General features: G+C 35.0%; 6 protein-coding genes across 9 annotated transcripts; 1 reads left to right on the plus strand and 5 right to left on the minus strand.

Moving 5' to 3' along the window:
• Nucleotides 1-10,815: 10,815 nt before the first annotated feature.
• On the minus strand, nt 10,816-15,774 carry LOC145617991 (pumilio homolog 6, chloroplastic-like). Its single transcript, XM_081672772.1, has 9 exons — nt 15,151-15,774; nt 13,704-14,914; nt 13,472-13,613; nt 13,262-13,369; nt 12,642-12,854; nt 12,456-12,566; nt 12,143-12,337; nt 11,685-11,850; nt 10,816-11,343 (listed from the first exon to the last, which is right to left on the minus strand). Exons 1-9 carry the CDS (start codon nt 15,739-15,741, stop codon nt 11,276-11,278), a joined length of 2,805 nt encoding a protein of 934 aa, XP_081528898.1. The 5' UTR covers nt 15,742-15,774; the 3' UTR covers nt 10,816-11,275.
• A 2,325-nt stretch (nt 15,775-18,099) lies between these two features.
• Nucleotides 18,100-23,095, minus strand: LOC145618002 (uncharacterized). 3 transcript variants are annotated; one of them, XM_081672794.1, is made up of 5 exons: nt 22,432-23,095; nt 21,317-22,075; nt 19,826-20,056; nt 19,182-19,387; nt 18,100-18,846 (listed from the first exon to the last, which is right to left on the minus strand). In XM_081672794.1, the coding sequence occupies exons 2-5, from the start codon at nt 21,738-21,740 to the stop codon at nt 18,604-18,606; spliced, it is 1,104 nt and encodes a 367-aa protein (XP_081528920.1). In that variant the 5' UTR covers nt 21,741-22,075; nt 22,432-23,095; the 3' UTR covers nt 18,100-18,603. The 3 variants fall into 3 exon arrangements, with proteins under 3 accessions (XP_081528920.1, XP_081528914.1, XP_081528906.1); XM_081672788.1 differs by having other exon boundaries at nt 18,108-18,846; nt 19,652-20,056; nt 22,608-23,093; XM_081672780.1 differs by having other exon boundaries at nt 18,108-18,846; nt 19,652-20,056; nt 22,432-23,093.
• A 1,853-nt stretch (nt 23,096-24,948) lies between these two features.
• LOC145624322 (uncharacterized) lies at nt 24,949-29,063 on the minus strand. The gene is made up of 5 exons (XM_081677326.1): nt 28,903-29,063; nt 26,730-26,984; nt 26,183-26,334; nt 25,735-25,871; nt 24,949-25,566 (listed from the first exon to the last, which is right to left on the minus strand). The coding sequence occupies exons 2-5, from the start codon at nt 26,975-26,977 to the stop codon at nt 25,399-25,401; spliced, it is 705 nt and encodes a 234-aa protein (XP_081533452.1). The 5' UTR covers nt 26,978-26,984; nt 28,903-29,063; the 3' UTR covers nt 24,949-25,398.
• Nucleotides 29,064-29,888: 825 nt separating this feature from the next.
• On the plus strand, nt 29,889-34,029 carry LOC145624323 (uncharacterized). 2 transcript variants are annotated; one of them, XM_081677328.1, is made up of 5 exons: nt 29,889-30,086; nt 31,342-31,594; nt 31,687-31,882; nt 32,416-33,015; nt 33,327-34,029. In XM_081677328.1, exons 2-5 carry the CDS (start codon nt 31,434-31,436, stop codon nt 34,005-34,007), a joined length of 1,638 nt encoding a protein of 545 aa, XP_081533454.1. In that variant the 5' UTR covers nt 29,889-30,086; nt 31,342-31,433; the 3' UTR covers nt 34,008-34,029. The 2 variants fall into 2 exon arrangements, with proteins under 2 accessions (XP_081533454.1, XP_081533453.1); XM_081677327.1 differs by having other exon boundaries at nt 31,400-31,594.
• A 416-nt stretch (nt 34,030-34,445) lies between these two features.
• Nucleotides 34,446-35,246, minus strand: LOC145625445 (uncharacterized). Its single transcript, XM_081678486.1, has one exon. The coding sequence runs from the start codon at nt 35,244-35,246 to the stop codon at nt 34,446-34,448; it is 801 nt and encodes a 266-aa protein (XP_081534612.1).
• Nucleotides 35,247-36,229: 983 nt separating this feature from the next.
• On the minus strand, nt 36,230-48,526 carry LOC145624324 (7-dehydrocholesterol reductase-like). Its single transcript, XM_081677329.1, has 15 exons — nt 48,282-48,526; nt 46,323-46,545; nt 46,156-46,211; nt 45,306-45,408; nt 45,152-45,217; nt 44,641-44,754; nt 44,232-44,358; nt 43,623-43,723; nt 43,380-43,505; nt 43,125-43,189; nt 42,880-42,961; nt 42,700-42,782; nt 42,452-42,485; nt 37,878-38,034; nt 36,230-36,684 (listed from the first exon to the last, which is right to left on the minus strand). Exons 1-15 carry the CDS (start codon nt 48,371-48,373, stop codon nt 36,419-36,421), a joined length of 1,695 nt encoding a protein of 564 aa, XP_081533455.1. The 5' UTR covers nt 48,374-48,526; the 3' UTR covers nt 36,230-36,418.
• Nucleotides 48,527-57,859: the final 9,333 nt, after the last annotated feature.

Raw genomic sequence — 57,859 nt, forward strand, 5'->3', positions numbered from 1 at the left:
TTTTTAATCATATATTTATTTTTTTTATCGTATATTCTTTGAGTTTGATAAGTGTGTTATTTGATTATGAATTATATGTTCTTTAAATTATTTTAACTTATGTTCTTTTAACATATATGTTATTTTGATACGTTGAATTCCCTCTAGGTTTTCTCCTTGAGAGGGTTTTTTGGTTCCCTCTAGGGTTTCCCCTTGAGAGTAGGGATGGAAATGAATCGGGTTCGGATCGGGTGGAGCTCCACCCGCATACGTCACCCGCATCCATCCGTTTCACCCGATCCATCCGTCACCCGCATAATACATCACCCGAAATCCATCCGTCACCCGCATAATACATCACCCGAAATCCATCCATCCACCATCCGCGGGTGAAACGGATGGATAAATAAAAATTAATTTTAGATAAAAAAAAAAAATTGAGAAAACTATTTTGACCCTTTAATATTAAAATAATTATTGTAAAATAATTGTGCTGTGTCAAATATTAACATAAATAATAAAATATAATCGTACCATAAAACTTCTAATATGCAAATATTATATATGTATAAGATATTTATATTTATTTTTTAGAAATAAGAATATTTATAATACTAAACGGATGGATGGATGGGTGAAGGATGGGATTAACCACCACCCGAATCCGACTCGATCCATCACCCGATTCACTCGTCACCCGCCTCTCATCAATCTAAACCGGGTTTTTCACCCGTTTAATAAAGCGGATTGACCGGGTGGTCGGATCATCCGTTGGATATTTCCATCCTTACTTGAGAGGGTTTTTCTAGCCTCCATTGCTAGATTTTTTCTGCTTTTTTGAAGGTTTTCCTTCACTCTTTTCTTTTTCTCTCTTTCTCTTTCATCTCTTTTCTTCCGATCTCAATTGTAAATTTTTGTAGGGGCTTCCACTGGTGTTTTTACCGGTGATAAGCACAAAAAAACTTTTTAATTGCTTTCAATAAATGGATCCATCTTTATGATGGTGTTTATTCAATTAAGGTTATTTTCTTTGTTTGTTCGTGTGCTAAAGTTTGAAGAATTAGGATTTCATCGTCTCTGAAAGTATCTAAAAGGTCATATGACTTTTTTCACCCAAACAACTACTCATCCGTAGATCTCAAGCCGAATTAGTGCTAACTCACATATTATATTGCTTCGGATGAAGTTTTTTATTAAGGCGATCGAATCTGCGATGTAACTAGTTCTAATAAGGTGATTTGTACTTGTGTTGGAATTTTAGATTTCCTAGGAAATTTTTGTAAGTGCCGTTTGACTATCTTTCATTAATGAAATCTTTTTTCTTCTCGTAAAAAAAAAAAAAAAAAAAAAAAAAAAAAAAACATATGTTATTTTGAAATTTGAAATTTAATTTGAAAATGAAATCTTGAATTATTTTTAGTTGAAAATAATTTTAGAGAGAGAATACTATTATTATGGAAAATTGAATTTTTAGAGAGAGAAAAAACTATTTTTGGAAAAATGATATCTTTGGTAAAGATTTTTTCCGTTAATGTGTAATTTTAAATGGAATTTTAATAAAGTTTTATCACGTTCTTTTTGTAATGTCTTTATGTTCTTTAGTAATATACTCCGTATGTTTTTTTGTTAAACACAAACATGTTCTTTTTCAAATACGTAAATGTTCTTTTTTCAAACACTTGAATGTTCTTTCCGCCTTTTTTTTTTTTTTTGTTTAACCGGGTATACCATGCGGGTGCACCCGGGTGCACAGATCATACATCAATTTTTCAAACGACAACCCTCTATCTTGGATCCGGACCTAATAGGATACCAGCCGGAAGCAATACAAAAATAACACACAATGACATGCCTAACACTAACCAGTTACTAAATCTATCTTTGGTCAGATGATTTTCGTCTGTTATAGCATATAACCCCGTCAAGTACGCAGCTGCCAAGGACACAAGCCCAAGTAAAAGATAAACACCTCCCAGCTTGACAATCCGAATCTTCCGATATGTATTGTTGAAGGTGCTTAAGATGAGTGTTAGAGCCGATACTAGAGCGAACAAAAATGCAAAATTGTTGACATTCTTAAAAGCTTTGAATACCGGATCTTTGGAAAGAGATGGCAAACCGGTGTCTTGGTGGTAACCACCAGGAGGGCTGCATATCGCTGCATAAGTCACGGTGATGATGATCGTTGCTACTAGCAAAAGGAAGTTAGTTCGCTCATAGATGGCTTGTATATAACGTTCTTTGTTGCTGGATGAGTCATTATCCTTCGCTTCTGATTGCTTAATCTCCTTTCCTTGACTTTCATTTTGATCTCTTCTTTCTCTCACAAACTTTTTCTCATCGTCTGATTTTCTCAACAATGTGTTCAAATGTAGAGCCTGCAGTACAGTACATAATTACAGTACATGTTAAGATCGAAATTCAAAATTGGAGGTACGTAATATATGGGATCATGTGAAATTAAATATTAATATAAGTTGCAGCTGAAATTACGTGACAACTATAATAATGCTACAATACCGATTAAAAAGGGAAAATTCCCTGTTTCTCATGGTGAGAAACGAAATTGACATTTTCGTAAATAAAACAACTTTATTCAATTGTAAAGCCCACAATAATGAAAAAGTTGTTGATTTATTCACAAAAATACCCCCATAACCATGAGAAAATGGGGCATCCAAGTGATTTGTTAAATATGATGGTAGAGCCGTGGAGGTGTATTTATGTTGAGGTAAGCACGTACCTGCTGTCGTTTCACAGGTTCGTTAGCAAACGGATATGGCAGATTCAGTTCAAACATGTCTCTAGCAGTCAACAACTCGTAGTTCTTTGAGTTGCAGTCAATATGTGATTTTTCATACACCAAACGTTTCACAATTGCACAGTGTAAGCCTTTTACAGCCAAATGAAGTGGAGTGTTACCATCATCATCACCAGTATTCAGTACATCCTTAAATTCTTTCAATGACAGCAAATAATTTACGACATTCCATTGACCTTTGCTTGCAGCGACATGGAGAATGTTTTGACTCTTGAAACTCAACCAACATGTATTGGCAATTTTGGGATCCTGGAGCAGTTTGATAATCTCTACTTCGTTCTCCTTTGCTGCGTGGTGAATCGGAAAAAATCCATCCTCATTCTGATCACGCTGAAATTTGAGGTACGAAAATTTTTCAAGTAATAACTTAACCTCCTCAACATAACCCATTTGAGCTGCATAAGAAAGGGGGTTCTGCCCTTCTGTGCTTATTGAATCCACAAGTATTGGTGCTTGTGCAACTAAACGGTTCAAGATAGCTGCATTATTTAAAAGGTAAATAAATTATATGAATAATTGAGTAATTCATAATTATAAAGAAAATAATAGCTAAAATTCATTTCAAGTTTAAGACATTCTTTCTCAAGTTGTTAATAAATTCAATTCATAAATTATAAACTCACGAAGTATATATACTCCATATTTTGTTTGACCCGTTTTATTTAAAAGGTTCCAACTTATGGGGGTCCCAACTTTAGATTTTCCCCAAAGTTGTCTTTAACCTTTTTTAACTGATTTGACCGGTCAATTGATGCTAAGAGATGTGTCAATGTGCTGAATATTGTGGAAAAAACAAATGAGACAAAAAATAAAAAATTAAAAAGTAGATGTGTAGTAGTAGATTACAAAAAATTGTCTTCCCTCAATCCTTCTCTCTAATTATAATTTTGATTGTTGGTCACTGTCCTAATTCATCTCTTGTTAGTTGCATTTTCATGTTATCACTATATATTATACTGAAATTAACATGCACCAAGCCACCAACTATACAGACTAGAGTATGAAACAACATACCTATGGAACTTAGAGGGCCAATTGACCATATTAGTATATAAGTTAACACCCTTATGACATATTGGTATATAAGTTATTGTCGGCGACATATTGGTATAAAAATTAACATGTGGCGACATATTGGTATATAAATTAACAAATTGTGACATTTACCCCAATTTTTTCTTCGGATGAAATAGCATGTTGTATACTTCAAAATTTTGTTTTAATTATTTTTGCAATCTTATTTATTATCATAATATACTTATTCAGCACCAAATAATAATTTTTCCCTCTTCCCTTCCAATACAATAACTTTGATAAATCAATCAAACGATAAAACCCCAAAGAACTAATAAACAATAAACAATAAACAAAATCTCAGTATTAGTTATTTAATTTCAAAACCAATTACTAGTAGACGCTAACTTTCATTATTACTTCATTTATTTAATTATACCCACAACTTTGTAAATCAACAATATAATAAGAAAAAAATATATATATGAGTGTTTTTTTTTTTTTTTTAAAAAAAAAAAAGAAGAATCTACCCTTGTGATCCTTCAATAACCAACGCCCTCAATACATTCAAGCTTATATCCCTTTGCTCAAGCTTTCCTATTCGTTTTCCCCTAGCTTCTTTCTCATCACTTTTGGGCTTTCAACTTTTTTGTTTTTTTATTTTTTTATTTTTTTATTTTACTTCATAATTTTTTTAAATTAATATAAAAAGTAGAGAAAAGTACAAAAAACAAAATGTCAAATAAAAGTTATTAGCACTAAAATTAAGCGCGTGTATCATACGCATATCCCCCGACAAGAAAATAGGGGTAAATGTCGCAATTTGTTGACTTATATACCAATATGTCGCCACATGTTAATTTTTATACCAATATGTCGCCGACAATAACTTTTATACCAATCTGTCATAAGGGTGTTAACTTTTATACCAATATGGTCAATTGGCCGAACTTAGGGCCTGTTTTCATTGACTGAACTCAGCTGAACTGAGCTGAACTGAACTGAATTGAAATGAATATTTTATAAGAGAAGGAAATTAGGAGCTGAACTGAACTGAGCTGAGCTGAACTGAATTTCAACGTATGAGAACAGACCCTTAGAATTGCTATAATGAATTTGTAGTCCTTAACAATATGAAAATTTGTGTGCAAAATGATAGTAAGGCTCAAATACTTACCTATCCTCCTCGTATAAATTGCTAGGTGAATGACAGATTTTGTGTGTTTCAAGGTGTTTTGATGTTGATCATTTCCTTCAAGTCCTTGGATCATATCATGGACCAAAGCGCACTCACCATAGTTGTTGATAGCCAGAAACAAGGGACTAATATTGTCCTTGTTTGAGCAATATGCTGCCTGTGGACACTTCGCAAACAGGAATTTGGCAATTTCTCGTTGATTATGTAGAAGTGCAACATGCAGTGCTGTGTTTCCATCCATGTTTGGCCTTTCACATAAATGATCTGCAGGGATGTCCGACCATTGAAAAAGAGCTTCAAGGGACTGCAACCTGCAAGCCTTGACAGCTAAATGAATGGGAAGATCACCTTCCTTATTAGCCTGATACATGAGGTTAGTACAGTTTTGGCCAACAAGGAGATTAACAATCAGCATGGGATTATTCATACAGGCTGCAATGTGAAGAACATTATTTCCATTTTCTAGGTTGACAAGGTCCTTTAGCTGAAATTTCTTGGATATTATTTGAGAAACTTGATTTAACTCCATACTAACCAGATATTGATACAAACGGCCATCAATTGGGAAAGACTTGAGGCCACTTTTAGCTCTTTCTAACAAGAAACTTATTCTCTGAACTGTGTCTTTATATTGTTCTATAGATATTAGTTTCTCAACCAAGATGATTCCTGTAAACCCGTCCTTGTTTAATAATCCAACATCGACCTGAGCATCTTGGATAAGAATTTCAACAACTTCAAGATGTTTATCAAGAGCCGCCAAATGCAAGGGAGTGTTACCGTCTTCATCTTTTTGATTGACTATAGAATATTCTAGGATTGTAAGCATATAAGTGACCATTTTAGAGTTGCCAGTCTGTGCTGCCAAATGAAGAGCATTTTGGCCTTTTGCATTAGTCAAAGATAAGCTTTCTTTTAGTAATTTGATGACACCAAAAGCACCTCCTTTCACTGCGTGGTGTATTGGAAAGGAACCATCTGCGTTACACGTGAATGCGCTATCTGGAACTCCATTGAACAAAATTTCAACTTCCTCAAGATAACCCATATATGCTGCATAAGATAGGGCTGTCCGCTCATCTTCCATCGAATTAATTAGTTCCAACTTATCATATCCAAATAATCCAAGCAGTTGTTCCAACATTTCTGCAATTGTTGGTATATAATTTTAGTTGTAAATAATGTACAAAGTAGTGTATATGCGTGACCGGACCTGACACGAATCTAACACAATCCGAATACCCCCAATAGACATCTCTAGTAGGTTGATTGTCAAGAATGCGATTTTCAAAGTTAAAAAGGAAAATGATGAGGAAATAAAGATTTCTAAAGAAAGATAGTAAGACCCTCTCCAATGGTGAGACTCAACTTTGAGTATTGAAATACAAAATAAGTTGTTTTTTACCTCCAATGGTGAGATCATACCCACTTCTAAATTTAGCAACTCATATTAAGTCTAATTTTTCAATGGTGAGACTCTCTAAAATAAACAAATGTCACTTTCAATTTATAGCCCATAAATTATTGTAAGATTAAAAAATAATTAAAAAAAAAAGGTAAAATTACAAAATATATTAGAATATTGATAAGGGCTCACACTTTTTGTCAAATGAGACTCAAAGTTGAGTATCTAAACTTAGCAACTTTCTTTTGGAGTTGTTAAGTTTAGATACCAACTTATTGGTATACATTGCAAAAAATACTCTCTCTCTCCTAAAAATACTCACTTGAGTCTCACCATTGGAGAGGGTCTAAGGTGGCTCTTGGTTCAAATAACCGCACAGGGTAAAGGAAATGAAATCAAGAAAGGGACAAAGAGGGAATATAATTTGTTCCTAAATTAAAGTCAAGTGTCACTTTCATCTATTACTTTATTCACTTCTAGTTTATTTATTATCAAGCCCCCTTTTCTGATTTCCCCATAATCCTGAGTAAGTATTACCCACTACCAGGTATGGGTAATACTACCCAATACCACAATATATATATATATATATATATATATATATATATATATATATATATATATATATATATATATATATATATATATATATATATATATATATATATATTTTTTTTTTTTTTTTTTTTCTTTTTTTCCATTTCCTCTTCATCTTCTTCCTCCCTTAAATCCTTTACCCACCTCCATGGATAGTTCCCATTGCCGGCCAAACCTCCGCCCATAACACCTTCACCTCCTACAGCAAGAAACCCACTCCAACAGCTACTACCTCGCAACTACCTCCGTTAAAAATCAACGGAAATCACCCAAAAAAACATAAACAAAAAACGAGAGACACAAACTTATGGCTCTAGCCATTAAAATCGGTGAGTTTTATGCCGAAAATCGTTGAGTTCTGTCGCAATTGACGATGGTAGCCATTAAAATCAGTGAGCTCTATGTTGGAAATCGTTGAGTTCGGTCGAATTTGACGATGGTACCTGTTTGTCGATGCTCAGTTATTACTGATTTCTGTACTGTTATTATTAGTTTGTGTACTGTTATTCTTGGGTTGTATACTGTTATTCTTAATTTGTATACTGTTATTGAGCGGAGAGAGACTACATTTTTACAACATGGGTAAGTTTTACGCAATATTACATTTTTGCCCCTGGTATGGGCCCAACGAGCTCATACCTGGTAGTGGTCTATCACTACTCCATTATACTCCCTCCGTTTCGCATTAATCGTAATGGTAGGATTCGCTTAAAGTTTAAGAAAATTATAGACTAAACTTAAAGGCTTATAATATAAGTAAATAAGAAATGTTAGTAAAAAAGAAAAATAATAATAAAATAGTGTAGGTAGGATTAGTAGGAAAGATAAATAATAAAATATTTGAGAAAATGGGGTTAGTAGGAGAGAAATCAATTAACCAATACTAAAAACGAACCTAAAGTGACACCTGTCACGATGTTATACAAAAATTTCCCGCCTTTTCTTCTTTTTTTTTTTTTTGCCAAATTTTAATAACTTCCATTTTATAACCTACCATAATACTTATTTCCATTTTGACAACACATTTAATCCAATCATACTCAATTAATTTTATTTTTATTTATTTATTTTTTCAACATATATTTTATATACTATAAATCTTTTAGTTACACATATATTAACATATTTTAAAATTAAGGTATTGACATATATCATCATCCAAGATTATCATAATATTATTATAATTTTTTTTTCCTCCGACTTAAATTTTTTTTTAATTAAAAATAGGAATAATAATTTTGGTAGGATAATTTGTATAAATCTTACAAATATACGTAACGTTTATAAGAACAACTTAACAAAATCATTTTATTATATTATACTCCTCCGTTTTTTTTTTTTTTGGTGTTTAGAAAGCCACAAAGGGCAGGAGTGAGAATCGATCCCAGGATCTCCTGGAATCGGGAGGGAAACTCTAACCACTTGAGCTATACCTCACTCTCACTCCTCCATTTTTTTATAAGTCATGGTTGGATTTGCACATTTGTTGAGACACAACTTTGACCATCAATATCTTTAATTAGAGACTATTATTTTGTTACAAATATATATATATATACCATTCTTTATAAATTTTGTTGTAAAGTTTAATTATGACCGTGCATGGCACGAGATTTAACTTAGTTATAAAATAATGGTGAATCCATTTCAAATATAGAAGTGTTGTAATTAACCATGAAACAGACGTATATCATACTTAATAAATCCGTGCATTGCACGGACCAAAACTAGTTAATAATAATACCTTTCTTTTTGACAGAAACAGCAGCATGTAATACCGACTTGCCTTTCATCAACAAGGCAAGAGCATCGTCTTTGACTTGTAATGTCTGCAGCTTTTGTAGCATGTGCTGAACAAGATGTGAAAGCTCCTTCTTGATGGCCAGGTACAAGGGACTAATCCCCTTGTTGTTCAACAGAACATAAAACTCGGGAGGATATAAGTCAACCAAATCCTTTGCTATCTGCCCTTCATTAAATTGCAAAGCAATGTGTAGTGTAGTGTTCCCTTCCTTATTGTTGTTCCACCCCAAAATTTGATATGCTATGTTGTTTTCCTGTATCCAGCCAATCAGGGCTTCGACTGCATTGAGTCTGCCAGTCTTAAGCGCTGAGTGAATGGGAACATCCCCATGACAGTTCTCCTGGACCATCAGCTCTGGCCGTCTTTTAAGAATTCCTTTAAGCAGATCCACTTGTCCGGCTGAGCTCGCTGCAACATGAAGGACAGTGCTCCTGTCCCTTGCACACCGAAGCTGAAGGATGTCAATTTGTGATGTGATTTTGTTAAACTCTTCTAATGTACCGGTAACTAGGCACCGGTACAATTCAGCGCTAATAAGAGCATAATCACCTCCATTATTATTAGATGTGGATGCCATTATATTTAAAAAGACAAACTCGCTCTTTTTCTCTTCTTTTAGCTTACTTCTTTTTTCACCCCTACTAAACCTACCTTCCCAAGTTTATATATACTGTTAACATGGCGGAAGTCAACACCACCAATTATTTCACCAGTTGTGAACTTGTGATTAGAAGGGGATAAGCCATAATTTTATATTTCAATTTTAAACACTAGTTGATCAATTGTATTGCCATTGCATGTTTCTTTAGTCTTAGTGGAGCATGGGATTTGAATAACATTTTTTGGATAACAAACAACTGGAATACAAGGCATGACCATTTCACTATATACAAGTATGACTAAAAAATGATTATAGGGACCAATTTGTTTTACTTAAATGTGGAACATTTTGTTTTAGATAAAGAGTCATTAATAGACAAGAAATGCACGATAAAGAATGATTTAGGAAGACAACTTGTACATCATTTAGATTCCATACCCATACACCAGAACAGCTCCTTCAGCACTTCAATAATTAATTGCAATATAAGCTTCTTGTAGTTTGTAAAAAATGACTTTAACCAACAATATACTTGATACATGCTACTTGTAAGTTGTAATACCGACTAAAAAGGGAGGGAGAAGAAGGGGGAATAACCCAAAATGTGGTATTGCGTACCTGTCCACTGGACCGAAACAGCAGCATGTAGTATGACTGGCATTTTTTAAAATATCCAGATGCATCTTCTTTGAATGGATGCAACCTCTGTAGCATGTGTTGGACAAGGTCTGCAAGCTCCTTTTTGATGGTCAAGTACAAGGGACAAAACCCCTTATTATTCACAAGGCAATGCAAAGGACAGTGTTCCGTTGCTCTAATACGTGATGAACAGGAACATCATCGCCTGTTGCAGGTTCCTGCTGTAACCAGCTTCTCAGGGCATCAACAGCAGTGTTCATTTTACCAGCACTCAGTGCTAAGTTGTATAAGAACGTCATTAACCAACTCTAACTTCCCAGAGCTAGAAGCGATGTGGAGGACAGTATTCTTGTTCCTTGCACACGAAGGTCAAGAACATCAACTTGCCTACTCGATATGACTCTGTTGCCCAAGTGACTAGTAGCTGGTACAGTTCGGCATCAATAAGAGCATTATCATCACCACCTCACTTCTCAAGGTCAGTATATTGCTCAAATTGACCAATATGAAGCCTGAAGTCAACACTAACAGCTGATTGCTGGCATCCAAGAAGCCCTTCAGGGAAGCAACTCGACCTTTTCTTTTTATTACTTCAAACTTGACTACGAAGGTCTAAGGGACCAATTAACAGAATAAAGGCGAACAAATAAGAGTAAAAAATAAAAAATTAATTTGCAAGTATAATATTCCCTGCATTTCATCAACTTGTTCTTAAAAATTTTGTATGGTTTTCAATACAAACAATCAAGCATACATATCTTTAAATACATATTATAGGAACATTCTTAACAAGTTCATATCAAGACGAATTAATTAATTAAACAAGATTCCACACATGTATGAAATTTTCTTTTATACTTGTCAAAAAAATAATAAAAAAAATATTAAAGTAGAACAATATAAAGAAATAGAGAGTACAAGTTTGATATATAGCGCATACAGACTGTAGTTGGCAAGAATCATAATATGACAATAGGAAGTTTGAAAAATAAACACAAGTTGGAATAGATATACAACTACACAATTACAAGTTGATGGGGTCAAATAAGACATCAGCAAAAGAGGATCGGATTTACAAGAATAGAAGAAACGCTGCACATTTATCAAACATCAGTAATTGAAATTGATTAGAATATCAACCAATGCATTATGTAAAAATCATGGGAAATATCAAATCCTGCCATCTTAGTTAATTTAGCAAATGCGAAGTGGATAGCTCATTCAGAGGTGCTCGCAATGCTGTCAGCCATCTTTGTACACTGTTTTTTCTCCTGTTCTGAGCCCTCTGCAATTCAAAAGATCAAGGCTAACGATATGCAGGATTGATAGAATTGAAAATGATTATATAGTAAATATACTGTGACATGACAGTATAATTATTGGAAGAAGAGAAGCACTTGTGGAAGAAAGAATATCTAGTCCTCTTCAGTCTTTTTATTGTTAGGCAAATGCATGTGCTCAGAAAATGCAAAGCATACATGATTACAGAATAATAGATATATTTTGTAAAAAATCTGAAAAGTTAAGTTCAAATAGATCATGAGATGCAACATGCACAAATTAGTGTTTTCAGGTAAAAAGAATGAAGTCTCAAGCAATAGAGTACTAGAGACAGAAAGACTCCACCTGTTAATTGATCGTAGCGAGATACAATGTGCTTTGCATAGGGGACTTTTTTCAAAACGGGAAGATGTAATCGTATACAATTTTGCAATGTCTCCTTTTGCTTCTCAGAGCCAATCTCGAAAATCTTCTGAACCACATAATTTGCAAATTGGTCTTTCATCATCATCTGAATAAAACAGTTCAAAAAATAATGAGGAACCAAAGGAAGGCAATATTGCCATAATAAAACATCCAAAGAAACCTTGATTAATTCAGATTACTGTAATCCACAAGAAATTACTCAAGCACTTAACAAAGCACTTGGACTCTATAATCACATCAAAAGCACAATATTTACAAATTTTGTGTATTACATATTACCAAGATAAATTTGGCACACAAGGAGCATAAATCTCAGACCAATTTTCTGCATCAAGTATAAACTTTCAGATTTATGAACAGATATCTTGCAAACATACCAACAGTGCTTCATTGTTGTCAGACTGTGCAATGATTTCCTCAATTATGAGATCTCTCTCTGAATCGTTCCCATACTTTATGCATTTTTCAACAACATTGGAGGCAAACTTATGCTGACTCAACTGTACAAATCGACCAGTTAACTTATGAATAATTTGGCTTCTTTGATGGGGCTTTCCCATTTCCATAACATGCTGCAAGGGAGTCACAGGTGACATTAGTTGCCGCATTTGAAGAGTAAAACTATGAAGCTTGCAAGCTTCTCCAAACACAGATAAGGAAATAACTTAAAATAGTGGTAGGGGTCAATACCTGAGTAACATAGTTGCCATAGGGGTCATGAGCAAGGGTCGAAGTAGATTTAAGGACTTCATCAACCATCCACTGACTTATCTGCTCATCTGAGCAATGCTCCAGAACTCTCTACACAAACAATAAAAATAAATACCTTACATGGAATTTCAACATAACATCCATACAGCTGAAGTTCAAAGATACCTGGATGACACGACAACCATATGGGTGACATGAAAGTGTTGAAACTTGACCAATAAATGAAGAAATGATGAATTTAATTTTCTCAGTTGGGACGGATTCAATACATTTCTGTATCACATGGTTTCCATTTTGGTCATGCACACATTTCATAACATGCCCATCAAGCTCCTTCATAAGCTCCACTTTCTGATCAAGCTCGATTACTTCCAGTGCCTACAGAAAAATTTCAGGGGGAAAATGGTTTTAAAGGGACAACAGCAAAATAATATTGGTTAACAAAAATGCCCTTTAACTAAGATTTCCTGCATGGCCATTGTCTTATATTTTATTTATTTACTTTCATCCTCTGCCCGGCTTCTTCTTAATTTTTAACTTTTACATTTATGAACGAAAAGGAAAAGAAAGGTGCATGTGAAACATGCATATAAGATTAGAAAGGCTCTAGAACTCCTTGTATAACAAATGACACTTTCACTCATGGTAGAGACAATATAGAAGAACAAAGTTTTAACTTCCTTCTACATTTGTAGAAAACAGAAATTATAATCATTCTCTGAACTTAAAACTTCATATAGATGAGCACACAATAAAAAAATTTATAAAAAAATTGATTAATTTACCTTTTGGATCACACGACAGCCATACATTTGCAAACTTAAGGTCAAAACCTGTCCAGTAAGTTGCTGGCCAAGCTTTCTCCTCTGCTCAACAGTTCCATGCTCGAAAAACTGTATTCAAATGAAACACAATTCAGAAGTTTAAGAAATCCAACCACAATCTATTAAACATGCAAAGACTTATTTGAAGACATAGAGGTGTTAAAAGTTCACCTTTTGAACAACATAATTTCCAAATACATCGGTCATTAATTTAGAAACTTGTGGAAGAACTTCTTTAAAGACAGATTCCTTCTCATCATTGCCACAGCTTTCTAGCTTTTGTTGAATAAAACGACTACCATGTTGATCAGTGCTGCAGGGTATATCCAGCCATGTCAATTAAATGCAGACCTAATTGTGCCAAAAACAAGGAAGCATATGAAAAGATGTTCTAAAAGCCTACCTAAACTCGACAATCTGGCCAGAAATTTCAGACAATTCAAGAATCCTAGAGCTGTTGGATTTAAGCAATTCAAGAAAAGAAGGCCGTTTAGCATTATTATCAATACTGTTTCTATCAGAACTCTCAGGTCCACCTTGTCTTTTCCATCCAGGATATGCAGCTGTACTTTTTGATGACTGTTGTGAAACACTCACATCATTTCCTAGCCCGTGTTGAATAATCCTAGGTACAGAAGATCCTGGTAATGTAGGAGGCACTTGAAATTGTGGTTCTCCTAAGCTTGGAGGATATCCATAAGAGTTGAATCTAAGCTGAGTCCCAGTTATTAGAGGAAATAAGCTCGGTATGTTTATTGCAGGATGATTTAGTCCCCTGCCACCTATTGAAGATGCACTTGCAACAGTGTCTCTTTGTGATGCAAGTGCATCAATCTGACTCTGAACAGCACTTTTATGAGCATTCTCATAGAGTTGTTGAAAGCTTTGTCCTTGAGCAGGACCACCAAAAGAAGGCCGTAGCACTTGACCAGCATATGGGTTCATTTCGCCAAGTAAAGCCTCCACTGATTGCTTAAAGAAGCCAGGCTTCCCATATGTATCAATTGGCATTGGAAATGCATTGCCCTGAACATAACTGCCAAAATGAGGAGGTAAAGTAGTGTTAGCACTTAATCCACTCAGAGCAAGTGGTGGACTAGGGAATCCTGGTTGTGGTACACTTGGGTAAAAAAGGTTTCCTGAATTCATATGGGCAGCTGTTGATGCATATAATGGTGGTACCAGTCCTGTGTTATGCATGAATGCCTGATGCAATGGTAGTGGCTTCTGATGAGCAGCATACATTCCTCGGGGAACAGCGTAAGCTTGGAATCCAGGTATCTGGTATGGTGCGCCTTGTGAAGGATGAGGATGAAGCTTATTCTCATCAAGCAAGCGGAGATAGTCAAGTCTTTTTTGATCTTCCTCTCTCATTATTTCGCCTGAAACATCCAACAATTTCATTCTTGACTCTACTACAGAAACTTCAGACCCAATATTACTTTGGATAGACACATTATCCTCTAAATCAGCAGTTCTGCAGTAAGAAACAGTTGATACAGAGGGATTGATAGAAGAACTCTTGGTACTATGCTCATCGTCAGTGTTTGAAACTCTGACATTGTCATGATCACTTCCTTCTTTAATAGTTGTACTAGATGCAGAAGACGGAGCCTGAACAAAGTCCCCCTAAACCACAAGAAAAGAGAAAAACCATGAGTACTATATGAAATTTGACACTAAAGCTACTAGGTAATACTCTGTATCAGAAATACAGAAGCTCCTCAAAACCTATTTACAAGAAATAGATATTCCACACAATGATCCTAACTGATGCGTTCATATATGCAAAATTATAAACAGTGACTTCAATCAGATACTTAAGTATGGCCAAGTTACAAGTTACAAACCTCCTTTAGATCACCACTGCTTCCATTACGGCCAACTTCTGATGTCATCTTTGTACCATCCTCAAAATTCCCCTGATCACCAGATATTTCGCGTGGTGAATTTGCTTCCTCAGGCTCCTCCTTGTGAGTTGCCAGAAAACCTTCCCTTGCAGAAACTTTTTTACCAACAAAACTTTCCATATGTTGCACCAGACGACGATTCTCTCGTGATATTAGAGGAGGAGGTAGCCTCGGGTTTAAGTTAACATTAGCATAGTAATATTGAATATATGCAGGATCAGTTCGCATTTGTTCTTCAGGCTCACAGTCCAAAAACTCGTTGCTAGAGCTGGTCAAACTCGAATTTTGTTGATCCATAAAAGCCTGAAAGCCAACAATTGAACCCTCAATAGTAGGTGGAGCACTACCACTTCTACTAGGCATCAAGCGAGTTTGTTCTTTGCGAACAATAGTTTCTTGTAAAACTTTGCCTACACCTTCATGACCTGCAACATTACTGAAAGGTGAAGAAAACAATCCAGAACCAGTAGCAGGTAGCCACTTTTTGGACTCATCACTGTCTAACATCCTGATTGGACTCTCAGTTGTCATCCTTCCTAGAGTTAAAGGTCAGCTTCTTCAACCCTCAGAGACTTTAGTTTCAACGCTGCAGCCGGTAACCCTTTATAGCACACGGTCTGTTAATCACAAATAGTTAACATACAGCTTGTTAGATATACATCAACCCCATATTCTAAGAATGATTAGTAGCCTATGGATGACATACAGAATGTGGTAGTCAGTAGCCTAACATTCAAGAGCAAAACAATATGGCAACTGAAGAAGACAAATGTACAGCTTAAGAAAACAGAATGATTGTTGACTGGTGCGAATTCAGAAAACGAGGACTAATTACAAGCAGATTCTTTTCAAATTATACATGAAATGGAACAAAATACTTGTATCAAGTATACAGATGTGTTGTAGAAACCCGAGCACCCGACATGAAGAGGTCAATCAGTTTCCAAGAACAACACCCTCCATCTCAAAATAGATGTCCCAATTGATTAAAACACACTGACAGTAACATTTCATTTGCTTTATTGTAAATCAAGGTTCTTAATTTTGTCATCCCTCTCCTCTCTCAAGCTTTTGGATTAAAACTTTACTTTCTCCCATTCTAAAATAATTGCCTTACTTGTCATTGCTTCAAAATTACACACCACCTTTGACATTATAATTTTAAGTAATAAAGTATACAATGCACCCCCCAATTATAAGGCATGCTCCCAAATAGCCAAATACCTTCTTGAGATATCTTCTATCTACAGTTCTACAGGGGATATAAAATGTTAAGCCCTTAATTCCATGAAGGATTATATCATGCTCCGAAGTGCACCTAATTATATACATTGTTGAATTTCAAACCTAAGTCTAAAGAAATAAACCCGCCCCCACCCCCACCCCCACCCCCACCCCGGCCCCCCAAGACTTTACCCGCTAAGATAGCTAAAATGTAACAATCATTTTACAATTCCAGCATCATAAGTATTTACAAAGCTCACCATACACATACACCAATAAGATTCCAACATCAGTAAATAAACAAAAGACTAGTAATACAAATGGCCAACAATAAGTAAATAATACAGATTTATATCCAAAAAAAAAAACTTTCATATACAAGCAAAATTAAGCCTTTTCCAAAAAAACAAAACAAAATTAAGCAAGTTTATCGTACTATTGGCTGAGAAATTTCCAAAAAAAAAAATAATAATTCATGAAATTGCATAATTATGAGAAATGACAATAATTAGCAAACGATCATTGTCAACCCCAAAAAGTAAAGTTAAAGTAAACCCAAAAAAAAAGGTTGACAAAAAAACTTACCTTCCCACCAAAAAGAGCAGAAAGTAAAATCCCTTTAAAAAGAGCAGTCAAAATCCCAACTTTCTGGAAAATTATGATCAGAATTTGAAATAGAAGAAGGAGAAGAACAAGGAAATGAATGAACCCTTTTGATCAAATAATATCCAAACTATAGAATAATGAATAAATTTGCTGGTTGGTGCAAGAACATAAATTAAAAATTAATTTAAAGAAGCAAGAAATATAAATATAATATGGAGTAACTTATAATATTGAAATAGTAGCATTAGTACTTAATTATTCATGAATTCTCACACGTCACGAAATAGGATTGTTGCCATTAACATTGAAAAAAACAAAGAAAATGAAAGGTTTCAAAATGTCAACATACTGCAAAGCTCCCTCATGTTGAACTGACCCGACTAAGTCCATGCTGTGTACATTTTTTTTTAGACCTCTTGGGCCTTGGTTGTGACTTGTGACTACTGACTTGAATTAAACTAGTACTCCGTATTTTGTATCCTTTCATCCCTGGCTCTTTTACTCGAGTCGAGTTTGACTTTTCTATTACGGAGTACTCCTTTAGTCTCTCTGTTTCTCAACACACTGTTTTAAAGAAAATTGTAAATACAAAAGAAAATAGCGGGTATATAAAAGTTTTAAATTTGGACAAATATTTATAGTGATACGTAAAAGTGACAATCGAGTTGTTTGGAATGGATTTCAATCAAGTCATATTCAAGTAAAAGTCCTTCATTTCACGTTCAAATCTGGTCAAGTCAAGCCAAGTAATATTAGAGGACATCATCAAAAGTTGAATACTCCCTTCGACCCTTATTTTTACACCATTTGACCCAAAAAATTAAGTCCATGGTGCAAAAAAAGGGACGGAGGGATATGATGTTATAGCTATGATTATGACACATTAATTATCGAGTCAATTCGTAATTAATTAGATCAGTTAAATTCTAGTCAAGCGGATACTCCATTGTAACTTGAAATTCAAAATTTCAGACTTCCATGAAAATAGATTTCATGTAATTTCATCTTGAATTGTCATGTATAGAAATGACAGGATGCTTCAAAAAATAACCTTTGGTTAGCTTGAAGTCTTGAACCATGCTATGATATCAAAATAATCTATTCCTATTTACTTAAAATCAATTTGAAATTAAAAAATTAAAACATATACAAAGACTTGAGACCTCTAATTCCTCCAAAATGCAACTGAAGAACCTGTCAATACTTTCAGGAGTGAAGAGATCATAACCATTGATTTAAAAATTACTAGTAGCAGATCACCAAATATTCATGCCCAGCTACATAATTAGTCAAGGGTAGCATAAACTAACGGCTTTTCAAACATTTGATAAGTCAGAAGCCAATGTTTTTAAGCCATTAAACTCACATACACCCCAGTATTAATCAGCATCACAATGACGGTAGAACATAGGAGGGACTACTAACTAAGTGCAGCATACGACAAAATCTCCACCGCATTTGTGCCTCGAAGGAAGGAAACTTGAAAAGGCTATATACGAAGAGTTGGATGAAAGGGGGTTAGAACATAATGCTGAAGAATGGAGTCTTTTGTAATGCAGGCGTTCAACAAGGAAACAGGATGGGAGAGGGGTCCCTGTGGAGCTTCCCTTCTGTCAGATCGAGTTTTCTCATCTTGTCTTCACACCAAAGCAGTTGATCTTTTGTGATCATAGCCATTCTTAGTACCCTTGACACAACTTTGGCATCAATGAGACTTAAGAGCAGAATTACTTCTTCGTTTGTTGATGGCCATGCCTTCTTTTTGAAGCTCTTCTTCTTGCGCAATTCCTTCAGTTTTAACCCTTTCTGCAATCAAGTACCAATGATGATGGATAGGTTAAGACTTATTTTCACCCTTTCACATGTTTTTGACATTGCCATCGCCAAAAAACAGTTACCGTCTAGATAGTTTATTTTTTGAGGCAAACTCGATATGAACTAAGGCCATGATTAAATTGAGTATTAATATGGACCATAGTGCTTTCTCTGATATACACTGTACAGTATGAAATGCATATTGATTTTATAACAAAATAGGGAATCAAATTTTTCAGCGATTACTGCAAAATTTCAGCTTAAGACCAACGTATGCCTTCCATGCAAGCTGAGAAAAAGATTGAAGCTGAAGCAAGGATCAATACCTTTTCTGAAACTGACTGAACTTGCTGAAGAGGTTTAGCCATTTGATTCTGGCTTCCAAACAAATTACGAACCCCACCGGCCTTTTTCTTATCCAACTTCAAGAATGTGTAGAAAGTCAAGATTGATGTCTGAATTAACTTAAGAAGGTCAGGGGCTAGAATCCTGTAATCTGATTCCTCATCTTCGACCACATTCTGATAGGTACCTGAACCATTCAGTAAGACAAAATCTAATCATACTCCATTTTGACGAGTATAAATGCAAGTAATGATATATCCAGCTATAACTAGTACTTCTGTCTAGAACAAATAGTCCATGCCACTACTTAACTGACCCAACTATGATAAAAAGGATCTTTTTGTAAAATCATGTCACGTTCTCAATTATGACTTATAAGTAGTAGGAATAATGTGACAACTAATTTTAGATGGAAGAAGCATATCAGAGGCTCTCCTATATGGGATCTCACCTTGCACCTTCGGAACCTGTAGTAATTTGGACAAAGATTTTCGGCTTCGAGCATATTTTTCTACTCTTGAACCTTGCTCAAAAGGCTCATTTTCAATAAATCTCTGTAACAACACCTCAAACTGCTGATATTGCTGTGCGCAGTGGTTATAACAAGTAGGATTCTCAGGCTGACATGATATCTTCTGGCTCAGCTGTGTGTACTGGCTATGAAGGGCTTCCCATGTTAAGCAAATATGAGCTACATAAGCTGTTTCGAGGTCCTGGAAAGGACTATAATCTGGTTGCTGCAGCTGCTCAGTGTCACTATCAGGCTCTTCCATCTTTTTCAGTGAGAGGCATCTAAAAGAAGATACAAGCTTTCTAGATGCAGCTCTTGGAGATGGCGTTGAAGGACTCATGGGGCCTGCATCACAAGAGTAACACGATTTAAGTTCAATCTTTGGATATAAAATAAAAACAGATGGGTGTTGCCAAGGGTTTTTAAACATATGAAGTAATAAAATTCATTCAAACACTAAGGCTAAGCAGGATAGGCATTTCCAATAAGATTAGCAACAATATCATTTTGAGCCATAATCATATTAATAAGATTGTAAGATTAAGCAACTTGTTATATATTACGAGTATATGGTAGTATGGTACTGTGCTCAAGACAACTACATAGAGGATCATTTAGCCACAGACTTGATAGCAAGACTATGATGGTAAAGGAATTCACTTCCTTCACAATCAACTTAAATAGGTACAAAAGGGATTTACTTTCCTCTTCGATTCATACTAATTACTAAACATGTAAGGACGTAAAATGTGAACAGCTAAGAAAAAAAAAAGTTAACTTAAGCATTAATGATCACAAAGAAACGCAAAAGCTGGTAGCACATGCTCAACTAAAAGTCTATTCTATAAAAAGAAAAAAAAGCATTTCCTTTCTAGTTATGGTAGGGATGATAATAACATCCTAGATGTTTAACTCCTAAATTAAATCATTTTGATATCTACAATTCAAATGTTCTCAACAAAAAGTGCAAGTCATGTAAAATAAATGTTGGCACCAAATTGTTTGCTAGCTTCAGAGCTGCATTATTGCTGGCTAGTGGCTAGTTGGCGATCCCGTGATAGAACCTCAAATTGTTAGTGGGACAAAAACAACATAACTTCTCTCAACTGGAGTAAAAGTAAAAGGCACAATTTAGCTAAATATGAAGGCATATCATGTTATCTTTTAAGCATCAATCAAATTTGAATCTTCACAGCAGCCAACACACTCAAAAACTTGACATAATAACAAGGTAAATGACAGAGGCACATATCAAGATAAATACACAGCAAAATGAAACGATGAGCCCTCAAGGCATTGATATTCAAGTCAAATGAAGCTTAAAAATCTCTTTACTGATCCTAAATTGCAGACTAAGATCAATAACTGACCGGCTCTCAACAACATATTACAACAGAAAGACATTTTCTGAAAAATTCTTGGCAGGTAATATGTCCTTTCAACAAGCATGATATAAGACAACATATAAACACCGAAAAACAAGAGCAAATAAAATCTATTAGCCTTATGTGAAACCCTTGCAAAGTAAAGGATAATTAAAACCTTTGTGAACCCAAAAGCATAAATTCATCCAAAAAGTAATCATTCACAACGAACACCACTTACCAGCCACATTGAGTTGCTGAGAACTCATCCGATCAAAGAATAGCATCCGCTCACAATACTTTTCGTATATAGATTCTAAATCACAGTACAAATGTTCAACTTGAGATCCCACATCTCTTCCCTCACTCGAGCTTGTCTCACCTTCCTCACCGTCCTCCTCTCCTTCAGCACCTTCCTCTTCCGGTATCAGTACCATAAAACTGTTTCTCCTCAATTCTTTCAATCTCCTCTTCACCTCATTCGTGATGAAATCATCATCATCATCATCCACATCAGCAGGAGCATCTACAGCAACTGATTTACCATTAAGATTGCCATTCTCATTGTTTGGTTCCTCCGGATGAGGAATCGGCTTCTCCTCTAACTCCTCATGCGGATTTGGTTTACGAGCTTTCCTAAACTTCCTTACTTTAAAGAAATCCATCACCAAAGATACAACAACAATCCAATTACTTTCCTCAAAACGGATACCACAAAGTCACAAACTAGATTCTCCCAACCAAAAGGTGAAAAATCTCAATGTAGAAAGATACAACAACAATCCAATCCAACTTTCCTCAAAACCCTTAACTAGATTCTCCCAATTAATTAGTCAAAAATCACAATGCACAAAGCCAGGTTTCTTGCAGTAACAAGCACCAATATACTAATTAACTACCAATTGCAGATAAACTCTACTCTATCACTACTCACAGTCAGAACTCACTTGCTTGGCAGACTAAAACAGCAAAGATGTATCACTGAATCAAGCCGCATTCCCTGCAAAAAATACAAAACAAGAAATTATCAAAGATCTATCAAAGATAAATTAAAAGGATTAAAATGGAAATGTAACAGCATAAAAATGGGATACTCCAAATTCTCACAGAAATATCTAACAAGAAAACTAACTTCAAAAATGCTAGCAAAGTACCAAAAAAAACTTATTCAAAATGACTATAAAGATCCTATCTTTAAAGTACCCTAGACCCTGAAACCAAATCCCGTCTACATCATTGTCCTACGGCCACACAGTAGCATTCATACACCCAAAATAAAGTTCAAAAACACATAGCATTATGAAAATGAAGAGCAAATCAAGGGGAAAAAAAACAGTTGAACAGCAAAAAACTTACATAAAAATCAGAAGATCAACCCACAAATTGTAACCAAAACCCCATTCTTCATGATTTACAGAAAAAAAAACTTACCCAAAAAGAAAATAAACCAAAATCAAAGAAACCCAGAATGCTCAAACCATGTGATTTAAAAGAAAGGCAGAAAAACAGAGAGAAAAGAGTTGAGAAAGTACCAAATGTGTGAGTGAGTGAGTAAATGAGAGCTTGGTGAGTAAATTAGATACAAGCATTAAAAACCCATCTCCCATTTTTATATTATTTAACTTTTTTTTACTTGTATTATTTTATTTTCACTTTTTATATTTATTTCTCAATTTTCTCGTGAAATGTAATAGTAGCAGCACAAGTACAAGAAAAAAAAAACCTTTTTTTCTTTTTGGTACTCCACTAAATATGTTTCTTTCTTGTTGTTTTTTTTTTTTTCTGTTAAAAATTGAATAATTAGTTAAATTTATGAATTAGTTTGAAGTTTTGGGAACTTAAAAACTTTGAATTTTAGAAGAAAGTGTAGATTTTATTTTGACATTTATTGAGGAACCCTAGGACTAACAAGTAACAACAATCAAATAATAATGAATGCCAATGTCTTTCTCTCTCCTCATTACACTTTCTCTCTCTAAAATGAAGTGTGCAAAGGAATATTGTCAGAGAAAACCCTCTAAAACAGAAAGGCCGCGAAAGCAGAGGTTTTTCGAGTAAATAGCATGTGAAATTACATTTTTAGCCTTGTTGTTTTTTATTGGGTATGATGCAACATGCATGGATTTGGAATATAGTGAAATTTTATGCTGATTTTTTTTATAAAAAAAAAAAAAAAAAAAAAAAAACCTTTTTTTAATTTTTAAAAAAATAAATAAATAAGTTGGTTGGATACTTTGGATCCCATTTTATGCTCTGAATTTCTGATCTAAGGTTGTGTGGGGTGTGGGGCCCAAAACCTAGATCCCAAAATTAATTTTTATGGGATAAATTTATCATGGTCAAAGTAGTCAAATCCTTATTCTAAATCTTTTGTTTTATAATTATATAGGAAAATGCTATACATAGCCCTTAGGGCTACATATAAGCATTTAATTTACTCTTGAAAATTGTTAAAAATTTAGAAAATCATGACAAAAATACACTAATTACACCTATTTGCGCGTGTTTTTGTCATGAATTCCTAACTTTATACATTTTTCAAGAGTAAATTTAATGCTTAAGTATAACGCTAAGGGCTATGTATAACATTACCCAATTATATAATATGACTGACTAATGAAGCACAATTTAAAGATTGCATGAAGTGGTACTCTGGTTATGACTAATGAGTTTATAGTGCTTTTTATGTCATCCCCCTCTTTTGCTAGCATATTGATTTTTGTAGTCCCACACCCTTTTTGAAGGCTTGTAGAGTTGTAGCATATGTGTTGTAAAAAGTTAACCCGGATTGAGAAACCGATTCAAATCTAACAATTGTTTTATTCCATATACTCTCTTACTCTCTTTGTCTCTTAATGATTGTTCTATGTATTAATGAGTACTCATACTCTATATGTTATCAAGGCTTGATTAAAGGTATGCATGTAGATCGACAAAGCTGTGCATATATGGAAAATAAAGTGAGTTAGAAAATATACCAAAAATCCAAAATAGACATCGGAGAAACTCAAAAAAAATTCCAAAATGATATATTGGGTCGTCTTTATAAAGCAAAGGCAGTAACTCGGAATAAGGTTAGTTAGAGTGGAGTATAAGCCGTATAACTCAAGTGGTTAGGGCTCTCCTCCCGATTTCAATAGATTTTGGGATCAATTCTCAACCCCCGCCCTTAATAGCTCTCTAAACACCGAGAAAAATACGTTAATGATCAAATTAATACATTGACAAACGTGAACTATCAGTTTTTCTAAAATAAAGGTTTTTTTTTCTTCCTTCTTTCTTTCAAAAAAAAGGTATTACAATTTTATTAATACGGAGTACTAGTCACTACAGTAGACTACTAGTAGATGAATAGAGTTCTGAACAAACAAGCCAAACTTGTTCATATTGACAACTTGTGACACTTGCATCCAATCTCGAGCAAAGTCTTTGACCTTTCTCAAGCTCATAAAGTCAAGCTGTGTAATACGTTTGAACATTGTTACACAATAAAAATCATACAGTACTCTGCAACAATTTTTAAGATTAACTATGTTTTGAGATCCTCAAAATTATTTCACAAATCTTCGCAATTAATTACTCGTGACTATGTAAAAATCACGAGTAAATCGCTTAAAATAATTTGATCATGTTCGCGAGCATCTCATGTCATCAATGTTAGTTGTGCTACGCTTATTTATCAACCTTGACACCAACTAGAAAAAGAATTGCAAGAGTGTGGACTCATGAAGAGCAGTAGCCACTAGCCAGTGGGGGGCAATAGGACCCATTGGACCAGTTTTCGGGCGACCCCTACACTATATTGGGTCATGTCACTCATGTGATCTAGTGAGTGTGAGTCCTCCTGTTTCGTCGTTGTCTTACAGCATATAGTACAATCCAAAGATGTTCTCAAATAAATCAGAAACACACAATAACATTCATGTGTCAACCCACTCAAAGTAGCAAATCTAATAATGAACAAAATTTTATAATGTGTTCAGTATTTACCACTTGCAATGGGCTCACCATTACTTCATTACATAATCTGTTCAGTTTTTTTACTGTACGCCGACATTTATAGACACCAGTCACGTAGCGTTTGAGTTTCTACGCCATTATTGAGTTGCTTTGGTGATTGCTACATCTACACACTGGGTATATACTACCATACTCAATTTACACTGACCGTTTCTTTTTGTCTTCTTTTTTTGTTAACTGTATGCCTATTGATATATACCACATCAGATGAGTAACCACTTAGATACTATTGTATTTGCTTTTCCAAGTACACTTAATAAGTTTTAATTAGGTGAAAGTGTGGTTGCAAAGGTGAGACAAAGATTAGTAACCTAACCAAGTAGATGGTATTGGCTGAAATCTAGACTTAGCACTTCCCAAGAGATCATAGTAGTCGGCATGATTCAAGCAGTCACGAAAATCTGTGAAAAGCTTCTCAAATATCTTCCATAGCACTTTGTTTGATCTTGAATATGGAAATGGAAGAAAAACCTGAGGTGCAGAAAAAGAATGATATTCAAAAGGTCGCTCACACCTTGGCAGGCTAAAATTGAAAAACAATAACTTGAGGATAATAACAAAGTTGCATCCTATGATTCCTAACAAGTTAATATGTGCATGTTATATACTTCATATCAGGCACAGATGATGATTTCTTACATTTCCCTCCAGAGCCAAACGCTTAAGCACATGGAACGTCCTCTCGTCTTCCTCTAAATTGTCAATGACAGCAAGCCAGATTAAAGAAGCAAGCTCATGCGCTCTTTCTCTAGGGTTCCCACATGATATGAACTGATCTGCCGACAAGAAGTGTGGGTGAGAAATTGTCAAACTAATTAATGTGCGTAGCACATATAGATAGTCTAACTTCATGAGGTTTTCTAGCACAAGATATAAGACCTGATTACAACAACGGATCAACCTAACAAATCCTTATATTTGTACACAGAACAAGCTCGATGATGTATAGAGCTTAAATCACTATGCTTTTCACCAGTAACAGGTGGTTATGTTTCTCAATATTATAGAGCAGGAATTGCAGACCTTACGGAAAAATATAAACTAATGATTGAAAATGAACCATGATAGACAAATCGCTGATGTTCACCTATTATTGTCCCGTGAAGTATTGTAGAAGGGGCTGGCATGGAAGAAATCTCAAGTTGTTCTTTCAGAAAAAGGTATGTATGACCAACAATCTCATCCATCTCATCGCCTAGGGCAAAGATGTGTCTACTGACATACAAAGCTGTGAACCTCCTGCATGCATAAGCTGGAACATTAAAAGCTAATATATGCCCTTATTAGCATTATCACAATCTCAACACCAAAACATGCTATATGACATCAGAGGGATAGGCGGTATAGACATAGTAATGTCGAGGAGAAACTGCTCATTAAAGGTCCGTCTCACTCCAGAAAGAATTGCAGAGCAGCTCAATTTTTCACTTCAAAGGTCTCAATTTAAGCTAAGGATGTCACAACAACAAAGGTAGTATTATAAAATACTGTACTTTACTACAAGGTACTTTACTAGTTCTTTAGTGAAAGGTTAAGTTATTCAATGATCAAAGGCTGTATATTGGCAAGCACAATTATAGTCTTTAACCCAAAAAATGAGACTAATTTCATAGTTGATCATACTCAAGAGTTACCTTTTACTTAATCCTCGAGGAATTGGTCCTGGCCACCTTTTTGCCAGATCAGCAAAAGGATATGTCTTTATTAGAGCAGCTTGCCATAGACACTCTCCTTCAAACAATTTTGCCCATTGTTTCTTGACACAGGATATTTTAGCCCAGTCAGTGACAGGAACTCGAATAAATATCTCAACTAGCAAATGATCAGGCAGCTTTCCAAGTGGATTTTCATATGAATTTGCAGTTTCCCTGTCATAAGTCATCAGGTTCCTACAGTAGAGTTGAAACAGCATATATTAAGAGACCAAGGAGGTAGACCATGTCACGAAGAAAAAAGAAACACACACGAATAGACAGTGCAGAAAAAGAATGATGAGGAAGTACATGAAGATCATTGCTCAAATTAAAAACATTTTAAAAATTACCAAAATCAGGAAGCAGCTTTAATGTAAATACAACTTTCATTGCTAGGGTGATGAAGGTTAGTGAGGAATGCGGTTTGGTCTCGCCTATTGAAGAATTCCCTATAGTGATCTGTTATGAATTGACTTATTGAAGAAATTGATGAAAAGCTAAAAATGATGATTCTGATTGATAAACCTGGTATTACATTTAATTGAAGATAAACGCCAAGTATTTGAGAGACTTGAGGCTCTCCCAAAGCTAAAAAAAACTTCTTAATTCTTCATAATACCTTCTCTTCATACCCTGATTCCCTCCTCTACTTATATAGTTATATAGGCCTCCTGATGAACTCTGTACTAGAACATTTGTTGCACTATGCACCTAACACTAAGTGCTCTCAATGTACTCCGTAAAATATTCTGTACTCAATAATAACTTATAAATGTAATACAACTACGAAGTAATCATTAAAATGTGAACTTAATACTTGTATGTTTGACGACAACATTTTTATACTCTATATCCGTTAATCTATACAGATATGTTGATGATGCAAATATCGTTATCTTTTAGAAGAGTTGATGACGCAAATATTGTTATCTTCCACAATCATGTTTCCTGATATCCTCCTCTACTTATATAGGCTTCCTGATTCCCCTTTCTCTCTAACTATTTCCTGCAAATTTCCTCAAGTTTCTTAACTGATTTATTGTACACTTCTGATTATACCCCTATAGCTGGTCATAATCTAATGAACATCTTCAAAATATTTAAATGTCAATTACTTTTCGAACAAAGAAAGTGCACAACTTAAAAAACTCAACCGTTAAGTCATGCATAATATTCATAAATGCACTTAAGAACGCTCCTCTTTCTTCCCAACAAGTCCATTTCTTTTTTCTTTCGATAAGATCAATCTATTGTATGAAGGGTAACATACTAACATTCTGTATCAGCTCCACCACTTTTTTTAAGAGATTCTCTATAAGAATACAAGTCTAAGATTCCCACTAATCCTTTCGCCAATAGGCAATCCGATCTCGAATGCTTCCAGCCTCAAACAAGCCATCAAGAATATTTCCATCTTCTATTAATCCACAAGAATTGCATCAACAACATAACACCCTAGATGCTAAGAATCTAGATTGAACTAATCAACAGCTTACAACTTGGTTTGTTAATCAAACAGCAAATATAGGGAAGACAGTCATAATCTGAGTGATAAAACCTTCACCCCACCTGCTAAATTCTCCTAAACCCAACAATTTAATCATAGTACAGAGTTTGAACAAAAATCCATGGAATTCAAGATACATATGTAGCATAAAATTTGTATCATCACACCTAAAAATTTAAGTACCTGTTAACCCATCACAATTCTAGCATTTGCTTCCATCATAAATTACCACAATTTACATGGTAATTTCATAAACAAATTGAAGAAATATGGAATATAAACTATCTCCATGAAATCCTCACTAAGGTCCTTTTTTTTTGTTTTCTTTTCTTTTTTTTTTTTTTTTGGGGGGGGGGGGCATAAATCAATTGATCCTGATAATAAAAACAAATTATTCTGATTACAAAATTACAACAGAAAATTGCAGAACTTAACCAGAAATATAATTCAAACAAACAAACTATTCTGATTCCTGATAATAAAAAAGCATAGAAATTCCACGGATTAAATAAACTATATAGAGTAATTACTTACAAATTCAAGCAAAAAATGAAGAAAAATCGGAACTTTAACAAACCTAAGAAACAAAGTTAGAGAATTTCAAACCTGTTTAGAGAAAGAATTGAAGGTAGAGAAGAAGTGTGAGGTGAGAGGTGAGCGGCTTTGCAGATAATATTCCTAGTTTGGTAGCTGCTGCTACAGAGAAGTATACAGCAGGTACTGTTACTGTAGCAACAAGATGTGGATGAATTAGATACAACTACACGTCAAGGACAACTAGTAGCCTACTAAACAATTTTAGCTGGAGAAGTCATTTGGTTTTTTCGGGTTGAGAGAGTCACGAATGACAATGATGTCTTTATCGCATACACAATGACAATGATGTTTTTTGTTGAGGAAAATTAATAAAGGGTTAAAGGAGTTTATGTACAATGTTACAAAAGGAATTTGATTTGGGGTTTTATTGACACGATTACCTTTGTAAAGGCTATGGATTTACAAATTATAAAGCAAATACTAAACTCGTTCTTGAAATTGTAACTCGCTTGGATTTTGCACGGTATTTCATTTTTTATCATTAGTGTCGTCTTTCATTATCAGATATAGTTAAAGTTATTTTATTTGGATTTTTAACCACATGAATAAGTTAAACTCTCATAATATTACTCCATAGTTAGGATTTTAAGAGAAGTAATATCTTTCTCTACATGTTATTGCTAGTATTTTAATTATGTCACACACCATAAAATATATGGAAGGTTTCAAAGTAAGATGCATTCGATGACTAAAAAAGTAAAAAGTTACACTTCAATACACGTAAGAATATACCCTCCATATGTTATCAATAGGTAAAGTGGTAAAGAAGATCCAAGTCATCCAACTATCATATATTGCACTGTAGTTACTTGACCTTTTGCTAAAGGGGGTTTTCTTAATGATTTAGAAATCATGGGAACAAAATTCATACACTTCAATAAAGATGACCATATATAAAGTAACTTCTCAATACCAATTAAAAAAAAAGACAAAAATAAACTAATATAATTATTATATGACTAAATCAAAACCTCAATAAGCTTAATGACACTTGTTAAAAGAGTAATTAATTATGTAATTCAATCTGCCAAGTTGGTCATATCCTTCTTTTCAATTGGTATTGTCCAAAGCAACCAAACAAAGAAAAATCGTTCAATTTTCTTCTTTGTTAAGCTATAATAGGAAAGAAGACAACCCAACTCAAATTCCAGTTATTCCAATCAAAGGCATTTCTTTCTCTGCTTTTGCTTCAGGTATGTGCTCAACTTTGTGAATTTTCAGCTATGAATTCATTGCTTTTTACTCAATTATACCCTCAATTTTCTCTTCGAAATGAAATATTGATCATTATTAGAAAGCATCATTTTAAAGTTTGAATCTTTTGATTATTATTAGTAGAGAAAGTAACATCAAATTGGTATCAAAGACCTGTGATTTTGATTCTTCAGAAGCTTGTAATTTGAATTGATTTTGATCATTTTGTAGATTTTTGATTTGGGTATTGTGCAAATATTATGATTTGTGTGTTGGTCATTAATTGTTAAAAATCTGTTATGTTGTCTGAATAAGATTAACTTGAGATTTGGGGTTTTGATTGGAGGTTCTGATGTGAGGTTTAGGGATGTTATATGCACCTGTTTTGAAGTTAACATAATTTAATTGAGAATTGACTTATTCCCAATGAATAATTAAAGTGTGGAAGAAATTACTCGTTTTAGAGAGAATGACTAGAATAATGAACAAGGACGAGTAGGGAAAATGTCAATATTGTGGGACTTTTCTGGGTGCTTTATGTTTATCATCACAATAACAATGATATCTGGCTTTAATCCCCAAAGGACGGGTTTGGCTACACAAACCGGCCGGATTTTATCCACAAAGTTATGGAGAAAAGGGTCGTATCGATTGTGTATTGGCATAGTGGGTGGGCACTTTGAATCATATGGTTAGTTATTGCAGTTCAAGCAAGCTTCCCTCTCAACGTGCTCGTTTTACTGGCTACATAACACCTAAAGGTTGCTTGAGTTATGGTTAGTTTGTGCTCGAAGTATTAGTTTTACTGTTATAGTTATGGCCGTGTCAATGTTTTTCATTTTTAATATAGTTGAGTTATGTATAATAGATTAGAAATATGGAGTGTAAAACTTTGCCACATTACATGACATGAGCCACAATGATTGAGAGTAGCTGAGTAGTACTAGGATGGGTGACCTCCTGGAAATTCCTCGTGTTGGTTCATGTAGTTGACACCACTTATGGGATTAAGGCGTTCAAGCAAGCAAGTTAAGTGGATGTGTTTTGTGAGACTTGGTTCCTGGTTTCTTATACCATTCATTTGGCATCCTATTCTTTTGTTCATTATTTCCTGCTGTTTTTAGAGGATGTGGGTGTGTGTGTTGTTTGGGGGGGGGGATCGGTTTTCTTTCTATCGACTGCTCAAGTTGAAGCTTTTGCGTTGCTATATTTCTTAAGGAGAGAATGGCCAAACAATAATGTTTTTTTTTTCAGAATTTGACTTGACTGTCATATGATTGGATGCTGATAAATTTGGTTACTCACATACCAGCTGCATTCTTGATTGCTCTGTCTGAACCAAAGCTATGCCAATGGACCTCAGTGATCTTTGCAAGGTCTGGGAAGTTAAGCCTCTGAAGACGACTGGTGAAAATGAGGCTCGAAAAATTCTGGAGAATGTGGTGAAACATGTGCAGCCAATCCTGCGTAAGCATAAATGGAAAGTTGAGGTCCTTTCTGAATTTAGGTATGAAGGCACAAGTTTCTAGTTAAACTTAGTTAATTTCTTTTAAGTTGCTTTACAACTTTCTGATGAAATTATTAATGTGCCAATCACAGCCCATCTAATCCATCCCACATGGGATTGAACATAGGAGGAGGTGCAGAGATTAAGCTACGGTTGCGGAGGCCAGAAAGAAAGTGGGATTTCTTCTCTGATGAACAGGTGCTTGATACTATGCTGCATGAACTGTGCCACAATGAACATGGTCCCCATAACGCTGACTTCTACAAACTCTTCGATGAACTTAGACAGGTTAGTGACTTTGCTAACTCATTTGTTTTTTTTTTCCCCATCATATTCTAGCAAATAAACTGTTGTTTAGCTTTTCTACTTAATTCATACTTGATTCTGTGTGCTGATGCCAATCAACTTCTCCTCTTCATTGTTCAGTCTTGGCAAAAGTTGTCCATTATAGCATATACATGCATTGACTGAACATATGTGGAATTCCCTTGGATGGGTTAAGAATAAGTGTAGAAATCATGCACACACTTAAATCTGTTTTGGTATTTTTTGAAATCTATTATTGCCAGGATATAAAGCAATTCTTTCATCATTTCATAGTGTGTTCTGCATGTTCAACAATATTGAAGTTATTAATTGTTAAGAATAGATTCAGCTACATATAGCTGGATAGGAATATGCAATGGCTCTCGCCAAATGATTCACAATTTAATTTGTTGAATAATGAGAACTCTTCTTCTCATTATTGATAAAATGATATCAAGTTATCAATCCACCATGTAAAATGACTGACACTGAATGTTTCTGTTATATATCTCTAGGAGTGTGAGGAATCAATGGCGAGAGGAACTAAAGGCACTGGGAGAGGAGATGATCTGTCTGAAAGACGTATGGGTGGGTCCTCACAACCACCACCTTTGCCATTTTTCCGTCAAAATGCATTGACTGCTGCTGAAAGAAGAGCACAACATGGAACTTTGCTGCCATCGGGACCTAGGAAAATTGGTGGTAATAGTAGTACGATGGCTGACCTCACCCCAGTTCAAGCTGCTGCCATGGTTTCAGAAAGAAGACTTCGTGATGAGTTATGGTGTGGAACCCAATCCTTGAGGACCAATGGCCAGGAACCAAGTAATAATGCATTCTCCTCGGTGGAATCAAGTAACAATGCATCCTCCTCAATGGAATCAGGCTATAATGCATCATCCGCAATGGGATCAAGTTATTATGCATCCTCAATGGAATCTAGTAATAATGCATCTTCCTCAATGAAATCTCAACAACCCTTTTCAAGTTTGCAAGCTCAGCCACGTGCGAGTCTGCAATCTCAGCCACGTGCGAGTCTGCAATCTCAGCCACCCCATGGGAAGATAGAAAGTCAGGGAAGTTGGCAATGCTCTATGTGTACTTTGATCAATAAGGTAAAACTCTAAATTCTAATTTGGATTTGTCATCTACTGTTAGATATGATGTATTAATCTTTGTGAGGTTAGAGAGGAGTTTTTCTTAAGTGAACCAGTGAGGCCCACATGCTCTAAACCAAAATCGAAATTTGATGTGTGAGTGTTCTTGTTTCATATGCACTATTTGTAATACTGCACAATATTAGTTCGTAATATTAGCAATGAAATTGTCCTATACGCTTATATTATCTTTGTTGATGTTCCAACTTCTTAAAAGCACTAGCCTTACTCTAGCTCATACTTTTATATGGTTGATGACTGATTTGCAGCCACTGGCCCTTGCATGTGAAGCATGCCAAATGCCTAGAACCAAGAAAGATGAACCGAGTATTAGTAACTGGTCGTGTAAATTCTGTACCCTGATGAACAAAAGCAATTTAGAAAAATGTTCAGCTTGTGGAGAACCAAGGAAGTCATATGGCCCTCCTCCTAGCAGTGTCACACCTCCTGAAGCTCCTGCATTTGAAACATTCCAAACGCCAAGAAGCAAGAGAGATGATCCGAGTACCAGTAACTGGTCGTGTAAATTCTGTACCCTGATCAACAACAGCAATTTAGAAAAATGTTCAGCATGTGGAGAACCAAAGAATTCATATGTCCGTCCTCCTGGCAGTTACACACCTCCTGAAGCTCCTGCATTTGAAACATTTCAAACGCCAAGAAGCAAGAAAGATGATCCGAGTATCAGTAATTGGTCATGTAAATTCTGTACCCTGATCAACAACAGCAGTCTAGAAAATTGTTCAGCTTGTGGAGAACAGAGGTATTCATATGGCCCTCCTGCTAGCAGTTACACACCTCCTACAGCTCCTGCAATTGAAACATTACATATGCCAAGAGGCCCGAGAAGGGAAGACGGTCCTCGTGTCAGTAACTGGTCATGTAAACTCTGTACCCTGATCAATGACAGCAATCTCGAGAGATGCTCAGCTTGTGGAGAACAGAGATAATCATAAGCCCCTCCTGGTAGCGGTTGCACACCGGATGTTGTTACTTAATTCTGGCAGGAAAGTTATACATACAGAAAACTAGAAAAGTATTCTTTGTACAAAATCAATTTGTAACACTACAATTATCCAGGTATTATTTTACCACTGGTCTGTAAATTTCATAATCAATAGCAGCTAGTTTTGAGTGCTGAAATTATGATGTATACACTGATAAGAGTTTATAGCTTATCTAAAATATCTAAATTTGACTTGACCGAACTAATCCGAACCTGACTCAAATTCTCGTGACTAATACTGATAGACTCAAATATGATCCTATCCAGATAAAACCAAACCAACCCATATGGCTCAATCTGAATTAATTGAAACCGAACAATCCATGTGCCACCTCTACTCAAAACTAATAATACGAATATCCATAAGTTGAAATAGAATTGGCTATACAATTCTTCGCCGATTGAGAGCTTTTTTTAGGAGTGTTTCTCTTCCAGGAAAAGGATTGTAAACCCCTGAATTCTGTTCAGAACTCTCATTGCTCTTCCTATACTCACTCCCCTCATCCTCTTCCCCAACTACATTGTTAAACCTACTGCTATTCTTCACATTAGACACCCTTCTCTGCATTCTCAACCTATCTCTTCTCTCCAATCTCCTCTCTCTCACACCAACCTCTCTACTGCAACCCTCACTTCTATCACCTCTCCATCTTTCGCGGTCTTCATCTTCACCTCTCTTCAAGTTCATAACCTCCTCATCCTTCCTCGCCTTAGCCCTTGGAATTCTCCTACCTTTAGAGGTCCCAAGCAGCTGATAATCAACCTTACTCCACCCAACTTTATCATCATTATCCCACCCAAACCTCTGACTTATCTCAAGCAACTCAGCAACAACACCCTCAGACTTAGTATTAGTGTGTAACACATCACCATTGAGTAGCCTCTCAGCATACTCCCATTCAATACGGTCCTTATATACCGGGTCTTCGAGGACTTGATCAGCCAGCTTAGCCCACTCCTCAAAGTCCCTTGCTCTAAGATTGTTGGACACCCATTTTAGGTAGTTGGATGGCAGGGTTCCTAGCATTCTTCCCTTGTATTTTCCAAAGTCTATGATTCTGTCTCTTGCTGGGAGTGATGCAAAGGTAACTGTAAAACTCGAGGTTTTCGGCTTTTGGGAGCATGGGATGTTTGAAGGTCTAAGGAATGTATGCAAAGAGCTATGGCCTAGGAAAGAAGCCATGAGAGGTTTGTGTTGGTGGTGTGGATGATGTTGGATGCCTTATCTTAAGGCAATGTCAAGACAAGGCTAATTTTAAATTCCAATGGTTCCAATGAACTTTATTAACTATTATATCTATATTTATATTTATATTTAATTATTGTTATAAACCAAACACTGAAAAAAAAAAAATTGAGCCATATTAGATGAAAAAGCCTTATTATTCAAGATTTTTTGTTTTTTTTTTTTTTTTGGTCACTTGTCTAATACTTCCTCCGTTTCTATTTAGTTGATGCGTTTGATTTAGGCACATACATAAGGAGAGGAGAGAGTGATAGAGAATAAAAAAGCAAATATGGTAACTTGTAAATGCAAGGTAAAAAAATTACCCCAAAAGGAAACGTGTCAACTTAAAAAAAAACTAAAAACTTCCTAAAAAGGAATACGTGTCAACTAAAAAGAAACTGAGGTAATACAAAGTATAAATAATACATCACTTATGCAATCTTCGTCTTATTTTATGAACTTATTACTCTGCACACAAATTGCAAGACTAGACCAAACCTATTTTATAATTTCAAAATATATGAATTTTCATGTTAATAAAATTATGAATATTAGATATTTGGAAAATACGAAATATTGACAAATCTTCGTTTGATAATGGTTTTTCTTATGTATCAGGTATTAGAGTACAATACAATCAAACAAAAAAAAAGATCAAATCAGACAATACCAAACTTTTAAATCAGACCGTAAGTTGTTTGAAGGAAAAAACTAGAAGCTTCAAATCAAACTATCAATAAGTTTCAAAAAATAAGCTGTGTGAGGGAAAACTTATACTCCATATTCGAAGCAGTTCGTATGTGTACAGCATAAAATATTCGACTTTCATGGTAGCACATCTATTGAAAGCCATCTGCATAAAACAAATGTTAACTTGAATGAAATTTGTCATTCGGAATTGAGGGTTGCAGGAGTGCTGGTCTGCTGGGCAGTAATAATAGTCTCAAGCAAGTAAATTTAAGATAAGATGTTGCACAAGGTTACAAGCTCTGATTACAGGAATATTGTAAATACAAATACTTGAAGAAACGCAATACCTAGCAAACAGAAACCTAGAAACGAATTGCTGCCCAATGTACAAGGAGTCTGATAATGAACTGTTTTGAAGAGTAAAATAAACAAGATACTTAGCCAGGTCCAACTTTTGGAATGTCATAATGCTCACTCAAGTTGGCTAGATACTGATTGAAGTCATCTAGACGGTCACGATGGGAATTCTTAGACATTTTTGAATACTTCTGGACATCAAGCTGCTCTCTCTGCTCTATGTATCGTTTTTCAGCTGGCGTCAGATGATCAGCAAAATTTGGGGCCTTCCCTTTCCCCGTGGACTTGTCTGAATCATTGTTGTTGTTCTCCTCTACATTGGTAAGAGCAGATTCGGCATTTTCTCCTACACCAGAAGCCAAAATAAAGTGGTGAAAAGTTCAATAGATTTTCTAATTCCTATATCAGTAAAACTAACACTAGCCTAACTCCATAAGTACTACATAGAAGATTATATAACTTCATTACTCTGTCAACTTTAAAGGGAAGGAAAGGAGACTGAACATGCCTATTATTTGCCAAATGTTGTAACAAAAGAAATAATCTCAGGAAAGTGATTTTGTGATGCAAAAATAATGAAGGCCTAACTTGGTATCTTAAACGACAGGAGGAAGTTTATTGGTCTCGCACTCAACTGTTTGATTAGCAAGGAGAATCTAGTTTTTTTATAATTGTAAATATGTATCAAATGTTAAATTAACAAGCTGTAATACAATGCAAAAGCCACTGCCAAAGAGAGGCCATGGAAAACAAGCCACTCCCATTCTTATCAAACTTCAGTAGCAAGGGCTGTTTACCTGAATTGAAACTAAGTTACAGTCAGATTTCCTACAGCACCGATGTGTTCACAGTAATGAAAATGTTCATGCCTCTCAAAGCCACTTTCACAGACAATGCCAATGGTTTGGGCTGCCATGGCAATAAATCACCATCGCGGTAAGATCAAAGCCTTTACAATGTGGTTATGATACGGCACTATGACCAATATAATATTCTGCCTCTAGAAATAGGACAATGGTTGGAAAGGCAACTCTCACTCACTTAAGGGTATTAGTGCAAATTGTAGTAATACTGATATATGCCGTACTTGGATAAGAATACTGTCAGGCAGCACTTAACAAGCAAAATTCCAAAGAGGATCATAGGATGAATGAAATATTCAGGAAAAAAAACATAAGATGTCTTCTTCAAAGTTCAACCAGCCAAAGAACCAGCCAAAGAAAAATATGTATGTGGCTGCTGTTGTTTCAGCATGATAAAAACTGGAAATTTTGTAAACACAAATGCACCTAAATGTTGCAAACCACGAAGACTATGTAGCTGTAAAAATTGAGAGACTATATGTAACACAAGAAACTGAGATCAAATCAAGGCACAAAAGGACTATACAGCTCCAGAGTCTGGAATGAAGAAACTGTATAGACAATAGACTTTAACCATACAAGACATGATTTGCATATTTTAAGGTGTCAAACATATAAGAAAAAAGAGCAATAAGCTCGAATAATTACAATGCTAACTAACCATCTATTTTCTTACCTTCTTTAGTTTCTATCTTCTCATCTTCTTTTATTTCTGAAACTTCGTCATACTGTTTCTTTTGTTTCTTCTTCTTCTTTATGCCCCCAGTCTTCACATCCAAGGCTTTTCCTTTTAGTTTCAGCTTACCACCAATAACATTGTCATATGCTGACATCTTATCTGGAAACAGAACAGCCAGATATCAAATTCCAACATTCACATTATAAACGTAAATTAAGCTGTGCTTTTGCTTGAAAGCGTTCATGTTAATTGTGCCAAGGTAAGATTATGATGAACATTGCATCACATCAGCAAACTTATGAAATTAATAACCATTTCCTACTCCATTTCACCTTAGATGACATAATTTTCATCTTCACTCATGTTCACATACATCACAGACTCTTGAAGTCAGTACAACAGTAACAACATAGAAGAATGAATTCTTAATGTTTACACTTAAAGAACATATTAGATGAAAAAAAAACTCTGTTTCCAATAAACTTGTAAGAGTCAACTATAACCAAGATTTCCAAGAACCAGTCATACGAGGCTGTATTGTTGTAACTCTTTAAGGACGATGCAGGCAAAATTCATAACAGGAATCAACCTCACCGATCCAGCTATGATAATGAAGTAATGGTCTTTAGATTTTGTAAAAACCACAAGCCAAGAAAAGAAACCAAATATCCAAAACCCCTTCAAACACCCGTCATCCAACACCTCAATTATATATACGAATAGGCACATTCGAACACGACCATTACACAAAGACTGCACAGACCTAACACCGTGATTACCCTACAAACACCCGTCATCCAACACCTCAATTATATATACGAATAGGCACATTTGAAAACGATCATTACATAAAGACTGCACAGACCTAACACCATAGAAGGCATCTCCTAGTTTCATTCTTGGTGGAGAAAGAGATTTCCACTACATTTGCAATTCTAAAAACAAAGAAATTATATCTGCATTTTACCTTATTTGAAAATTTACTTAATTCACCTAAATTTCATAATACACATCCAACTTTAGTGGTCAACACTCAAACCCATTAACAGTAATCTCGAATTTGTGAAAAAAACAGTGAACATTTATTCTATGATAAGCTTTCTACAAAATTTTGGATACCCAACAAAAAAAAAAAAACAAATTAGCGGAAAGACCTAAATTTGGGAGTTCCTTAAACTGCAATAACAATGATAAATTGAAAACCCTAATTCGTCGAGTTAGTCCAGAATTATCAAATGAAGAAGTTGAAGGGCGAATTAACAGTGCAAATTACAAAATAAAAACTGAAAATTTAATTGAGCTTACCAACATAAAATTGAAAAATAAAATATTAATTGAATATGAAAGTGTTGAGAATATAAGAACATAATTAATTACCTAGATGAATTTAATTTCTGGAAAAATTTGAATATGCCCCAAATCTTTCTTCCTCGATTTTCTTACTTTGATCCTCAATCCCTCAATTTGGGGGAAACAAGAAGGGAGGGGCGCGGCTTTTAGGCTTGTTTATATTATAACCTTGTTGTGCTATGCACCTAGCTCTAAGTGCTCCCGATGTGTATTAATGAATTAATCCGTACTCGGTAATGATCTCATTAAGATAAGCGTAATGTAAGTACGAATAATTTGATTTCAAATAAAAATATAAGTGCAAAGTAATTAAAATAATATATGAACTTTTTACTTGTACTTTTTAGAACCAACAAATCAAGTCTACCGATCTCAATTTACTTGTCTTATGGCATTGTGGTGAATTACTGAATTATTAGAGAGGTTTTACGGTTTTTTAATCATTACGGGTATGTTAATGACGCAAATACCATTATCTTTTAGAAGAGTTTATAACGCAAAGATTGTTATCTGTTATCTTCCAGTCATGTTTTACATTGAGAGGCAAGGTCACACTATAATGATATGGACTATGGAGTACTTGGTGATTATAGTTTATGGTTGCATGATATCTATTTTTGGTTTGGGTGTACTGTATAGAGGATTATATGACTTATATCAATGTTTTATTAGATGTTGCGGTTGTGATTTTCTTTGAAAATAATGCAGATGTGGTATACAATGTTGCATGCTGATGGCTCTATATCTCAAACTTAGCTATACATGAAATGACATGGTTTATAAGGTTTCACTAAAAATGGCCTCAACCCACTTTTCATGCAATTCAAAAATCAAGTGTCATATTTTCCAATATGTCTATAAGTAAATAAGAGATAGGAGAGAGTTGGCTATAGAATAAATAAAGCTATATCAAAAGCATGTCTTTGTAAATTGCGTCATAAATTTAATTATATGAGAGGTTGAGACAATGTGACAACTAATTCTGAACCATATAAGATCCTGATATTTGTTGATCTTCTTTTGTAGGTAGCCCATAACTTGTACATTTGATTCATATGAAATCTACCTAGTAATTTTATCAGTACTAAACTATATGTAGCTTCATTGATGCTTTTTTTTTTCTTTTATTAGTAATTTTATTAGTACTAAACACTATATGTAGCTTCATTGATGCTTTTTTTTCTCTTATCATGCATGGACTTTGGTGGTAGATAGATTGACTGATTTCACTTGTTTTTCAGCCATTCAAGATTGTTTGTAGTTCTATTGTTACAGCTTCAGCTTAGTTAAGTTCGGACCATGAAAAAAAAAAAAAAAAAAAAAAAAAAGCTCATATAAGGTAAGTGTAAGTGAAAATCAAATGTATTGGACTCACCCTCGTGTCCTTGACTTTGTTTCGGCCCTTTCAGGTTTGGAGTTTTCAATCGCAACTGTATAACTATTTGGGAAGATAATTTCAACAGCAAAATACCTTTACTGTCATCTATGAGACTATAAATTGGCAGTTTTCTTGGCACTAAATGTTTCTTCAGAAACTTTAAAATAGTATGAAGTGTATGGCAAGGTTATGAGACTCTCATGTTAATGTTTGTGTTAGTTGTGTATATCATGAAGTTCTTCTGGTGGGAAGCTGGGTGTTATAACAAGGCACCACTGACATTACCCATGATCGAGGTTAGTAGTTTCAGCATCTCATAAGTTTTCCACATTTGGACTTCACTTGCCGTGTCTATTTCTGGTCGTGTCCTTTCCTACTTCTGATCTGAATGCAATCTTCTTATACATATCTGAGACTGATATATTCTTTCTTTTGGAGTGCTGTTCAAATTTTATCATGCAGAATTGCTCATACAGTCACTCTACAGCATCAAGAGAAACTAACACTAGTTTTTCTCTTGACCTTAGGAATTAGGATTGTGGAGTTTCTTATTAATTAGTTACATTGTGTAATTTTTTATTTTCCTCGAAGCATTACAATAATGTTCCGGTGGTCTTCATCCCCAAACACCCCTCTCCCCTTCGATATTATTTTTTACAATTGATAAAAAAATTTAAATTTAGGATGTCTAGAAAAAGTTGTCACATTTTCTAAAATAGTAATGGTTTATGATTGAATTTTCTAACATCGGTGCTTAAATTAAGTGATAAAAAGAAGGATAACACAACTTTTATACTTAGTAAAAGAATTCTAGTTTAATTCATCAAATGGGTTACGAGTGTTTATAAGATGTTTTATACATTTGGCTTTGCTCCTCACTTTCACCAAACATATACAACAAGTGTTCTTATTTCTCCCATCTCTCTCTCTTGTATTGTGCTTTTCCTCAATAGTTCTTATTTCTAGTCATATTATTCACCATCCTTCCGGCGGACCAAGCTAAAAGGGTTGATGACCGATGCTGATCCAAGTAAGACACTGCATTCATGTTTCATACTGTGCCTGTTACTCTACAAAAATCACTTTAATCTGTTCTATGGTAAGAAATATTCCGGTTAGCCACAATAATCCTCCCTCCGCCTGGATTTGATGCGTCGCATACACTATTTTATTATGTCCAAAAATAGATGTCGCGTTTGCTCACTACGTGAATTAAGTGATGAAATACTGCACACTCTATCGTGACAAGGTTTCTGCTGGTATTATGGCAGGAATTACGGAGTATTAAAATTTGAGAGTTGTTAAGATAGGCTGTGTAAACTTGAGGACTGCACACTATTCTTCACTTCCAGGAGGAATGGGAGTTCTTCGAATCAACAGATTCAACACCCATCAAATATTCCCTGCTTAGGTTATAAATGAAAAGGTTGAATTGATAAAATTCTCTATCTAGCTAAAAATGATCATAGCAGTTCAGTGCCTGCTGCAATTGTCTGCATCAGATATTAATACTGAAGAAAACCACTCCCCTGAAGAATGAAATCTAGAAGTTTCGAGGAGAAAACCCGTGCCCTCTTAAGGTGCAAAGGTAAGATTCAGTAATGTATTTACTATTTAGTACTACAGCATTTAAAGATCAAATCTCTTATATTCCCCAAAGAAACAGGGAAGATGCCCAATATACTACAGACATTGAATATTTACACATAATTAACAGAGTTCACGACTTAAATTAGAAAGTACAACATTGATGATATAGCAAAGCTACATAGCTATGACTTAAATTGCATAGCTCATACAAAAGATAATCTCAATAAATTCCCGGAACAATCCTGTAGGGAACCTTGTCACAGTAGGTTTTCCAGTACTTGCCATACCTGCAAAGTGTCACAAACAACATATTAAATTCAGAGCTTAAAAGAAAAGAAAAGAACCTAAATAGAGAAATAGGATGGCAATTTAACAAGCATGCAGTGATTCTTGGACAAACACGGGTCCAGCCCCTTTATTTATCAAGAGAAACAAGCATGCAGTGATTCTTTGCTATGGTGAAAAATTAGACTTATATAGTAACAGTTCGTATTTCCTTACTTGGATCGGCACCGATCGTCATCCCTTTTAGCTCGGTCCACAAGGAGGATAGTGAGGAATATCACATAAAAGTAAGGAAGAAACTGCAGAAACAAAGCACAATACTACAGTTCAGTCAATGGAATTTTGACAAACACAGGTCTATAAAAAGAAAAAAGGTTTACCAGAACATTTACTTACATGATTAAAAAGAGCTGGAACCGTCCAGAAAAAAGCAGCTAAAATTTCTGGGACATAATGAAAATGTCGAGATAAACCCCACCTGTGAATCAAAGATGTAAAATCACCGAGTTACATAAAGCTGTCCCTGAAAACAGTCAAAGACCACCACCTCATGGTCCTATCCCAGGAAATGCAGAACTGAAAACTATGCTCTGCAAGACGTAATGATGCACAAGACTAATCATAATGACCAAGAAACATACCATCCTGAGGTCAAGAGAAGGCTAGTCTTGGATTCTCCTGATGTTGTAGTGTAAGAGGCTTGAATCTGTAAATGATTTATCTACTTTAGCATGATAGTCTTTATATAAAATATGAAAAAGACAAAACCAGAGATACAGGATTGCGTACAAAGGGGAAAAAGGAAGTGTAATAGACTAACACCGGGTCTATAACAAAAAGTAAAAATGCAAAAGTAAAGGTGAAACGGGGAAAATTTATGGCAATTCAAGATGAACCTTTGATGGAGGTTTCCCCCAAACCAAGCCTTTTCCATTAGTACGGCGAAATTCCTGTCTCTGTCTGTCACAGTCGTAATTGATATATGTGCACAAAATACCAGCCACAAGAATGTATAGTGAGAGCTGCAGCACAGGTAAAAAGGATTGTCAGGAAATGATATGTGATCCATTTTTCTACAATGATGAACTACTATACATTGACTCTACTCAATCTAGGATACTTCTCATAGATACAGTTACCTGAATTCCAAGATGAACAGGGTGGTTAACCAAATACATGCCTGGAGAAGTATACACTGATGGGACCCACACCAAGCATCCCCAGCAAATGTAGAAGCCAGCTGCCAGAATCAAATTTGCAGAATATAAGACACGGTATAAAAAAATAAAAAATAAAATTAAAATAACAGAGGCAGAATTCCAACATTCAAAGTACGCTTTGATATCATTTCATTTTTGATATTACAAAAAAAAAACACCTAATCAAGAAAATTGCCTGGAAAATCTCCACATTTATTATATGTTATGGAAAACTACTAAAACTAGAAAGGATCATTTTGCTCTGAGAATTCAACCAACAAAATAGGTTCGAGATTTTGAGCAAAAATAATGACACTATCCATGACCATTTAGAAATTTCAGTTATAGGATAATATATACAAATATACAATGTATATAAATGTTAGATAAACAGATTAAATAGGTACAAGCTAGATTGCTTGGCTTTTCTTGTTGCTCGAAAGACATGTGATACAGCTAAATTTTCATCCAGGCTCAACCTCAACTATATATCATCCTAATAATAAGACTAACCAATCAACCAGATAAAAAAAATTGGAAACAACAAACCTCGGTCATGGGCAATGTCCATGGTATTCCAATACCCAGCTTCCCACCAGAAAAACTTTGTGACATACACTACCATTAAAATGGTATTGACCAGCATGGAATCAGCAACCTTTCCATACATCTCATACTGTAGATATTAACGCCCAAATAAGGAGAAAAAGCTTTCAGTACCAATAAAACATAAACATTGACGTGTACAAGTGTTACAAATCAAACATCAGCTTCCTAAATTTTAATAGATAATGATTTCCATTACAAGTAATTTTGTTGCTGTTTTTCAGTTCTTCCTTTTTATAGAGTACACCTATGGTCAAAGACGATTCTAAACCAAATAGCTTTTGTTTGAAAATTCAAGCCTAAATTACGCACATATTTGACATTCAGATCAGAAGCATCTCAGAAGAGTTACCTGCTTTATACAGTAGGTCAAGGCAAGAACTGCCCAAGACATCATCCCAAATCTGCAGTTCGTGAAAACTTTAATGTCGAAGTTCTTACCAATTCGTGGATATAGCTCCATACCCTAGGAAACACAGCAATCACAATATCAGTGCATGAATGATTCTAAACATCATGTTCAACGCACATGAGGTTCTGTAGGATCTAATTTATGTCAAAGCCACTATATTTCTAATTATCAGGAGGATAAAATAGTAAGTTCGCGAATTATTCAAGGTCATGTATAGCTGCCCATAAAAATGGAATTTGTCAGTAAGGTAAGTCTCTAGTCCATGTCAGATACATTCCTGGGTTAAAATCCACCAAGTATGGTAAGTTTCAAGTCTTTCAACATTCTCCACGCAAGCATGGGTTTATAATGTGTATCCAATGTAACACATGAAGCGAAGCACGAATTTTAACATGAAAAAGGGAAGATGAGAGAACAAATACAGATGTTATTATGGTTCAGTTAAGCTCACCCAATAGAAATCAATTATGAAGTTTCCACAGGAACCAGAATCAGGTGACGATGGTGCAACATGCCCCTACATGTGAACCAGCACTCTGATATTAAAGACCATGCATGATTAAAAGAAAGGAAGATGTCAATTATATTCTTTAAAAATAACACACTTTTATGTACAGGAAGATGCAAAAGATGAAGCTTCCAACTATCAGTGTTGAATATATCTCTCCCAAATGATCATACACAATCGCTGGATTGAAGATACCAAACCTGAAAGCAGACCGAGAAAATGAACAGTTGGATAAAATGTAATACGTGTTAGTGCCACACATTGATTGTTATTAACACAGGTTCTGTTAACTATGTTAACAAGGAAGCAAGGATCTAACATGCCTTCCAAGAATAAAATTTATGGTGTATGACATGCCAATTTTAAGAAATATCAATAATAAAGATATTTGTTAAACTCTCCCTTTTCTTTATATTTTTTTTTTTGTTAAACTCTCCCTTTTCAATCTTAGCAAAATAAACATAAAAGTAAGCATCCCAGCTATAAACTAAATACATAGTAACAGAAAAGTGACATACAAGCAAGATCTCTAGACAACATGTACAAACTTCATTAGTCTACAAATGTAGTATGGGAATCATAGGAGCTACTGAAACTAACCGAGCAATTTTGACTTTTGAGCACCATTAAGTCACTGTATGATACTTTGATATATGACCAGCTTTTTTGCCTTCTTTTATACGAAGTATAAAGTTTTTTAAAAACCCATCCCTATTATACCTTACACTAGACATTAAAGATTCAAGGTACAAGATTTGAACTTGCAACATTAGACACAAAATCCACTTTGCCTCTACAATTTTGTAACAGAAACTTAAAGTGGTGTAAATATTTAGCCAGTTATTGCCATGGAGGAAAACTGGGACAATTATAGGAACAGAGTGATTATTTTAAAGTTTAAAATGATGACTTGAGAATCTGTAAAAAGTGAGAACAGTGTTACTCACCACCAGAGCCCAAGATAAGTGATCAAAGTGACAAAATATGCTTGCATTCCATTAGCCTGCAATAGACACAAAAGGAAAGCCGTAATATCAGCGAGACAACGTACAGTTTCATAATATAAATGTACACATAAGATTATATTTCAATAACAAGAATAGCCATAACACACCTTGTAAACAGGACGATTTCCGGTGGGAGATATAGGGCCTTCCACCCTTTTTCCAGGTAACAACAGCTGAAGTGCAGCCTCAAATGCTCCATAACAGAAGATGATTTTGCATGCAGTGAATGTGGGTTTAGGCCACATGTCAACAAAACCTTGTAACCCATGCTCCCTCAAGTATAGCCAAGTTTGAGAGATAGAGCCATCAGCATGTACCATAGTGTACCATCTGCATTGGACAGAAAATTTTCAACTTAAACAGAATTCAACATAGCATCTCAGCTACAAAATAAAGAAGCGGAAATAAGTTCCAAAGCTCAGATCACATCTGCAGCATAGATTATTATCACTGAAATAAGGTGCGTAAAAAGTCTAAGAATAATACTTGATGTGTCAGAAAGAGAACTTTGCTTGTTCTTACATCAAATTAGGAAACTCAGTTGGATTACTTGGGTACCCAAAAAAACAATCTCAATCAATGCAGAGCTCGGAATTCTGAATCTACAGACCACTTTCTAGCAGATTCTTTGACATGAGACATTCATTAGGCTAAAGTAGCAAGATGCAAAAACTATCAGCCATAAGTTAAAAATAAAAGTTTAACCCATTCGAGCAGCAATTATTGTTCTACTTGTTTCTGTATGAATTATGGACCATTTTCTTTCACTAAACAGGTCCAAATATTTCTAAGATTCCAGTACTTCATGAGGTAAGGTCAAGTCAATCGGGAAGAAATGCCTATAAGTTATAGCAAGGATACTTGAGTTACCACAGAATTCAAAACTCTCACATGTAAATAAATTACATCTAAAGTTAATACTGATGATTGCCATATATGAATATCTAACAATGCAAATCTGCTTTACAATGTTGGCGAAGCTAATCTTCCACTACTATATTTTTCATCGAACCTTAAAATCAGCAATACAGATTTTCCATTGAGTACAGTCATTTATAATTTGCTAGCTAATCAGCATACTGTGTAAATGCCCTCCAAGAAATGTGCACATGGGAATCAATAGGTTTAAAAGACCGAGTTAAAAGACAAAAAGAAGGTAATTGTCACATACGGGGTTTTACAAGAAAATTGTAGATGTCTCCATCGATTGATAACTCCCAAGGCAATGTTCTTTACTCGATAAAAATCAATTTAAATATGAGAAAAAACTAATCAAAACTAATCAGATTGTAGAAAAAACTAATCAAAATGATCAACAACCATCTTTTACTCAATAAAAACAGCTTAATTGAATAAAATAAATCGATTAAAAACATCATGTGGAGTGAATCGAGCCTAATAACATGTCATAAACATCGTTACGTTGAAAGTTTCATATCTTTTAATCTATTGTGTAAAAAATTAGATCATCCTTACGGCCACCATACCACATGTAGACCATTTGGTATACAAAATAACAGAATATTAAATCCATATTAAATTCCAATAGTCAAGAAACACCTGAAAGTAAAGCAGCATCAACACCAAAAAAGGACAAGCCAATTATATAAACATGGTTAGAAAAAAACACCCAATTAATTATTTAAACATAGACAAATAGTAAATTAGTAACCAGTAAGTGCGGAGTATGTTTTAACACTATTAAGCCATTGACAAATTACACCTTATTAAACAATTGAAATAATTATCAAACATGAAACCCAGAAATTTAAAACCCCATTAACAAATCTATCAATCTGAAATATAAATTATAATTATAACAACAACAACAACAGTAATAATAATAATAATTAAACTCATGAAATATAACTCAAAATCCATCCATTTCAAATCCCAAAAAAACATTAAAAAAATTAATACAATTGATGATCAAAACGAGGGTTATCACAGATCTAAACCAAAAATCAATTCAGTAAACAACAAAAATTAGAAAACACTAAAACTAAAACCAAAAACATCAAAAAAAAATAAAAAACTTAAAGAAGAAAAGGGTAAATTATGCTTACAATAGAATAACAAAAGGTGGGCAAAAGGAGAGAAGTGATAACATTGATGCATAAGTGACAATGGGAGAATGCACAGTTTTGGATTCCGCCATTGTTGCTTCTCTCTTTCTCACTCCTAATTTTCTTTCTGAATTTACAATCTACAAAGAAAAATTGGTGGGTATTCTTAAAAGCTTGATTAATTATTAATTAGTGTGATAATGAAACCAATTAAAAAACCAATTGGACTTTTCTACGCCTGAATTTTGGATTTTATATATATATACTTAATATTTTTTTTCCAAATTTTTTTTTTCCAAAATGATGGCTGCTTTTTGTTTATTTCACATGAAATAGTGAATTTCTCCGTACCATGTTAAGTGAACCCAGGTGCTGATAATAAAAAGCCCACATGTGTCTATTTTTGTGGTGGGGTCATCTGGACTTATGGGGGTGTATGCGGCTATTTGTAGTGGTAATCGTAATTGTAATTGTTAATCAAATTTAGTTTTGTATAAGTCGTATTTTAAGAGAATATATTGAGATTTACGAGTATTTGTTAATTTTAGGTAATGTCCGAGCCATTGTTCATAGCTAAATACCGGTTACAATGTATGTTTCCTTCCCCTCAAAAAAAAAAATGTATGTTTCCTTGTACACATATGAGGCATTATATAAAAAATATTTACTTAATTTCAGTTCAGTTTTGCTCCTATCAGTTCAATTCAGTTTTGCTTCAATCAGTTCAATTTCGTTCCTAATTTCTCTCTCTCATGAAATATTCAGTTCAATTCAGCTTTAATTGGTTCAATTCAATTCAGTTCACTTCAGCTCTAATCAGTTCAGTTCAGTTCAGCTCAGTTCAGTAAATATGAACAAACCCTTATTATAATTGTACAATATATTTATTATTATAGGCCCAACTAAACAAGAGACAATGATATACGCCATTAATTTTGTGTGGTTAGTCTTGTCAAATTTTAGACCACTCCAAAGAGGTTAATTATAACGGCCCTTGTGTAGTTGTGTTGCTAATTATGGTGCTTTGTTTATAATTTGTTTTATAATTAATTAAATTATAAATGATGTTTTGGTATGAGGTACATGCTGAATAGTGAGAATGTTGCAAAGTACTCCCCGAATAGACAAAAATTTGTTGGCCTTGGTGGAACTTGCCTTGACAAACTTGTGGATTGAGACTTTGCATTAACGTTTACTCTTGACTTTGTGACTTGTAAAATGGAGCAAATGGAATCACGTTTTTGGTCTAAATGAATGGCCCCACTTGATGAGCTTGTTGTGTGACGACAAATTCAATGTTTGTACAAACTCTATTGTATAACCCAGCTTTTTAGGCCTAACTCTAGGTACACAAATAACACAATACGGTTAGATGGGTCATGTGGCTAAGTCCGAATCTGATTAGCTTGATCCGAGTCGGATCTAATTGAAATTTTTCACATCCTAATTCAGCTTGTTTATTTAGACATTCGATAAAAGCCGCCCCATTTATGTAAGATACTAATATTTGCTACTAATTTCCCATATAAATTTCATTTCTTACATCATATTAGTCGGATTCGATAGACTTTGTGGAAGGTCCAAGTCTGATCCGCCTCCTTTTCAGATTCGGATCTATTTAGTCAGATTAAATCTAAGTTCGATTCGAATCAATTTAAAAAATTATAGGGATGACAATTCAATCATTAGTGCTAGATAAATTTTAATTTATATATTCTAAGAATACAAAAAATCATCAAAATGAATAAATTTAAAGAGCAGTAGGGTGGAGGGTGGCAAGAAGCCAGCGGCAATAGGACCGTCAACATAAAGGATGGAGGTGTTCTTCATAGTTGAGGTAGAAATCCTTGGTGCTTGAATAAATGGTACTATGGTAGTGGATGTTTATTAAACAAGAAACTACTACCTTGGTTTTAAGTAAGTATAGTTCAAGTAGCAGTTTTCCACTTAAATCGTAAAATAATAAAGTTCACTTGAATCGATGATGTGGACGGAAAAGTGAGAATATTTGAAAAAAGATTGTATTTATGCTTTTGGACTGATCGTCAATGATATATTAAAGATAGCCTTTTCATTGTCAGTTGTTCATACTCCTTTACAAAGAGAGATGGTAATCATGTTGCACACGAGTTAGCAAAGCTTAGTTCTAGTTTTAATTAGAGCTGTCAAAAGTAGACCCGACCCGAAATACCGACTCAAACCCGATTATTAACCGACCCATCTGAACCCGAAAAAATGGTGACCCAAACCCGACCTGACTCGAACTGAAACCAACCCTATTAATTACCCGAGTATGTGAGACCCGAACCCGAACATGAATTAAACTGGAGATGACCCGACCCGAATGTAACCCGTAAATTATTGACCTGAATCAAACTCGACTTAAACCGAAATTGACCCAAACCCGTTTTAACCCGTCAAAACCCCGAATTTAGCCCGACTTATTACTAACCTGACCCGAATTTAACCCGACCTGTTACAAACCCGACCCGAAATCAACCCGACTTGTTATTGACCTGACCCAAATTCAAACCGACTTGTTATTGACCCGACCCGATTTTTACAAGACCTATTACTAACCGACCCAAAAATGCAACCCGATCTGTTACTAACCCAACTCGAAATCAACACGACTTGTTATTGACCCGACCTAAATTCAACACAAATTGTTCCTAGCCCTATTTCAAATCACCTTAAATGCAATTTAGACCACCTTATTATTGTTGATCAAAGCATTCTGTCTAGGGAGACCAAGTCGGTTCAGGCCAACAAAAGAAAGGAGTATCAATGTATCATCCTCAAATTTAGAGTTAAATATAATATATATTTGTTGTATGGTCAGAGGAGATAATTATCTTCCTAAATTATAGACTATAGTTCCCTAGTATATTGCCATATATATTATAGTCAAAGGAAATAATTAGCTTGATAAAAATGATAATTATCTATTTATAATTAGTTAAACCCAAACATGACCTGACTTGGAAATGATCCGTCCTGATTGTAACCTGCAAATTATTGATTTGAACATAACCCGACTTGAATCCGAGAATGACCCGACTTGAAAATGACTCAACCTGATTATAACCCGCAAATTATTGACATGAACTGAACCCGACTTGAACCCGAGAATGAACCGATTTGAAAATGACCCAACCTGATTATAACCAGCAAATTATTGACTTGAGCCGAACCCAACTCAATCCCGAGAATGACCCGACCTGATTATAAACCGCAAATTATTGACTTGAACCGAACCCGAGAATTACCCTGACCCGTGAAAACCCGAATTAAACACGACCTATTGTTCACCCGACCCGAATATAACCCAACCTGCTATATATTAACCCGACCTAAACCCGATAAGAAGTATGATCCGACGTGAACTGACTAAAGCATGACCCAACCCAAACCCGACCCGTCTACCCGAATTGACAACTCTACCCGAATCCTCCAAATTTTCTCAAAAAGTGTGGATATTAGTCTTCAATTTTGGAATTTATGGACTTTTTGGACTTTTTTTCACCCGGAAATAAAAATTGCCGAAATGTTTACCATGGTCTCTAATACCCTCCGGGAGTCTATTTGGTTGGATGGAACCATCCAATTTACCTTTAAATGACCAATTTACTGATTTACAACTTGCACCGATTTCATTAACTCATGCCTACCACGAACATTTATGACAACGTATAATGATCATATATGGTTCCAAAACGGCATTATATGACCCCGAGATGTATCCCCTAAAATCTCAATGCTTTTCGACACCGGGCCCATAAACATTCGAAATTTCTCAAAAAACATGGATATTAGTCTTCAATTTTGGAATTTTTTGACTTTTTTTTTTGCCCGGATATAAAAATTTCCGAAATGTTTATCATGGTCCCTAATACCCCCCGGGAGTCAAATTGGGTAGGTGGAACCATCCAATTTTCCTTTAAACGACTAATTTACCGGTTTACAACTTGCACCGATTTCATTAACTCAAGCCTGTCACGAACATTTATGACAACAAATAATGATCATATATGGTTCCAAACGACATTATATGACCCTGAGATGTATTTCCTATAATCTCAAGGCTTTTCGATACCGAGCCCCGAAACCTACAAAATTTCTCAAAAAGCGTGGATATAAGCCTTTATTTTTGGAATTTTTAGACATTTTTTTCCCGAAAATAATAATTGTCGAAATGTTTACCATGGTTCCTAATACCCTTCGGGAGTCCAATTGGGTGGGTGGAACCATCCAATTTGCCTTAAAACGGCCTATTTACCGGTTTATAACTTGCATTGATTTCATTAAATCAAGCCTGCCATGAACATTTATGACAACATATAATGATCATATATGGTTCTAAACGTCATTATATGACCCCGGGATGTATTCCCTAAAATCACAAGGCTTTTCGACACCGTGCCCTAAAACCTCCAAAATTTCTCAAAAAGCGTGTATACAAGCCTTTAATTTTGGAATCTTTTGACTTTTTTTTACCCGAAAATAAAAATTGCTAAAATTTTTACCATGGTCCCCAATACCCTCCAAGAGTCCAATTGGGTGGGTCTATCCAATTTGCCTTTAAACGACCAATTTATCGATTTACAACTTGCACCGATTTCATTAAATCAAGCCTACCACGAACATTTATGACAATATATAATGATCATAAATGGCTCCAAATGGCATTATACGACCCCGAAATGTATCCCTCGGAATTTCAAGACTTTTCGACACCGGCCCCCGGATCCCTTAAATTTCTCAAAAAACGTGTATATTAGCCTTCACTTTTATAATTTTTGACTTTTTTTCGCCCGGAAATAAAAATTGCCGAAATATTTACCATGATCTCTAATACCGCCCGAGAGTCCCATTGGGTGGGTGAAACCATCCAATTTGCCTTTAAACGACCAATTTACCGGTTTACAAATTGCACCGATTTCATTAACTCAAGCCTACCACGAACATTTATGACGACAAATAATGATTATATATGGTTCCAAACGGCATTATATGACCCTGAGATGTATCCCCTCAAATTCCAAGACTTTTCGACACCGGGCCCTGAAACCTCCAAAATTTCTCAAAAAACGTGGATATTAGTATTCAATTTCGGAATTTTTTGACTCTTTTCGACCGGATATAAAAATTGCCAAAATTTTTATCATGGTCCCTAATATCCTTCGGGATTCCAGTTGGGTTAGTGGAACCATCCAATTTGGCTTTAAACGACCAATTTACCGGTTTACAACTTGCACAAATTTCATTACCTCAAGCATACTACAAACATTTATGACAACATTGTTAATATATAATGATAATATATGGTTCCAAACGGCATTATATGACTCCAAGACGTATCCCTTAAAATATCAAGACTTTTCTACACTGGGCCCCGAAACCTCCAAATTTTTTTAAAAAACGTGGATATTAGCCTTCAATTTCGAATTTTTTTGACTTTTTTTCGCCCGGATATAAAAATTGCCAAAATATTTATCATGGTCCCTAATACATTCCATGAATCCAATTGGATGTTTGGAACCATCCAATTTGCTGTTAAACGACCAACTAACCAGTTTACAACTTGCACCGATTTCATTATTTTAAGCCTACCACGAACATTTATGACAACAAATAATGATTATATATGGTTCCAAACGACATTATATGACCCCAAGATGTCTCCCATAGAATTTCAAGAATTTTCGACACCGAGCCCCGAAACCTCCAAAATTTCTCAAAAAGCGTGGATATTAACCTTCAATTTTAATTTGGAATTTTTTGACTTTTTTTTGCTCGAAAATAAAAATTGTCGGAATGTTTACCATGGTCCTTAATATCCTACGGGAGTCTAATTGGGTGTGTGGAACCATCCTATTTGCTGTTAAACGGCCAATTTACTGGTTTACAACTTGCACCGATTTACCGGTTTACAACGGCCAATTTAATTAACTTGCACCGAACCCGACTTGAACCAAAATTGACCCTAACCCGTTTTAACTCGTCAAAACCTGAATTTAACCCAACTTGTTACTAACCTGACCTGAATTCAGCCCGACTTGTTCCTAACCCGACCCGAATTTAACTTAACCTGTTACAAACCCGACCCGAAATCAACCCGACTTGTTATTGACCTGACCCAAATTTCATCTGACTTGTTATTGACCCGACCTGAATTTTACCAGACCTATTACTTAACCGACCCAAAAATTCAACTCGATCTATTACTAACTGGACTCGAAATTAACACAACTCTTGTTATTGACCCGACCTAAATTCAACCCAAATTGTATATGACCCAATTTTAAATCACCTTAAATGCAATTTAGACCACCTTATTAGTATTGATCAAAGCATTAGGGAGACCAAGTCGGTCCAGGCCAGCAAAAGAAAGGAGCATCATCCTCAAATTTAAGAGTTAAATGTAGAATATATTTGTTGTATGGTCAAATGAGATAATTATCTTCCTAAATTTAGACTATAGTTCCCTAACATATTGTCATACATATTATAGTCCAAAGAAATAATTAGCTTGATAAAAATGATGATTATCAATTTATATTTTATAGTTAGTTGAACTCGAATATGACCTGACTTGGAAATGACCCGACCTGATTGTAACCTGCATGCAAATTATTGACTTGAACATAACCCGACTTGAATCCGAGAATGACTTGACTTGGAAATGACCCAACCTAATTATAACCCGCAAATTATTGACTTGAACCAAACCCGACTTGAACTCGAAAATGACCCGACTTGAAAATGACTCGACTTGATTATAATCCGCAAATTATAGACATAAACCGAACCCGACTCAAACCCGAGATTGACCCGACCTGATTCTAACCCACAAATTATTGACTTGAACCGAACCCGACTCGAACCCGAGAATCACCCTAACCCGTTTTAACCCGAGAAAACCCGAATTAAACACGACCTATTGTTCACCCGACCCAAATGTAACCCGACCAGTTATTAACCCGAACCAAACCCGATAAGAAGTATGACCCGACGTGACCCGAATTAAGCATGACCCAACCCAAACCCGACCCACATAAGTTATGGAATTAATATGAATTGACCTAACCCGACCCACTCTTACCCGACCCAAACCTGACCGGTTTACCCGAATTGACAGCTCTAGTTTTAATGAGCTTAGAGTATGGGTGGAACCTTGGAAGAGGGAGTATTTCTGATTTTGTAATGGTTGACCCTGAACTTTCTGTTTGATTAATAAATCTCTTTGCTCGATTTCTATTAAAAAAAAAAAGAGAGAGATAGAGATTGTATTTATGGAATTGGGTGTTTAGTTAGCATTATTTAGGGAAAGGGCTCAAATTTTAAGCAAATTTTGTTAAAAAAATATTTTAAAAATATAATAAATTTATATATTAAAGTACCCGGTACCTATAAGGATCAGATACGGGTGCGTATTGCGTGTTCGATATGGGTACGATGATAATTAGAAGTACCCATGCATCACGGGTCACCACCTTATTTATATTTGAGGTCTATATACGATGGGTTATAAGTTTAAACTGTAAATGCCTCAACCCCATATCGGCCTTATGTAATACTTTGCGTAATAGTTTTTTGGATAGCAAAGTATAAGAGAAAGGGAAGAGACGGAAAATGAAGGGTGGGGAATGAAAGTGGAGGGAAAAAGGTATGGTTACATCTTCTCTCCAAATCTTTTCAACATTGGAAGGATTTGATTTAATAAATAGGCAAGGGCATATCTTTGTTAGGGCGGGCAAGGCCTGAACCCCTTAAGTATTTTTGAGTTATAAGTAATATATGTATAATAATCTATATTTATAGACTTCGAGGAAACAAGATCTAATTCCTTACCATCTTAGCCAATAATAATTCATGTCATCTATGCAAATAAATATAACTATAAATTACACACACCAATTAAAAAGGAAGAACGAGATAAGCAGTTTTAAAAAAAATTAAGAGGAATAAAAACAACATTTCTCAAACAAAAAGAGTGTTAAAATTGTCTTTCTACACTATTTGTTAATTAGTAACATTATTTTAACATTTATGCATAACGTACATAATATAATCGATGATAATATATTTCATAAATAAACAATTTAATCAAAGTGGTAATCCGGTGCAACGCCCGGGCTACACACTAGTTACATATAAAAAGTTGTGGCATAGTGATTAAGTTTCTTATTTTTGAACAAAATGTTAGGGATTAAACTTTGGCCCAAGATCCACCACTGTAAAGAAGGAAGGAAAATGAATTGATCATTTCATTTCCTTTCCCTTATCTCTTATAAAAAGTTATCCAAAGAATATAGGATAAACCCCTTCTTTTTCTCTTCTCTTTTCTTCATTTCCTTCCAATTCTCTCAATACAAACAATGTGCAAGTGTTATAGTCATTGTCAAGGTAAAGAGGTTAATAATGTGGTAGATTTACGGTTGCGTGAATAGTCTAAAAAAAAAGGCATGGATGCCCTTCTCCTTTCCTCTCAAATGTATTAATTTCGCCACTTAGACTTTCACATAACAATAAAATTTAGAAAATAGTTGGATTAGATAAATGAGGACGTAAAAGGAGGAGGAATTGGAATTGGAATTGGATGAATGAGATGTTAGAACATTAAGTATTTCAAAACATCTATATAGTGGGTGATACGAGGCTTTGTCAGGGCAATTAACTAGTTAGCTGAAGTTATTAATATTAGGGGTTGTTTGGTTTGCACAAGGTATACACAATAGAATGAACAAAGGGAAAGAAAGAGAATGGAATGTAAAACCCTTAAATTAACTATCTTGTTTGTTTTAAAATACAAAACGAAACAAGTCATTAGTCCCACCACCACACAAGACCTATTTCCTTCACTTTCCCACCTTCTCTAGTCATCGCATAGCCACCCCACTACTCGCCGCCCCTCCCCTCTCCCGAAAAAGTCTCCTCTCTCTCGAAAAACTTCCCTCACCCCTGCAAAACCTTGTGGTTAGGATTTCGAGGGTGGGAGGAGGGGCGACCGACATTCTACGAGGAGGGGGGAAGCATATCAACCTCTTAAGAAAAGCACCTCGTTCGCGATTGGTGAGGTGTGCAGTTGTTTGTGTGGAGGAAGAAAGTCAAATGGATGTGATAGAGGAGGGAAAGGGAGAAAGAAAACAATGAAAGTACAAAATTACCCCTAAATTAATGAGTAAAATAACTTATACGAGTATAAGTTTGATATACAAATCAGACTAATGAACTTGTATGAAGTATTTACTATTTAATCTCGTTTATCATGACTCCTTACCTTGTCCTTTTTTTGAAAAAAGGGTTTTTTCTAAGTTATGACCCCAAACTTCTTCGGTTTCTAAGCTGTGGCCCATGCCTTTTCAAACATTAAGCTGTGCCCTCAATCTCACTAATTTTTATTAACAATAACCTTTGGGGGCATAGGTTAGAAAAACCCCAAAAAATGGAAAAATTGGCCGCAACACCCTGAAGTATGGCTTAGATACACTGAGCACCCTAAACTTTGCGTAGTAGCTAAAACACCACCAACTATGGTGATAAGTGCACTGCATGCCTTAAATGAAAATTTTCGG

The sequence above is a fragment of the Chenopodium album genome, chromosome 3, assembly GCF_948465745.1.
Source record: "Chenopodium album chromosome 3, dcCheAlbu1.1, whole genome shotgun sequence".
NCBI classification, from domain to species: domain Eukaryota; kingdom Viridiplantae; phylum Streptophyta; class Magnoliopsida; order Caryophyllales; family Amaranthaceae; genus Chenopodium; species Chenopodium album.

What these genes read in the sequence shown, in the direction of transcription:
- LOC145618002 (XM_081672788.1), bottom strand. Translation starts at nt 21,740, where the DNA reads ATGGATTTCTTTAAAGTAAGGAAGTTTAGGAAAGCTCGTAAACCAAAT. An exon ending in TCAGCAACTCAATGTGGCTG is followed by an intron (nt 20,057 to 21,316) that starts GTAAGTGGTGTT and finishes CTTGTGATGCAG; the next exon opens with GCCCCATGAGTCCTTCAACG. An exon ending in TTCAGTCAGTTTCAGAAAAG is followed by an intron (nt 18,847 to 19,181) that starts GTATTGATCCTT and finishes ACTTGATTGCAG; the next exon opens with AAAGGGTTAAAACTGAAGGA.
- LOC145625445 (XM_081678486.1), bottom strand. Translation starts at nt 35,246, where the DNA reads ATGGCTTCTTTCCTAGGCCATAGCTCTTTGCATACATTCCTTAGACCT.
- LOC145624322 (XM_081677326.1), bottom strand. Translation starts at nt 26,977, where the DNA reads ATGACTTATGACAGGGAAACTGCAAATTCATATGAAAATCCACTTGGA. An exon ending in CCTCGAGGATTAAGTAAAAG is followed by an intron (nt 26,335 to 26,729) that starts GTAACTCTTGAG and finishes TTATGCATGCAG; the next exon opens with GAGGTTCACAGCTTTGTATG. An exon ending in ACTTCACGGGACAATAATAG is followed by an intron (nt 25,872 to 26,182) that starts GTGAACATCAGC and finishes TCTTGTCGGCAG; the next exon opens with ATCAGTTCATATCATGTGGG.
- LOC145617991 (XM_081672772.1), bottom strand. Translation starts at nt 15,741, where the DNA reads ATGACAACTGAGAGTCCAATCAGGATGTTAGACAGTGATGAGTCCAAA. An exon ending in GAAATTATGTTGTTCAAAAG is followed by an intron (nt 13,370 to 13,471) that starts GTGAACTTTTAA and finishes ATTTGAATACAG; the next exon opens with TTTTTCGAGCATGGAACTGT. An exon ending in ACAACAATGAAGCACTGTTG is followed by an intron (nt 11,851 to 12,142) that starts GTATGTTTGCAA and finishes TGTTTTATTCAG; the next exon opens with ATGATGATGAAAGACCAATT.
- LOC145624324 (XM_081677329.1), bottom strand. Translation starts at nt 48,373, where the DNA reads ATGGCGGAATCCAAAACTGTGCATTCTCCCATTGTCACTTATGCATCA. An exon ending in CTGTTCATCTTGGAATTCAG is followed by an intron (nt 43,506 to 43,622) that starts GTAACTGTATCT and finishes CCTGTGCTGCAG; the next exon opens with CTCTCACTATACATTCTTGT. An exon ending in GACGATCGGTGCCGATCCAA is followed by an intron (nt 42,486 to 42,699) that starts GTAAGGAAATAC and finishes GACACTTTGCAG; the next exon opens with GTATGGCAAGTACTGGAAAA.
- LOC145624323 (XM_081677328.1), top strand. Translation starts at nt 31,434, where the DNA reads ATGCCAATGGACCTCAGTGATCTTTGCAAGGTCTGGGAAGTTAAGCCT. An exon ending in GAGGTCCTTTCTGAATTTAG is followed by an intron (nt 31,595 to 31,686) that starts GTATGAAGGCAC and finishes TGCCAATCACAG; the next exon opens with CCCATCTAATCCATCCCACA. An exon ending in TGTGTACTTTGATCAATAAG is followed by an intron (nt 33,016 to 33,326) that starts GTAAAACTCTAA and finishes ACTGATTTGCAG; the next exon opens with CCACTGGCCCTTGCATGTGA.